Source organism: Zingiber officinale, chromosome 1B, assembly GCF_018446385.1.
Source record: "Zingiber officinale cultivar Zhangliang chromosome 1B, Zo_v1.1, whole genome shotgun sequence".
Taxonomy (NCBI): domain Eukaryota; kingdom Viridiplantae; phylum Streptophyta; class Magnoliopsida; order Zingiberales; family Zingiberaceae; genus Zingiber; species Zingiber officinale.
Window position 1 is genome coordinate 97,523,781 of NC_055986.1, and position 72,089 is coordinate 97,595,869.

A 72,089-nucleotide genomic window follows, 5' to 3' on the forward strand; every position below is an offset into this window, starting at 1 on the left:
GTCATACTAGGTCACTGGGTATTAGATATTCTAGTGATTGACACTAGTGCTAGTGGGAGATTATTAGTATTAGCCCTAGTACCAATTATGAGATGATTGTAAAAGGCTCCTCTTGTATCATATTTCATTATTAATAAATACAAAGTTGGTTATTATATTTACTTCAATTCAGTGCCGAATGAATAAGTATAATAATGTCCTAGAGTAGGAGGTTCTAATTTATAATATATCAATTGGTTGAATTGATAGTGAGATATTGTAGATATACATAGAGCACTACACTTAACTATTCCTAGTCAAACATTAATATGCAATGATAATATTAATGCGTTGAGACTAGCATGTAGGTCAATGGATGACTTAATCTCACAAGTCATGGATATGAGATATCAGGTTGACACATTAATATATATATTAGAGAATATATACTGAATGACCCACTATGAGAATGTTTCATGGATCGTTATATGTGTGTTATAAACATTCTCATGTGACTATTAGTATGAATAGTCCTAAGACCTGAAGTCACTACGGTTCCTTACATAAGGAGTTGTATACTTTGATATCGACAAACGTCACTCGTAACAGGGTGGACCATAAAGTCGATCACTGGGTATGCAATAAGTTATGCGAAGGGATGTGAGTGATGTAGATGGGATCTATCCCTTCCATATAACGGAAGTGATATCTATGGACCCCTTGATTAGTAGGACACAAGAATGCATGGTCATGCTTGAATGAGTCAATATGCGATATTGAGCTTATTTAATTGAGTGTGTCTATTTAGAGATCAAGAAACATAAAGATTGATAAGAGGATGACACAGTTTATGCCTCATTGATCAATATAGATATCGAGGATAGAAGGATCGAGTCATACAAGATAATAGTCACGGAAATATTAAGTCGGATCTCGACATTATCGACACTTGAGTAGCAATGATGTCTTGCTAGATGTCACTCATTGCTTATGTATTCAAATGTTGATTTGGATATATTGTCAATGTTACGAGAACCTATTGGGTTACACACAAAGAACAAGTCAATGGAGATTGATTCATAAGATGAATCATTGGATTAAGTCTAATTCAAATTGAACTCATTGAGTTAGACCCAATTAAATTCAACTATTTGATTGAGTCCAATTTAAATTAGACTCATTGAGTCAATTGGATTGATTTTTAATGAGTTAGACTCATTATATGATTTCATGAACTAATTGATGATTAATGAGTTGGACTCATTATATAATTTCATGAATTTGAATTCATGAAGAAAGAGGAGTGAACAATTTGAATTGCTCATGCATTGCATGCATTGGATGAAGAGTGAACAATTTGAATTGCTCATGCATAGGATGCATTGGATTCATTGGATGAAGACAAATATTAATGCCAATTAAGGGAATTGACATTAAGGCATAAGGCAATTTCATGAATCTATAAAAAGGGATTTTTGGATTCATTTTCATGACGAGTTTTTGGTGTTCTTGCTTTTCTTCCTCCTCCTCTCTTCCACTTGGCCGAAACTTCCAAGAAGGGTTGCTAGCACAACCTTTGGTTGTTTCATTCTCCACTTTGTGAGTTTGTGAGACAAACGAGACTTGTTCGTGTGGATATCATAAAGGCACGACCACTTGATCGCGCTAAGATCCGCATCTAAAGAAACGTTGATGTCGGGATTGTGAAGGTCACACAACAAAGGTATAACTTTCTCATGTAGAAAATTAGTACTTAGTATATGATTTCCTTTCACATGGATCTTCTGAAAAGGAACTAGATATTTTTCATTGTGCTTTTGCGTGTTTAGCACCCTAGTTCCTTACAACTATTATGTATTATTTTATATATAAGATCCCTACAAGCTTTGTGACGATCATATAAATGATCAGACCCACAACCCTTTCCTTTAATTGTTAGAAGACCAAAAAAATCATTAAAGTGACCTAAAATACTAGTTCATTAGAGTTTATGACCAACATCAACTGATAATTAAAAAATATAAATTATTAACATAAATAAATAAATATCCATATGCTCAAATAATGATTCTAAGATTTTGACATTGATATAACATTATGTTTTCTAACATTATATCTTTATCAATATGTTACAGGGGTTCTAGTTTTTATATTACAGTACCACAATAATATTAATTTTTCAAACATTAAATAATATTGGTCTAACTTCTTTATTTTTTTAAACATTGAACCCTTATATTTAGAATAGTCCAAACTTACTTTTCTCGTACAGAGAGCTGGCACGTACATCCAAACCAATGAAAGCTTTTTTTAATAGTTCTTTTTTAAAATGTGGCTTTGATAGAAAACGGAACCGAGTGAAACAACACAGAGGGGTAAAAGTGGAATAAAGAGCGCCTTTTGGTCAATCCCAACATTGTGTGCGCCTTTTGGGAAATCTAAAATAGTGAATACGCCTTTTGGTACAAAGTAGGGCAAGAGGAGATTAAATTTTGGAAATTATGTTTTTCGCAGAAGAAGAAGAATTAAACCAGTTTAAATGGAAATTACCTAGTTAAAAGGATGACGAATTTGAATTTGTAAATTAAACGATTATAAACATTAATCTATTATGATGTGGTTATACGTTGAGGGTATAGGAGGAATTAGGGGAAAAGGGGAGGGTAATTTGGTCAAATGACTATTTAGGGCATTGAGGAGAAAAAGGGACGCTGTAGCATGCAGTAGGGAAGTGGGTTCATGCGTGTGGAGTTGACGCCGTCGCCAGTTTTCTTCTTCCCTCCTTGGCTCCTCGCCGGCGTCGAGACCGGTTGCCGGCAGACACCTTTTTCCCTCTTCCTCTCCCCCTCGTGACGACCTCACTGTCTCGTTTCTCAACCGCTTCTCTCCCTCTTCCCCGCAGCGCCACCTGCGAACCGATAAGCCGTCGCTCACCTTCTTCCTCTCCCTGCTGTGGCCACCCCGGTCGGACCGATGCCCACACCGGCAAGGGTTTCTCCATCCGCAGCCCAGAGGAACCAAGGGAGGAGCTCGCGTTCTCCTTCCTCGCTACCATCACAGCCGCCAAGATGGGTTTCTCCCTCGTCCTCGCACGACTCCTCGCCGGCCGCCGGCCATCACCTCTCTTCCCCTTCCTCTTCTCCTTGACACCAACCATAGCCTTCCTTTCTTCTCCCGCTTGACACCGCGCCGCCAACAGGAACGGAGGAGAAGACTTCCTCCTTTCCACACTCCTCGCGACGCCTTCGCCGGAGCCGACGCCGGCAATAGCCCTCTCCTCTCCCTCTCCACACTGTGTCGCTTCCTCTCTCTCGCCGCCACCCTCACAACGCCGGCGACAACCCTCTCTTCTGCCTCCTCCTCGCAGCGCTCCTTCTTCCTCCTCGCAGTGCCGGCCATAGCGACAATCCGCACCCTATCTCCCTTGTAGCTCATCGGCAGCTCCAGCGGGTAGCCCCAGCGCCGGCAGCCCTTTCTCCCCCTCCGCGTCCACGTCGTAGTGTCGCCTCTCTACAGCGTCGCAGCCCTTACATCAGCTCCCCTCCCTTCCGGTCGCCATCTCCGGTGGCAGCCCTTGATGGGCCCACTATCTCGGCCGATTTGCTGTCCTAGCCGATCCATGGTTTTCGCCGGCCCACGACCTGGGCCAACCGTACAGCGTTATTGTCATTGTCGGTAGTCCACGCGTTCATTGCGTCCCTGTTGCAGTTTTGTGTTGTGGTTGTGTTCTGGCCTTCGAGCCGATATATTATCCCGGCCTGCGTGCCGAAGTCATATCTAATCCTACGTGTCGACATTTTATCCCGATCTGCGTGTCTTCCGGTTCTGTACCGTGTTCGGCTTCGCATCGCCAGATCCAGCTCTCCAGCCTGATCAGAGTCATTTACTCTTCCGGGTCACGACAACTCTAGCCGCGTCCCATCCGAGGGCGCCCCCCTGGGCCAGGGTACATTTTATATTTATATTCTATGCATATTTCATTATTTTATGGCTTTGTCTTGTACTCATATATTCGTTAGATCTGTCTCGAGCATCGGGGCACCGGGTGCCGCGTCAACTCGGTCGCTGGCTGCAGGTAGCGTTGACAAGAGACTTTTGATGACTTGGTAAACACAGGAGCCATCTCAGCACACCCCCCTTCTGGACATTGCGACTCGGTCAACATCTCATCCACCTCACCCGACGGTCCGTCTGACTCAGATTCCGGACGGGATCAATTTGGCGCCATCTGTGGGAACATCCTTCACCTGTTCTGGAACGTGAAGATGGACGACGCCGGGAGGTTCTCTGCTATTATCACAATCCCGGAGGATCTCGATGCACATATTATTTTCTATCCTCACTCCATCGGTATTTGGGAGTCGAGGGATCGAGTAGAGCTGCAGTTGGCTTACAGGTTAGTTTTTCCGTTATGTTTTTTCCCTGACTCCACGGGTATTCGGGAGTTAAGGGACCGAGACAAACCCTTAGTCGGTTGGCACGGCTTCCCGATTAGGTACGTTACAAACTCTGCTCCCTTTTTACGATTATAGGAACTGATATAGCTCCTTGATAAGAGAGTAAAATCCTAGTTCCTTGGTCAAAGACTAGGGCCTTCGATTTTTGATCGGACACTAGAGGCCCAGCTCCCCGCACATACACTTGGGACACAGCTCCCCGCTCTTACACTAGGGACACAGCTCCCCAATCATTGACTCACAGTACGACTTCCCGATCAGGATCTCAGGAATCTTTGATTACAAGCTAGGAGCCTTACTCTCCAATCAGGGACCAAGGGCCCAGTTCCCCGATCAGGTGTACTACAGGCTCTGCACCCTTTACCATGAGAGTCTGCATCTTTTTACTGCCACAGGCTCTACATCCTTCACCATGGGCTCTGCATCCTCTTACTGCTATAGGCACTTTACTCTATGGCTACTATATGTGTAACGACCCACCTTCTACTGGCTAAGCTGTGAGGCCGATCGTTACATTAATCTGTGCTAAACTATTCCCTGACCATTACTAAATCTAGATGCGGAAGCTGCACTAATTAAAATTTTGCTAAACTATTGACATTTCTTGATTCTATACATGCTCAGGGGTGTAATCTAACTATTCATGACACATTATACTTCCCCCATGGTCAAGGAACTGAACTAGAGGCTTCCTAGCACCTTTCGGGCCTCCCAATCGATCCACAGATCGATTGGAACAGTTGAATCAATCCAGTGATCGATTCAGCCGGCTACTGTATACGGGGCTTGGGTTGGATCGATCCAGTGATCGATCCAGCACGCTACTGTGCCCGGGACAATATTCTGGATCGATCGGCTGATCGATCCAGACTGGCCAATCGATCCCAGAGCCTTCTGTTTGTGACAGAATTCACTGGATCGATTGGCTGATCGATCCAGAGGCCTACTGTTTGCGAGGCAAGTTGCCCGATCGATCCTTCGATCGATTGGAGACTCTCGAATCGATCAGCTGATCGATTCAAGTTTCTGATTTCGACCAAAGTTCTGATTTCAGCACTTGTTCGTACCAAAATCACCTATAACAATTCTAAACTAAATGCCAAACATTCTAACATTACAAAAATAGTGTTCTAAACATGATAGGATGCTTAGTAACTAATTCATAACATTTAACATGCTAAAGTGCAAAATAACCAAATGCTAAAAAGTTCTAGTGCTTAAACAAGCTTGCTGAAATTCCTTAAGATCTCCATTCCAAGTTCCATCCACACACATCTTCGTAGCATTGCCCTCCAGCCTCCGTTTACCTTTATCTGCAGTATAAGGAAAAAAAAGTATCTGTAAGCTTTCGCTTAGTAAGAAACCATCTACCTCACTAAAACATGCAATCGATGCAAATCATGCTTTGAAACATGCTATTTAAAACACGTACTGATTGAACTAAAACATGGCATGCTATCATACAATACATAGCAATCAAAAGCTAGTCATGACATACTATCATCTAAAGCAGTTGTAATAAAACTGAACATAGAGCTATCATACATAATCATAAGAGAGAGCTGAACTGAGCCAATTCTAGCAAATGCTAAAATTGTACTGATTTCACCTAGCTATTCTGTGGGAATTTAAAAACTATATACATAATAGATGAAAATACATAATCATGCTGCTGTTTGGGCCCGGCGACTGTACTTGCTGTGCGGGCATCCCTAACTAAACCCGGGGTTACAAATTCTGAATCTAGTAGGGTTTGCTAGGTTAGCTGAACCTAGGGACGACTATGGGAGTCCAACCCAATGGATATCTAATCCAGTATAGTGCCACTGAGAAAGTAAAATACTGAACATAAGCTAATAACTATTGTCTTGCTTCTACCAGGTTGTCTAAACCTATAACTAGGTTATCTGAACCTAGAGGCGACTGTGGGAGCCCACCCATTGGACATCTGGTCCTGTAAAAGCTGGAGCAAGACTAAATAGGCTATGTAAATGCTTCTAGTGCATTTATCCAAGCTAATAAAATGCCTAATTTGCATTTGACTGCGCTAAACATTCTATCAAGCACTTGGTGTACGCTAGTGCACACCTTATGTGCTGAAATTTGCATACAACTAAACTAATGCATAAAAATCACACGAATAGTTATTTATACTGCAGGTGAGGGGTTTCTTACCTCCTGTTCGGATTTTCTTACGATTCTAATTGCTAGATCTCTGGAGGAGACGATCCTTTCAACGATCTTCTCGCGTCCACGTGTTCCTCTCGCGGAGGGGAGCGTCCTCGTGTCGAAGTCGTCGCCGGAAGGTGCCCTTGGGAGGAACCCTAGCCTTCCTTATGGTTGGCGTCGAGAGAGGAAGAAAAGAGAGGTGGGCGGCGGTGAGGTTTTAGGGAGAGGAAAAATCACGATCCAAATAACCCTTCACTTAATTATTTCTTATTTATATTAAGTGATCTAATTCGCCCCAACTCCAACTTAAATAAAATTGATTCCCTTTCCTTTCAGCACGGCTCTGCTGGGTTCACTTGGTTACTAGAGTCACCCTATAAGACATAAAGTTCGCTAGGTCCCGGGTTCAATTCCCGCGTAGGCTATTTTACGATTCTATTTATTTTTGCTACTTCCGCTCTTCTAAAAATTCTGTAAAAATATCCTAAAATTCCAAAAAAATCATAGAATATTTCTAAAATAGTTTTGAGAATTTTTTGGGCATTACAATCCCCCATATCTTATAAAAAGTTCGTCCTCAAACTTAGAATAACTCTGGGTACTTCTATCTCATACTGGCTTCTGTCTCCCAGGTTGCCTCTTCTGCTGTGTGACTTTGCCAAATTACTTTCAGTAATGGTACTTCCTTGTTCCGCAATTTCTTAACTGCTCCGTCTATTATCTGAATAGGCCGACTGTCATAGCTGAGGTCTTCGCGGACTTGTACCGACTGGGGCTCAATCACCTGGGTGGCATCTGGGATATGCTTCTTCAGCATAGAGACATACGTTGTGGACAGGTGACATTTCACAGGGTAGCTCTAACTCATATGCTACTTTGCCCACTCTTCTGCTGATAAGGTATGGTCCCACATATCTGGGACTTAGCTTGCCCTTTTTACCAAAATGCATTACTCCCTTCATGGGAGCTACTCTGAGGAACACAGAATCCCCAACTGAGAACTCTAAAGGTCTGCGCTGTGTATCAGCATAGCTTTTCTGGCGACTCTGAGCTGTCTCTATCCTCTGACGGATCTGCTGTATAGCTGCTGTGGTATCTGCTACTAGATGCGTCTGACTCTAGTTCTTCTGCTCACCACTCTCATACCACAGATTCGAGATCTACACCTCCGCCCATAGAGAGCCTCGTAAGGTGCCATGGCGATGGCCTGATAGTTGTTGTTGTATGTAAATTCGCTAAGCTCGGATATTTGCACCAACTTCCTGAAGTCTAGGGCACATGCTCGAGCATATCTTGATGCACCGATTTACTCGCTCCGAGGATGGAAAGTCATCTTGAACTTTAACCGTGCCCAAAGTTGATCGTACACACCCGAGTGTGATGTGAACCCACTGTCTGATATAATGGTTCGTGGGACTCCATGTAGTCTAACTATCTCCTTGAGATACAACTGTGCTAGCTGTTCCATGGAGTAGGATATTCTGATAGCTAAGAAGTGGGTTGATTTAGTCAACCTGTCGACTATTACCTAGATGGTATCAAAACCATTCGTGGTTCTGGGTAGTCCCACTATGAAATCCATGGAAATGTCTTCCCACTTCCATTCGGGTATCTGAATGGGCTGTAAAACTCCTCCTGGTCTCTGATGTTCTGCCTTAACCCTCTGACAGGTTAGGCAGGTGCTGACATATCGAGCGATGTCTCTCTTCATCCCAGGCCACCAAAAACGTTTCTTCAAGTCCTGGTACATTTTGGTGGAGCCAGGATGCATCGCATAGGGAGTCTTGTGAGCCTCATCTAAAATCTTCCTCTTTAGTTCCTCCTGATCTGGAACACAGAGTCTGTCGCTAAAATACAACACCCCGCTATCAGATACTCTGAATTCTCCACTTTCTGTTTCTTCTAATCCTTGCTTGATTTTCTGAATTTCAGGATCTTGTTCCTGAGCTGTCTGGATGTCACCAAGCAAGGTAGACTCTAATGTCATAGTAGAGAGCTGTCCAACTATGAGTTCGAGACCGAAATCTGTGATCTCTTTCTGTAGGGGCGGTGACATGGCTGCTAGAGATAACAAGGTAGCACTGGACTTTCTGCTAAGTGCATCTGCTACCCTATTTGCTTTTCCAGGGTGGTAGAGGATGTCTATGTTGTAGTCTTTAACCAGTTCTAGCCATCTGCGCTATCGCATATTCAGATCCTTCTGAGTGAAGAAGTACTTCAGACTCTGATGATCTGTATACACTCTGCACTGAGCCCCATACAAGTAATGTCTCCAAATTTTGAGAGCGAACACCACTGTTGCAAACTCAAGGTTATGAGTAGGATAGTTCTTCTCATAATCCTTGAGTTGTCTAGAGGCGTAGGCGATTACCTTGCCGTCTTGCATCAGCACTGCTCCTAGTCCCAACTTAGAGGCATCACTATATATATCAAAGCTATCTGTGTTCTCTGGTAGAGTCAGGATATGTGCACTGGTCAATCTTCTCTTTAGCTCGCTAAAGCTGTTCTCACAGCCCTCTGTCCACTGAAATTTTCTGTTCTTTCTGGTAAGAGCTGTCAGTGGGGAGGCTATCCTGAAGAAGTCCTCTACGAATTTTCTGTAATAACCTGCTAATCCCAGAAAGCTCCTGATCTCACTGGCATTCTTGGGTCTTTTCCAGTTACTCACAGCTTCTATTTTACTGGGGTCTACCATAATACCATCTTTTGAGATGATGTGACCCAGGAAGGACACCTGATCTAACCAAAATTCACATTTTGTGAACTTGGCGTACAACTGGTTCTGCTGGAGGGTCTGCAGTACTATTCTCAGGTGCTCTGCGTGTTCTTCCTGAGTTCCTGAATAGATAAGGATGTCATCGATGAAGACGATAACGAACTTATCTAAGTACTCTCTGAATACTCTGTTCATGAGGTCCATGAAGGTAGCTAGAGCATTTGTCATGCCAAAGGGCATGACTACGAACTCGTAATGTCCGTATCTAGTTCTGAATGTTGTCTTGGGTATATCCCCTTCCTTGACTTTCACCTGATGATAACCTGATCTGAGGTCTATCTTAGAGAACACTGCTACTCCCTTTAGCTGATCGAACAGGTCATCTATTCTGGGAAGAGGATACCTGTTCTTGATCGTGACTTGATTCAGTGCCCGCACTACAAGAAATTTTGGATTTAACCACACCTAATAGACAACAGTTTTTCAAGAAATTGTTGTCTTTTTTCCATTTAACAACAGTTTTATTGAAAACTGTTGTTGTTCACCATAATGTTTTTTAAATAACAACAGTTTTTCAAAAAACTGTTGTCTAATGTATGTCAAAGACAACGGTTTTAAAAAACTATTGTCTTTTAGTGTTGCTTATGTGATAATATACAACAGTTTTATTAAACTGTTGTTTATTGAATGTTATTGAATACTAAAAATATAACAGTTTTTTTAACTTCATGAAAAAAAAACCTAAAACCCACTTCTCCGTGACTCTTCAACGAACAAAAACCTATCTCCGACTCCTCCTTCGCAACTCCTCCGCGAAAGACACTCCTCGTCGCTCTCGCTGCTTTGCCTTTAAAGTGTTAGCGCATCGACTTTTCGGCGCTTCCTTGGGAGGTAGAATTTTCTGAAAATTTTTAGAAATTTTTTAGAATATAAACTGAGTCGGTATGACACGTTTAAGAGGATAAATCGATTAAGCTTAGAGAAAACCTATTTCGAGTGCCAATAAAGTGAGAGTTTATTTATTTAATAACCTACATATATATAATTCTAAACATATATAAAGTGGACATTATCGCATTGTCAAAGAAGAAGAGTTAGGTAATGAATTTCCTTACTCTTATAGTATTGACCTATTCTCTCATATTTGGAGATGTAATCTATGTGTGATTGATTATGTTAATTAGAGTCAGATTGTGAGATATCGAAAAATTTAATAAATAGGGTTATTTGAGAAATAACCTTATAAAATTTTTTCAGAATTTTTAAAAATTTTCTGAGAATTTTTTAGAGCTCGTACGACAGATTTTGAAGGGATCAATTGCGGGTTCGGATAAAGCCTGTTTGGAATATCCGTTTAAGTGAGAAAATGTTTATTTATATAATTCCTTTTCCTTTATTTCTTTTTTCCCCAAATCGCCGAACCGTGCCGATCCCGATCCTTTCTCCCCTTCTTCCTCCTCTGTTCTCTCTGGCGGACGATCGACGCCGACGGGAGCAAGGCTTCAGCTCCGACGATCTTTTCTCTGCCGGCATCGACCCTTTAGCTCATATCCAGTCGAAGTTTTCTCCTCCTCGCTCTAATCTCTCTGTTCTCTCACGGGGACGAATCGACGCCGAGCGTGGACGAATCGACGCCGACGGTCGCCGGTGTAGATCTTTTCTCGGAGCTTGCCGGAGATCAATCAAGGAGGCACGGATCATCTTGATCTCCTCTTCTCAACCCATCCCCGAGTTTTCCTCCCAGTTTTGCCGATCCTTTCTTCCCCGATCCGTGCACCGGCTTGAAGATGCCCTAGGGTTTCGAGGGTAAGCAACCGAAACCCTCGACTTTGTTACTGATGCCTTCTTCTGCTTGGTGCAGGAAATGACAGAGGCTGTGACGAAAGATTTTGGAAGGATTGACATCCTCGTGCATTCTCTTGCCAATGGACCAGAGGTACTACCTTACACCATCATATAATCATGATGTTTTTTTTACTTTAGTTCTAAATTATGGTTTTCATAAATAGGTAACGAAGCCACTCTTGGAGACATCTAGAAGAGGGTATCTTGCTACAATTTCAGCTTCGAGTTACTCTTTTGTCTCCCTGCTTCGGCACTTTCTTCCAATAATGAATCCAGGTTTCTTTCGATTCCATGAAAACAAAACAATTGCATGTTCCATTTGTGTGTATATTTCAACTTGAGATCCTGACAAGAACATCATTATCAATCCATCATTATATCTTCTTCTTTACGGACAGAATAAAGCAATGCTAGTAGTTATAATAAAACCCAAAATAAAGTTATCAAACAATTCCTTTTCTTGTTGGCACATAGATTTTATATCTCATCTTCACTTTGTTTTGGATGTCTCCGTTAAACATGGCAAGCGGTGCTTCAATATCTTTGACATACATAGCTTCCGAAAGGGCAATCCCAGGGTATAACCTTTTCCCTTGTTTATTCCAAAGTTTATAATTTGGAATACTTGTTTAGTTCTTGCATCAACTTGCAGATACGGAGGTGGAATGAGCTCAGCAAAAGCTGCATTGGAGAGCGATACAAAAGTAAGTTCAACCCTTCTGTAATTGTTGTATGTGAAATTGATTGTCAAGTTCGGCTAGTGTTTGGAAATATTTAAACCCAAACTATATGGTAGTTCACTCATCTGAGATTATATTTGGCAAAATATAGATTCAATAATTTTGATGTTTTCAGCATTTGTTTTTGGATGTAGGTGCTGGCTTTTGAACTGCACTTGCTTGCCACAAAGCATCAGGTAATTATATAATTAGTAACTGATCCGGCAGTAAGAATGGGGAACCCACTTCCTGAAGGGGATCAACCTGAGGACCGATGAAAGGCTGTGCGGTGGATGGCCGAGCCGAGCGGATTGGTAGGTCCGAACGGAGCTAGAGATAAGCCCATCCATGGGCTCATGTTTCCGACGCCAGGGCAGGAAGACCGAGCGAGTCCGCTCGGCAGGGGAGGGGGTCCGTTCGCCAAATAGGGGCGAGGTATAAAAGGTGCCGAGCGGCTGCGATATGAGATCGCGGCATGTCGATGATTAGCCGCACAAGATCGCACGATCTTGCCGTCACATCACGGAGAGGCCTGATATGATGGTCTCATGGACGTCTCACAGATGATCCATATTCATACGGCCCTTCCGACACCCATACACGGCATGGTCAGCGGTGGTTGCTTGATTGGCACGCCTTCTTTGAGAGATCTATAAGGCTTCCATTTCTCCACCGGAGGTATAAAAATCTTCATCTTGAAGCCACCTTTTGTTATTCCTCGCTGACTTGGCGTCGGAGGACACCCTCCTCGGTTTTGTTGCGAGTTCACGAACATTCGAGGATCTAGCGAGCGCCACGTGCCCGGCCATCGATAACCGGTTCGGACAGGATCAAATTGGCGCCGTCTGTGGGAACGCTCCTGCATCCGATCAGAAACAATGGACGAGGCTGGACGACAACACACGGTGACGCTTTCTAGGGAAGAACTCGACGCTCTGGTCGAGATAAGGGCCGCCAAAATTGTTGAACAAAAACAGAAAGCAGCGGCCGAACGGCCGGAGCAACAAGCAACATCTGCGTCGGGTGGCCGAGCGGTATTTCGCACCCCCGAAGCCGGACCAGCTCGGAGAGATAGAGACTCTTCTTCAGACGAGATGCCAAGGCGAGATGACAGAAAAGGGAAAGCTCACCGGGCGGATTCATCTCCCGAGCGGACCAATCGCCAATTCTCGGAGGCTATTCTACGAGACCCTCTACCCAAGCACTACGTGCCTCCGACGATAGGCGAGTACAATGGAACAACGGACCCGGATGACCATCTGGGTAAGTTTGACAACACAGCCACGCTCCATCAATACACCGATGGAGTGAAATGCCGCGTCTTTCTTACCACTCTCTCGGGATCTGCTCAACGGTGGTTCCGGAGGCTGCCGGACGGATCCATCACGAGCTTCAAGGAATTCCGAACGGCCTTCCTCCACCACTTCGCCAGTAGTCGGCGGTATCAAAAGACAAGTGTCAGCTTGTTCGCCATCAAGCAAGAGCCGAGAGAATCGCTTCGAGCTTACATTCAGAGATTCAACCAAGTGGCGATGGACATCCCAACGGCCACTTCGGAGACGATGATGAACGCCTTCACGCAAGGCCTTGCGGATGGGGACTTCTTCCGGTCGCTCATCCGAAAGCCGCCCCGAGATTATGATCACATGCTACATCGAGCCAACGAATATATAAATGTGGAAGAAGCGCAAGCCGCTCGGAAAAAGGAAGCTCCACCGAGCGGGCATCTACTCATGCCGAGCGGAAACAGCAGCCGCTCAGCAGCCCCCTAGAGGACCGAGGGCCGATGCAATCCGATCCCCCCATGCCGGATCTCACGTACAAGAGGTGGCTGCCACTCGGCCCAAGCCAAAGAAGAGGTGGACCCCTATGTTCTGCTCCTACCACCAGACGGATACGCATAACACGAGGGATTGCCGAAGCCTTCCCTTTGTGTCCAATCCTGTTCCCAGGAAAGCCGAGCGACGGTCTCCTCCCACCGACAGGAGACTTAGGACTCATGAAGCTGACCGAACCCGCACCGAGAGGCGACATCAGCAGACACCCGATCGGCACCGATCCCCGAGGCAGGAGAATCGCCGAGCGTCCAGAGAACGATCCCGACCATCCGCTCGCGAAGAAGAAAACAGGAACAATACTTCCCGGCGAATCAGCGTTATTGGACCGACCGGAGGAGACTCAATCGAGCCAGAAAGGCGGGTGTCCGGCACTGCAGATCCACGCGGTCGGTTGTAGCCAGGAGCGGGCAAGTGGACCGGAAATCACTTTCGGACCGAGGACTTGGAAGGAGTAGAAGTGCCCCACGACGACGCGCTGCTCATTAAAGCGATAGTAGCAAATTACACCATTCACCGCATATTTGTTGACACAGGAGCTCGGTCAACATCATATTCAAGAAGGCGTTCGATCAGCTGCAAATTGATCGAGCCGAGCTGCTTCCCATGACGCCCCCGGGTTTACTGGCAACGGTTCAGGTCTGGACAGGATCCGGCTAGCCACCCTCGGGAGAGGAGCCGCCAGAGGACCAGGACAATAAACTTCGTGGTGGTCGACTCTCCATCATCCTACAACGTCATTTTGGGACGACCGACGCTCGGCGAATTCCGAGCGGTTGTCTCAACTTTCCCGTGGAGGACAAAGTAGGAGAAGTGAGTGGAGATCAGCTAGCAGCTCGGCGGTGCTATATAGAGATGATCCGGGCAGAAGCTTGCTCCGCTCGGAAGGCGCCCCGAATCGAGGTAAATGCCATAACCGAGAAACCTCCCGCTTTAATTTATGATGAAAGGAGGAAGTTCAGATCCATCCGACCCAACCGGAGGCCCGACTTTTATCGCCTCGGATCCGGAAGAAGAGCGTAGGAGAAGGCGATCCAATGCCTCAAAGAAATCATGATGTCTTTGTCCGGGTCGACACATGAGTTGCGGAATCGCCAAGCCCGACGCAGATGAGTTGCATGTCCGGCCGGACGCTCTAAAGCAAAGGAAAAGGGACTTCAGCGCTGAACAAAATGCCATCATCCGAGCGGAAGTAGAAACTCAAGGCCGGCCACATACGCGAGGTGCAGTTCCCGAGCTGGCTGGCCAACGTAGTATTGGTCTCCAAGCCGGGCGGCAAGTGGAGGGTCTGCATCGACTTTCGAGACCTAAACAAAGCATGCCCCAAGGACTTTATCCTCTGCCTCGGATAGATCATTTGGTGGACTCTACGGCCGGCTGCGAATTAATTTGCATGCTTGACGCCTACCAAGGATATCATCATCCGCCGCCCGGAGGATCAAGAAAAGTAAGCTTCGTGACTGCCAACGGCACATATTGCTACAAAGTGATGCCGTTCGGATTGAAGAATGCCGGGGCCACCTATCAACGCTTGATGAACAAGGTGTTCAAGGAGCAAATCGGGCGGAATCTGGAAGTTTATGTGGACGACATTCTTATCAAATCCGTCCGAGCGGCCGATCTTTTCAAGGATATGGAAGAAACCTTCCGAACACTGCGCAAATATGAAAGCTAAATCCCGAAGTGGCTGCTCGAGCTAAGAAGCGTTTCTGGGGGAAACATCAGCAAATTCACCCCAATTGCAAGAAGCTACTCCCCAAGAAATACAAGAGAAGTGCAAGAAGTTAATCCTTATGGATATCATCCAGAGAACCGCCGACCGGAGCCTGCCGTTCTTCAAGATCCTGCGAAAGGCCACTAAGTTCCAGTGGGATGAAGAGTGTGACCGAGCATTTGAAGAGTTGAGGACATATCTAAATTCCCTGCCTGTACTGGCCAAGCCGATCGGGGGCGAGTCACTGTATATGTATCTGTCGTCAACTGAGCATGCTGTAGGCTCAGCACTTGTGAGGGCGAGTGGCGAAGAGCAGCCGGTGTATTTTCTAAGCCACATTTTAAAAAATGCTGAATCTCGTTACACCGGGCTCGAGAAGTTGGCCTTTGCTTTGGTTCTAGCCGCTCGGCGCCTTCGACCGTATTTCTTGGCTCACACCATCATTGTCCGGACGAACAGTCCACTCGGAAGAGTGCTGTTGAATCCAGAAGCATCCGGACGGCTTATCAAGTGGACGACAGAATTAAGTGAATTTGACATCCAATATCAGCCCCGCTCGGCGATTAAAGCCCAATCCTTGGCTGATTTTGTGACCGAAGTGCAAAGGCCAGAGCCGGAAGCTATGTGGAGAATATATGTGGATGGATCCTCCACTCGGCTCGGAAGTGGGATCGGAATATTACTACTCTCACCTCGGGAGGAAAAGATGCACTTATCCATCCGGCTAGATTACAAAGCGACTAACAATGAAGCCGAGTACGAGGCCCTTATAGCCGGATTGCAGGCCGCTCGGCATGTGGGGGCCGGTCGGGTGACACTTTATTCGGATTCACTGTTAGCCGCTCAGCAACTCTCCGGCACCTTTGAAATCAACTGTGTTCGGCTTAAGCTCTACGCTGAGGCCTTTGAAAAACTCAAAGCTACTTTCCGAGAGGTGCTTATTCAGAAGATTCCCCGAACGGAGAACCAGGCGGCCGATGAGTTAGCCAAACTCGCGAGTTCAATAACGCCGGTCGCCATTCAGCAACCAATTGAAAAAACGCTGCTGGTGGCGCATGTCGACCGGATGCAAGGCCTCACATTTCCAAGAGACTGGAGGACACCTATTATAGAATTTCTCCGTTCGGGCACCACACCATCCGATGAATATGCAGCCCGGCTCCTCGGAAGAAGAGTCGGTCGATGGAGATCAGCTTTACAAGAAAGCTTTCTCGCGTCCTCTGCTGAAATGTGTAAGCTTGGAGGACTCACACATCCTCCAGGAAGTACATCAAGGATCATGCGGAGGTCCGGGAGGACGCTCGTTAGCCAAAAAGATCCTCTTAGCCGGATACTTTTTGCCAACTTTACAAACAGATGCCGCTCGGGTAGTATCTACTTGCCTTTCATGCCAGAAGTATCACAACTTCTCTCACCGACCGGCAGAGGAGATGAAGGCATCAACCATCTCATGTCCGTTCGATCAATGGGGAATGGATATTGTGGGTCCATTTCCGATGGCGACCGGGCAGAGGAAATTCTTACTAGTGGCGGTGGATTACTTCTCCAAGTGGGTGGAGGCCGAGCCGCTCGCAAAGATTACTGAACAAATGGTTAAAAAATTCATCCGGTTCGGCATCCCTCGCCGACTAGTGTCCGACAAGGCGGCAATTCACAGGGAAGATGTTAGAGGATTGGTGCAAGAGCTACGGCATTGAGCAACATTTCACATCCGTGGCCTATCCTCGAGCAGCGGTCAAGTCGCCAAGCAGGAAATCTTCGTTACTTCGGCGGCTCGAAGGTTTGGGAGCATTGGCGAGGATCTGGCGTCCTGGGTCCACGACGCAGAAAGAAGGGACGGAGTCACACCGTTCCATTTGGTATATGGCGGTGAGGCTGTCATTCCGGTCGAAGTTGGAGTTGAGTCAACCCGGATCCGAGCTACGATGATGACAACGCGAACGAAGAAACATGGAGTGGACTTGGTAGAAGAGGAGAGGGCGAAGGCGTCCGTTCGGCTGATGGCATACCGTCAGCGGATGAAGCAAAACTACAACCGGCGCGTCATTCCCCGATCATTCCAGGTCGGCGATCTTGTTTGGAAGAAGATCAAGCCGGTCGGTGACGTCGGCAAGCTTGAAGCTCCATGGGCAGGTCCTTTCAAAATCATCGAAAAGCTCCGCTCGGGCGCGTATTATCTGGAGGATGAGACCGTGGAGTGCGAACCACCTCCAGCCTTACCGGGCGGGGTGAAAGGTGTATCACTGTAAATCACCATGTGTACATTTTTCGACTGATTACTGAAAATGCAGAAATGAAAGGTCAAAAGAGCGAAAATAAGGCATTATCATCGAAAAACGAAGGCCCCGTGCCGCTCGGCCGGAGGTATATGGGTCGAGTACCGTTCGGACGGAGGTAAATTATCTGAGCCAAAATGCTCGACGAAATAGACCATGAGCCGTTCGGTCGGGAGTACGTTCTCCGCGCTGGGTGACAGGTGCGCTAAATATAAATGTATATACTTTTTCGTCGCCTATATGCTTGCGATGCAGGAAGCAAAAAGATAAAAACACATTGAGCATTCTCCGATGAATGGTTCACCGTTCGGCCGTAAGGTTCATATCCGAAGACCCCAGGCCGCTCGGCCGGGCTGCGTATAGAATATAAGCACCGTTCGAACTTGAAGACCCCGAGCTGTTCGGCCGGGCTGCATACTAGGGTGGCAAAAAGAAAAACCAAAACCCTGCGCTGATCAGGGTGATAGCGGGAGGTTATGGCCTGGAACGAAGGCCTGAGCCGTTCGGCCAGGTGTGTAGTCTCACTGGGACGCGTCGACGAGCACCGTCGTTAAAAATCGAGAGCCGCGCCGACCGGCTATAAATATCCGCGCCGACGAGCCCCGTCGTTAAAAATCGAAAGCCGCGCCGACCGGCTATAAATATCCGCGCCGACGAGCACCGTCGTTAAAAATCGAGAGACGGGCCGGCGTCTATAAATAATCCGAGCGGAAAGTCGACGAGCACCATCGTTAAAAATCGAGAGCCGCGCCGACCGGCTATAAATACCCCAGGCGGACGAAAGCCGCGCCAACCGGCTATAAATATCCGCGCCGACGAGCACCGTCGTTAAAAATCGGAGACGAGCTGGCGTCTATAAGAGCCGCGCCGACCGGCTATAAATATCCGCCGAGCCCGTCGTTAAAATCGAGAGCGACTATAAATATCCGCGCGACGAGCCTCGTTAAAATCGAGGCGCCGCCGCTATAAATATCCAAAATCGAGCCGTATATAAATATCCGCGCCGACGAGCCCGTCGTTAAAAATCGCGCCAGCCGGCTATAAATATCCGCGCAGCCATCGTTAAAAATCGAGAGCGCGCCGACCGGCTATAAATATCCAGCAAGCCCGTCGTTAAAAATCGAGAGCGATAAATATCCGCGCCGACGAGCACCGTCGTTAAAATCGAGAACGCCGACTATAAATATCCGCCGGCGAGCCCGTCGTTAAAATCGAGGCTATAAATATCCGAAGCGTATTAAAAATCGAGCAGCGTCGACCGGCTATAAATATCCGCGCCGCGAGCCCCGTCGTTAAAATCGAGAGCCGCGTACCGGCTATAAATATCCGCGCCGACGAGCCGCGTATCGAGAGCCGCGCCGACCGGCTATAAATATCCGCCCGAGCACCGTCGTTAAAAATCGAGGGACGCCGGCGTCTATAAATAATCCGGGCGGAAACCGACGAGCACCGTCGTTAAAAATCGCGACCGGCTATAAATATCCGCGCCGGCGAGCACCGTCGTTAAAAATCGAGAGACGGGCCGGCATATAAATAATCGAGAGCCGCACCGTCCGGCTATAAATATCCGCGCCGAAGCACCGTTAAAAATCGAGAGCCGCGCCGATCGGCTATAAATATACCAAGCGGAAGGACGAATATCGGAGTAAGAAACTGCGGAAACTATAAATATTAAAGCATTCAGGCCCGAAGGGGGGTTGGTCCTTCGACACTCGGCATTTGTTGACTTCACGCAAGCAGGATACGTGCAGAGCGAGTAGGTCTGCTCACTCGCACTTTATGCAATGAGCCAAGCCTATCGGACGCGTGAGGGAGAAAGCTTAAGAGTACGACTGGCGAAAATTTTACAAGCATTAGTGTTAAGCAAACAGAAGAATATTATGGACAATGGGTAGGAAGACAGGAAAAGGGGCATCGTTTCATTAGAAGAAAAATTATGCCGAACGACACGTACAAAAATTTCACATCCGTCGAGCGGAGGAAGTACAAAAAGTGCTTGAAATAACCCACATCACTCCGGGTCCTCAAAATTAAAAAAGGTGTCCGGGATGTCGTCGATCATGGCCGCCAGTTCGGGAGGGGGAATGCTCAGGTCAGCAGGAAGATGCCCCCCCTTTTTGAAGTACGCCGTGGTGACCTTGACCGCCTCGAGGAAGGTTGAGGAGACGTTGCCACCAAACTTTTCACCAAATCGCTCTGAGCGGATGTATTCTTGGCGCGCTACAGCTAGGCGACTCGACTCTCCCTCCTTATATTTTTTGAGCAACGCCCGGGAAGCAGTTAAGGAATCTTGGAGTGCCTTCAAGTTTGCTTCAGCCTTTGTGCGTTCAGCCGAACGGACCTCCCGTTCGGCGTTCAGCTGGGCCTCCAGATCCTTAGATCGCTGATTCAGCGCATGGACATCTACTTTCATTCTGTCCAGGTCAGCGATCGCCTGCCTCTTCCGGCTACCGGCGCGCTTCACATCTTTGTCACGCTTCTTCACCAAGTCCGCTAGCCGAGCTACTTCAGCAGCCAGGTCGGCAGCCTTCTTCTGTTCGGCCTCAAAAGCTTGTTTCTCCCGCTCGGCCGTGGGACCTTCCGACACTTGGAGTTTTTCCAGAAGGCCCTCCAACTCGGCTAGCCGATGGCTAGTGGCAATTTGCTCAGCCCAGCGCTGTAAGGGAAATAATAATGTCAGGAATCAAACAATAGCATGACACGGGAATGAAGACGGGTTTACCTGAGTAGCCTGCTGCATATTGTTATCGCCGAGCTGCTTGGGCGTCATAAGGGCCACCTGAATCTGGGCGTCCTCGAAGAGTTTGGCGAGCGGACCAGTCAGGGTTATTTCGTGAACGGGGCTCGATGGCCGATCGGCAGACAGTAAATATTCCTCCGATGGGAATCGGAGGGTAGTCTTGATGGTAGGGTGGCCAGACGGCGCTTCTTCAGTCGCGGCCGCCTGATGCGAGGACTCCCCTATGGTGGAAGTTTCGCCCAACCGACGTAAGCGGCGGCGAGGTCGAGGAGGAGAGCCAGAAGACTGTGCGGCAGGCGAAGCCATAGGGGTCCCGATCCGGGATGGCGTGCGGTCGGGCGAAGTTACGCCGATCGGCGCCTGTGGTTCCCCCTCTTGGGCTAGCGGAAGGCGGGGGTCTCTTCGACGTTTCCGCCGAACCTCCAAAGGTGGATCTCCAACCTGGGGAACGCCCAGCTCGGCGGGAGCCAAGGAAACAGGATCGATTTCCGCCTCAACCGCCGCTGAAGCAGATGAGGCAGCTTCTGTTTCAGGAGCGGACTGTGCCCCTCCCTCTCCTGCACCTGCCGGGCGGCTAGGGATTAAACCCCGCTCGGCGAGCTCCTTTTTGGTGGCCGCTTCAATTTCTACAGACTTCAATTTCAAGTGAGCGGTAGCCTTGGAGCGCCACATGACATCAGCTGCAGTGAAAGAAATTAAAATCAGTTAGACAAAAAAGACTAAGAGAGTAAAGAGTCCTTACTCATGCGGAAGGGGAGATTCGCCCGAACGGGAGATAACCCGAAAATATATAGCACCCCCTTCAAGAGCAACTGGTCGATCTTGTATGGACAACCAGTTCGCCGCATGAAGATAGGCTGGATTACTTCTGAACTTGCCGAGCTCCGGCTGGGTCGGCACGGCGGTCTGCCATTGGGTGCGGAAGGCTGGCCGATCGGGAAGTCGGATGAAGAAGAAAAACTCCTTCCAGTGTTTGTTGGAGGTCGGCATGTTATCAAAAAATTTAAAGCCTATTCTACTTTGGAAGATAAAGGTGCCAGGCTCGGATTGTTTGGGGTAGAAGAAGAAATGGAATATCTTAGGGTCAAGAGGAATATTGTGCAACTTAAAGAGGACGACCATCCCAGCAACCTAAAGGAATTCGGCACAAGCTGGCCGAGCGGGATGCGGAAGTAATTACAAACCTCCAGAATAAATGGATGGGTAGGAAATCTAAGGCCGCCCTGGAATTGGTCCGAAAAGAAACAAATGGAGCCGATCGGCGGGTCATGTGGACGGTCGGTCGGGCCGGCTATAATTATTTCGTGGTCATCAGGAAGCCCGTATGTCCGAACAAGGCGCTGGGCATGCTCCTCATCGAATCGGCTCTCCATGGTCAGGTACCAGGGGCCCGAAATGTTAACAGCGGGTTCGGAGGAACTCGCCATCTCAGAAAAAAAATCAAAGGAAGGGAAACGAAAGGAGCGAAATGAGCAGGGAAGACCTATTAAGTGAAGGCAGAGGACTCACTGGGAAGGAAACGGGTGGAAAGAATCACCGATGAGGTGATCGCCGCCTAAAACCAGACACTAGATCGCCGGAGGCCGAAGCAGAAGGCAACGCGCGAGCGAATATGCGGCCAAAAAAGGGACGGAGGCTTTATACGGCCGAGGCCGGTGAGCCACCGCCGTCCGATCCAGGTCACGAGAAACAAGGACGCCATCGGGCCGTCCATTTCAAACGGGTGCGTCCCATCGTAAGTGACGCCGCCGCCACACAAGGGTCGACACGTGGCGCCCTGTCACCGAGTGCAATTAATGCGCCCATACCGCGCATGCTCCGACTTAATGGAGAGGATTTGCATAATTTTCGAGGAGATCTAGACAAGCAAATATCAACATTAAGCGACAAGACAACCAAAATAAAGAGCCGAGCGGCTGAATTTGGCAGAAGGGCCGGACGGCCCCAGTGATATTATAAGCTACGGAAAAGCGGCGACCGCCCGCTCGGACACATATAGTCCAGTCAGTCGGACTCACTGCCTCCTTCGACTAGACTTGAAGGGAAGGCAAGTGATCCGATGAAAATGGGAACCCACTTCGAAGGGATCAACACGAGGACCGATGAAAGGTCATGCGGTGGATGGCGGCAAGCGGATTGGTAGGTCGAGCAGACTAGAGATAAGCCCATCCATGGGCTCATGTTTCAGCGCGAGCGGGAAGACCGAAGGGCGGCGGAGTCCGCTCGGCGAGAATAGGGGGTTGTCCGTTCGGCCAAATAGGCGAGGTATAAAGGGTGCGGCGGCCTATGCGCTCGGCTCGGGATATGAGATCAGCAGAAGCATGTCGATGATTAGGCCGTACACAAGATCGCACGATCTTGCCGTCACATCACGGAGAGGCTGATACAGTAACATGGACGTCTCTCTGACGGATCCATATCTGGACATGGCCCTTCTGACAGACCCATACCTGGGCATGGTCAAAGGCAGGTGGTTGCTTTGATTGGCACGCCCAGGCTTCTTTGAGAGATCTATATAAGGCTTCCATTTCTCCACTGGAGGTATAAAAAAATCTTCATCTTGAAGCCACCTTTTTGTTATTCCTCGCCTGACTTGAGCGTCGGAGGGCCGTCGCCGGGACACCCCTCCCGGCTCGGTTTTGTTGCAGGTTCACCGGAGCATTCGAGGATCTAGCAGGAAGCGCCACGTGCCCAGCGTCCACTGATAACCGGTTCGGACAGGATCAGTAACCATTTAGTGATTGTTAGCATACACGATATGATGGCTTTTCTTCAGTTCAATAGACATGTTTTTACCTACTGCTCTGTATTCCTATGTTCCTTTCTCTGTCTATGCCATGTTTTACATTGATTTTCAATTGCATTTGACTCGAGAATTACCCACGCATGAAATTCTGCAGTTTGTTTATATCACTTGATTATAGAAATTTGTTGAAGAGTTGTCCCGTTTTTGTTTATTTGATCTATGAATTTGTTTGCATTTGCATTATTTTCAATTTCTGAGATGTTAAACACTTCTAGTTGCTTCCTTATACATTGAAGAATGTTTTAAAACATTCTTCAACCTAGCTCTTGATTGTTAATTTTAGTCAATTATAGTGGTAATTGTTAGATCCTTTATTTATTTTAATTAATCTCTATTTGTATATTCCATTATCTAATTAATCAATGACTTATTAATCAATGGTGCTTATTTTTGTAGATGTTTCATCTGATTCCAACACCTTAGGGAGCTTTTATGTACTTAATGACATATTCTGTCTCAACGTGCTCATTACAAAGATTCTAGGATACACTTGGAGGAATGATAACTCGGCCTTATCATCTGGTGTGATTTTAATTAATCTTTCAGTGAAATATTATAAATTTTTTAGATTTATTATGTTATTAAAATTTTAAATAAATATGAAATGTATTTGCAGCTGTGCATATGGAATGATACTTTCTGGATTCATTTTTATTTAAGGCATTCTTTCCTTTAATGGTCGCTTTTAGAATTTAATGTATGACTTACTCCTTAGCATCATATGGAGTGTGTGGGAACGTTTGCATTAGATTGTACCTTTTAGAATTAATGCTGCTTGATCTCTGGGAAAAATAATGTTTGCATGGTTTATAATAGAAGCTTTGTATGCAGTGACATAAAATGAAAATTCTGCTTAATAAGAAATTTAAGAGCCACCATATTGTTTCAAGAGGTTATCATTTATGTTACATAGATAACGCTTTTTGCACTTCTGTTAGATGACTAGATCAAATGGTTTTTATGGTTATGTAACATTTATGCAGTGCAATTAGAATCACGCGTACAGTTTAGTTTCTAATTTGTAATATATATCTTTATTCAAATAGGTGTCCTCAAGAGTACTGGGAAGAATGTCGACAAACTAAAAAAATGGAGAGACTTTAACAAATTAAGGAGCACTAGGAGTTGCAGTCCCTCCTCTTCACCGACATCTAAGTAGAAAATCTCGTGTTATATTGTTCTACCTTTGTTTTAATAGTGTTATCATTTTGTTGGTTGCTAATGAAATTTCTTCAGAATGTTATAGATATTATTTTTGAATGTTAGAAAATTGTATATTAAATTTTATTTTGAAATTTAGTATTTTGAATGATTTATAATATTGGAAAATTGTGTATTAATTTTTTTTATTTTTTATCTAAAAAAGACAACGATTTTTTACCGTTGTCGTAGATAGTTTAAAACTGTTGTTGAAGACCCTGTTATTAAATGTAGACACTCAAAGACAACGGTGAAAAATTGTTGTCTTTGAAGGAAAAGACAACAGTTTTTCACCGTTGTAAAAATGTTGTCTTTGCCTTCAAAGACAGCGGTTAAAAACTGTTGTCTTAGGGCACCCCTTTTAACAACACGGCCTTTAACAACAGTTCAAAATGGGCTACGACAACAGTGAAAAACTGTTGTTGTTAGGCTTTTTTCTTGTAGTGCCGGTAATCTATACACAGGCGTATGCTCCCGTCCTTCTTCTTCACGAACAATACAGGCACTCCCCATGGTGAATGACTAGGGCGTATGAAGCCTTTGTCAAGCAGCTCCTGTAGTTGCTCATGAAGTTCCTTCAGTTCTGCTGGAGCCATGCGGTAAGGCGCTTTGGAGATAGGATTTGTACCGGGAATGTGTTCTATCTCAAATTCAATCTCCCCTGTCTGGTGCTAAGCCTGGTAACTCTTCAGGGAAGACTGCTGGGTAGTCACGTACGACTCGGACCTCTGCTAGCTGTCGGTCCTTGTCCTAACCGGTACTGACTACATGTGCTAAAAATCCCGTACATCCTGAATCCATTAATCTCTGTGCTTTCATAGCGGAGAGAAACTTCTTGGGCTTTCGCTTTGGTTCTCCGACGAACTCGAACTGTGCTTCTGCTTCAGGTTGGAATACCACTTTCTGTTTACGACACTCGATGGAAGCACCGTATCTGATCAAGAAGTCCATTCCAAGGATGACATCGTAGTCAGTCATATTTAGCACTATCAGATCACAAAAGAGCTCTCTGTTTGCTATAATGACTGACACTGCTCTGAGCCAGTGCGTGGATGCCATAATTTCTCCTGAAGGTAAGGTCGTCAGAAACTGATTACTGAGTACCTCTGGAGGTATTGCTAACTTCTCAGCAAATGCCCTGGATATATAAGAATGGGTTGCCCCAGTATCGAATAAGACAGTTGTACTTTGCTGTAAAATACTAATCTGACCTGTAACAACTGTCGAGGCATTTGCTACGTCCTCTCTGGTGAGTGAGTAGATCCTCGCATTCGTCGTAACTGGAGGGGCTTCTAATCTGCCCTGGCTGATGTGGGGACCTTCTAGAGCGGCCTGCATCTGATGTAACTGAGCTGGCTAGCCTCCATACTGAATCGGTTGTGGTTGAGGAAGACTAGTCTTGTTCGGACACTGCTTGGCCATATGTCCTTCCTGTCCACACTCAAAGCATCCTCGTGTTCCCTTACGACAAACTCCAGGATGGAATTTCCCACAAGTAGCACACTTTGGATAACTGGGCTGCTTACTGGCTGGTCCTCCTTTTGGGTAACTCCCTGGCTTGCGCTTGTTGCTGGAGTTCCCTTTCCAGTTAGAGCCGTGGCCCTGGTTTCTGGGTGCCTGAGCCTCCTTGACCTTTCGACTCGAGAGAACTTGCTCTGCTGATATTATTCCGGTAGTGCTCGGTGGTCAGAGCACTGCGACTATTTCTTCGGTGGTTTGCGGCCTATGAACGCCGCCACCACGTTCATCGCTATTTCCGGCCTCGGCATCTTGAGCATCAACGGACTCGTTCTTTTTACGTGCTAACTAGTTCGGGCATAGGCAAGCCAATCTATTGAATTTCTTCATGGCTTCCTCAACTGATAGGTTGCCACGAAACTCCAAGAACTCGTCATAGTGGCGGTTTGTGACCGCATGAAAGAACTCCTCGAAGAATTCTTTCTCAAGTCGCCCATGTAATCGGTTTCTTGGGCGCTTGCTCCCCACCACATGCGTGCATCTCCTGCATGCAGAAGGAGGCGCACTTCACCTTCTCATGTTACGCCAGTCCGGAAGCTCCATCGTACTCTCCGGTGTTTTGAACCGGGCTTGAGCATCCCATGGTTCCCTGGTGAGAAGTTCTCGGGCTTGACTCTTTGCCACCTGGATCGGATAGGCTTCTCTCTTTGCCTCTGCTGCTGGGCTACTGGTGTAAGGTGGGTGGTGGAACCTCTAAGACTACTGGCGTTGCTACGTTTGGTTCCGGGGTGACTGTGGGAGTATTCTGCTAATTAGCCTTTAAGGTGGCTATCTCCTGCTGCTGTTCAGCTAACTGCTCCTGTAACTGAGCCACTAATGTTGTCAGGTCTGGGGTAGGCACTGAACTGCCTGCCTCATGCTGGGGCTCAGTAGCTGGTGCCCTCCTACCTGGCCGTCCTCGTGCCATCTCTAGAGACATGGAGGACATACATGACTAACACAATCACAAGGGAGTAACTATTGTTATCATGTCAACTACTATCATGAACAAGCATTCTTTAGTTATATCTAAACATGAAACAAGAAACATAAAGAAAGTGAGAGATGTTCTTACTTGGAAGCTGCAGGTTCAATGCTGATGTGTGTGTAGGAAGTATGGAAACTGCTCTGATACCACTCTGTAACGACCCACCTTCTACTGGCTAAGCTGTGAGGCCGATCGTTACATTAATCTGTGCTAAACTATTCCCTGACCATTACTAAATCTAGATGCGGAAGCTGCACTAATTAAAATTTTACTAAACTATTGACATTTCTTGATTCTATACATGCTCAGGGGTGTAATCTAACTATTCATGACACATTATACTTCCCCCATGGTCAAGGAACTGAACTAGAGGCTTCCTAGCACCTTTCGGGCCTCCCAATCGATCCACAGATCGATTGGAACAGTTGAATCGATCCAGTGATCGATTCAGCCGGCTACTGTATGCGGGGCTTGGGTTGGATCGATCCAGTGATCGATCCAGCACGCTACTGTGCCGGGATAATATTATGGATCGATCGGCTGATCGATCCAGTGATCGATCCCAGAGCCTTCTGTTCGTGACAGAATTCACTGGATCGATTGGCTGATCGATCCAGAGGCCTACTGTTCGCGAGGCAAGTTGCCCGATCGATCCTTCGATCGATTGGAGACTCTCGAATCGATCAGCTGATCGATTCAAGTTTCTGATTTCGACCAAAGTTCTGATTTCAGCACTTGTTCGTGCCAAAATCACCTATAACAATTCTAAACTAAATGCCAAACATTCTAACATTACAAAAATAGTATTCTAAACATGATAGGATGCTTAGTAACTAATTCATAACATTTAACATGCTAAAGTGCAAAATAACCAAATGCTAAAAAGTTCTAGTGCTTAAACAAGCTTGCTGAAATTCCCTAAGATCTCCATTCCAAGTTCCATCCACACACATCTTCGTAGCATTGCCCTCCAGCCTCCGCTAGTCCATCTTTCCTTTACCTTTATCTGCAGTATAAGGAAAAGAAAGTATCTGTAAGCTTTCGCTTAGTAAGAAATCATCTACCTCACTAAAACATGCAATCGATGCAAATCATGCTTTGAAACATGCTATTTAAAACACTTACTGATTGAACTAAAACATGGCATGCTATCATACAATACACAGCAATCAAAAGCTAGTCATGGCATACTATCATCTAAAGCAGTTGTAATAAAACTGAACATAGAGCTATCATACATAATCATAAGAGAGAGTTGAACTGAGCCAATTCTAGCAAATGCTAAAATTGTACTGATTTCACCTAGCTATTCTGTGGGAATTTAAAAACTATATACATAATAGATGAAAATACATAATCATGCTGCTGTTTGGGCCCGGCGACTGTACTTGCTGTGCGCGCATCCCTAACTAAACCCGGGGTTGCAAATTCTGAATCTAGTAGGGTTTGCTAGGTTAGCTGAACCTAGGGACGACTATGGGAGTCCAACCCAATGGATATCTAATCCAGTATAGTGCCATTGAGAAAGTAAAATACTGAACATAAGCTAATAACTATTGTCTTGCTTCTACCAGGTTGTCTAAACCCAGAACTAGGTTATCTGAACCTAGAGGCAACTGTGGGAGCCCACCCATTGGACATCTGGTCCTGTAAAAGCTGGAGCAAGACTAAATAGCCTATGTAAATGCTTCTAGTGCATTTATCCAAGATAATAAAATGCCTAATTTGCATTTGACTGCGCTAAACATTCTATCAAGCACTTGGTGTATGCTAGTGCACACCTTATGTGCTGAAATTTGCATACAACTAAACTAATGCATAAAAATCACACGAATAGCTACTTATACTGCAGGTGAGGGGTTTCTTACCTCCTGTTCGGATTTTCTTACGATTCTAATCGCTAGATCTCCGGAGGAGACGATCCTTTCGACGATCTTCTCGCGTCCACGCATTCCTCTCGCGGAGGGGAGCGTCCTCGTGTCGAAGTCGTCGCCGGAAGGTGCCCTTGGGCAGAACCCTAGCCTTCCTTGTGGTTGGCGTCGAGAGAGGAAGAAAAGAGAGGTGGGCGGCGGTGAGGTTTTAGGGAGAGGAAAAATCACGATCCAAATAACCCTTCACTTAATTATTTCTTATTTATATTAAGTGATCTAATTCGCCCCAACTCCAACTTAAATAAAATTGATTCTCTTTCCTTTCAGCACGGCCCTGCTGGGTTCACTTGGTTACTAGAGTCACCCTATAAGATATAGAGTTCGCTAGGTCCCGGGTTCAATTCCCGCGTAGGCTATTTTACGATTCTATTTATTTTTGCTACTTCCGCTCTTCTAAAAATTCTGTAAAAATATCCTAAAATTCCAGAAAAATCATAGAATATTTCTAAAATAGTTTTGAGAATTTTTCGGACGTTACAATATGTTCTATATCCTCTACTTGTTTTGCGTCCTCTTACATCTACAGGTACTACTCCCTTCACATGCGGTGCTTTGTTTCTTTTTATTGCTGCGGACTTTGCTCACTCATATTGCTACGGGCTTTACTTCTACGGGCTTTAAGGCTTATCTCCCTCGTTCGGGGTCGGGCGGTCTTCACTGGTCTTGGGCCAACTTATCAGATTTCTTACCTCCCCCGTTCGGGGTTGAGATAGTCGCCACCGATCTAGGACCAGAATATATCATCTCTTACCTCCCTCGTTCGGGGTTGAGATAGTCGCCACCGGTCTAGGACCTGAATATATCATCTCTTACCTCCCCCGTTCGGGGTTGAGATAGTCTCCACCGGTCTCAGACCGAAGTATGTCATCTTTTACCTCCCCCGTTCGGGGTCGAGAAAATCGCCACTGGTCTCGGACCAGAGTATCGCCACCGGTCTCGGACCGGAGTATCGCCACCAGTCTCGGACTGGAGTATCGCCACCGGTCTCGGACCAGAATATCGCCACCAGTCTCGGACTGGAGTATCGCCACTGGTCTCGGACTAGAGTATTGCCACCGGTCTCGGACCGGAGTATCGCCACCAGTCTTGGACTGGAGTATCGCCACTAGTCTCGGACCAGAGTATCGCCACCAGTCTCGGACTGGAGTATCGCCACTGGTCTCGGACCAGAGTATCGCCAACGACCTCTCGGTCAGGTTCCAGACTGCCGCCTCAGTGCAACTTATAAGTGAGCAAGGCTCTCACGCCCAACGACCTCCCCGGTCGAGTCCCAGACTCTCGCCCCAGTGCGAGTTATAAGTGAGAAAAGCTCTCACGCCCAACGACCTTCCCGGTCGGGTCCCAGACTCTCGCCCAGTGCGAGTTATAAGTGAGCAAGGCTCTCACGCCCAACCCCCCATGACCTTTCCAGGTCGACTGTCCCAGACTCTCGCCCCAGTGCGAGTTATAAGTGAGAAAGACTCTCACGCCCAACCCCCCATGACCTTTCCAGGTCGACTGCCCCAGACTCTCGCCCCAGTGCAAGTTATAAGTGAGCAAGACTCTCACGCCCAACCCCCCACGACCTTTCCAGGTCGACTGTCCCAGACTCTCGCCCAGTGCGAGTTATAAGTGAGCAAGGTTCTCACGCCCAACGACCTTCCCGGTTGGGTCCCAAACTTTCGCCCCAGTGCGAGTTATAAGTGAGCAAGGCTCTCACGCCCAACGACTTTTCCAGGTCGGCTGTCCCAGACTCTCCCCCCAGTGCGAGTTATAAGTGAGCAAGGCTCTCATGCCCAACGACCTTCCCGGTCGGGTCCCAGACTCTCGCCCCAGTGCGAGTTATAAGTGAGCATGCTCTCACGCCCAACGACCTTCCCGGTCAGACTCTCGCCCCAGTGCGAGTTATAAGTGAGCATGCTCTCACACCCAACGACCTCTCGGTCGGCACTGACTGACTCGCCGCTCTGCCCGACACGCATCACACTTGATTCACTTGCCTCTTCACTTGTCGTTCTGCCTGACACTCTCAGTACATGATTTCACTCACCGCTGTTGCTCGATCGGCACTCATCTCACTCGATGCTCGATTCATGAGCCCTGCACCTACTTGGCTCAAGGGCTTTGTTCCCGTTTACCTTCGATCTCGTTGGCTCCATACTCGCGTCGTTTCACGGGATCCGCTTTCGCGTTGCTCATGAGTTTTGCGACCATTCGTCATCAACCTCTTGGTTCAGCTCGACGATTGTCTTTTTATCTGGTCGACATTTTTTAGTCGCCCGGTCGCGAGTTTATGGTCGCTCGGTCGACATTTTTCTCAGTCGCGCTCACAGCTTCGCTCGTCCTTCCCTCTATCGGTCGATCACGATTTACTGTCGCCCGGTCGACGCTCTCCCTGTCGCGCTTACGGATTTACTCGCCCGGTCGTGACTTACTGTCACTCGGTCGACACTCGCTCGGTCGCGCTCACGACTTTGCGCGTCCATTCTCTTTATTATCCGGTTGTGATTTACTGTCGCTCGGTCGGCACTCGCTCGGTCACGATCATGGCTTCGCTCGTTCATCACTCTCTGTATGGCCCGGTCGCGATTTATTGACGCTCGGTCGATATTTTCTTGGTCGCGCTCACGGCTCTGCTCGTCGATCATTCCCTCTATGGATCGGTCGCGATCTATTGACGCTCGGTCAGTATTTTTCTCTGTCGCGCTCACGGCTCGGTCAGTACTTTTCTCGATCGCGCTCACGGCTCTGCTCGCCCATCTTTCTCTCTAGGGATCGGCCGTGATTTATTGTCGCTCGATCGCACGCTCGACACCACTCGCTCGACATTCTCGATCGCTCGGTCGACACTTTTCGGTCGCTTGATTGTCGCTCGAACATTTTACTCAGCATCTCCCGATCGTTCGACATCTGCTAGATCGCTCTTTTGACACTCGCTCGATATGTCTTTTGTCGCTCGATCGGCGCTTATTCTTTTCGTCGCTCTGTCTTCTGTTGCTCGATCGGCGCTTATTCTTTTCGTCGCTCTGCCAAGTACTCGTCGTCCACTGCTACTCGTTCAACGTTATATGACAGATCCGTGATATGACTCTGCATTCAGTAGTGATTCTATTTTTCATTTGGCTGGGTCTAGTCAGTCGGACTTCCACCTCCTTCGACTAGACTTGAAGGGGAGACTTGTGATGTGGTTATACGTTGAGGGTATAGGAGGAATTAGGGGAAAACGGGAGGGCAATTTGGTCAAATGACTATTTAGGGCATTGAGGAGAAAAAGAGACACTGTAGCATGCAGTAGGGAAATGGGTTCATGCGTGTGGAGTTGACGCTGCTGCCAATTTTCTTCTTCCCTCCCGGGCTCCTCGCCAGCGCCGAGACCGGTTGCCGGCAGACACCTTTTTCCCTCTTCCTCTCCCCCTCGCGACGCCCTCACTATCTCGCCGCTTCTCTCCCTCTTCCCTGCAGCGCCACCTGCGAACCGATAAGCTGTCGCTCACCTTCTTCCTCTCCCTGCTGTGGCCGCCCCCGGTCGGACCGATGCCCACACCGGCAAGGGTTTCTCCATCCGCAGCCCAGAGGAACCAAGGGAGGAGCTCGCGTTCTCCTTCCTCGCTACCATCACAACCGCCAGGATGGGTTTCTTCCTCGTCCTCGCACGACTCCTCGCCGGCCGCCGACCATCACCTCTCTTTCCCTTCCTCTTCTCCTTGACACCAGCCATAGCCTTCCTTTCTTCTCCCGCTTGACACCGCGCCGCCAACAGGAACAGAGGAGAAGACTTCCTCCTTTCCACACTCCTTGCGACGCCTTCGCCGGAGCCGATGCCGGCGATAGCCCTCTCCTCTCCCTCTCCTCGCCGTCGCTCCCCACGCCGCCCAGCAACACCTCTCTCGCCTCCTCCTCGCAACGCTCCTTCTTCCTCCTTGCAGCGCCGGCCATAGCGACGATCCGCCCCCTATCTCCCTCGTAGCTCGTCGGCAGCTCCAGCGGGTAGCCCCAGCGCCGACAGCCCTTTCTCCCCCTCTGCGTCGACGTCGTAGTGTCGCCTCTCTACAGCGTCACAGCCCTTACATCGGCTCCCCTCCCTTCCGGTCGCCATCTCTAGTGGCAGCCCTTGATGGGCCCACTATCTCGGCCGATCTGCTGTCCTAGCCGATCCATGGTTTTCGCCGGCCCACGACCTGGGCCAACCGTACAGCGTTATTGTCATTGTCGGTAGTCCGCGCGTTCATTGCGTCCCTGTTGCAGCTTTGTGTTGTGGTTGTGTTCTGGCCTTCGTGCCGATATATTATCCCGGCCTACGTGCCGAAGTCATATCTCGGCATGCGTGTCGACATTTTATCCCGATCTGCGTGCCTACCTAGTGTTCCGGCCTGCGTGCCGATCTCATGCCCCGGTCTGCGTATCGAGCCCGTGTCTCGGCCTACATGTCGATCTCGTGTCTCGGCCTGCGTGTTGATCTTGTGTCCCGACCTGTGTGTTGCTAGTACCTCCCGGCCTGAGTGCCGGTATTTTATCCCGGTCTGTGTACCGGTATTTTATCCCGGTCTGTGTGCCGGTGTCTCTGTCCGACCTGTAGCTCGTCTTCCGGTTTTGTACCGTGTTCGGCTTCGCGTCGCCAGATCTAGCTCTCCAGCCTGATCAGAGTCATCTACTCTTCCGGGTCGCGACAACTCTAGTCGCGTCCCATCCGAGGGCGCCCCCTGGGTCAGGGTACGTTTTGTATTTATATTCTATGCATATTTCATTATTTTATGGCTTAGTCTTGTACTTATATATTCGTTGGATCTGCATCGAACATCGGGATACCGGGGGCCGGGTCAACCCGATCGCTGGCTGCAAGCAGCGTTGACCAGAGACTTTTGATGACTTAGTCAACACAAAAGTCATCTCAGCACACCCCCCTTCTGGACACCGCGACTCGATCAACATCTCATCCACCTCACCCGACGGTCCATCTGACTCAGAGTTCGGACGGGATCATATTATATCATAAAAAGCAATCCAAGATTAATTAGGAATACAATCGTACGTTGGAATTCAATTCAGATCTTTGATTAGATTGAACTTTTGATTAGATATCTTAAACTTTTATGTAATGAAATCCTCTAATCTAATCTAATCTCGATTAAATTAAATTAGAATATTCATTACTAATTTTGGAAGCCCTTAATTAGTAGTATTATATATATTCAAATCAGTTTACTTAATCTATCGCCTCAAAATTTGCAGTAGTGTTGAAGAGATGAGCGGAGCAATGAAGAAGACGGGCAACGGGAGGCGGAAGATCGAGATCAAGAGGATTGAGAAGGAAGAAGAGCGGCAGGTGTGCTTCTCTAAACGCCGTGCCAGCCTCTTCAACAAGGCCAACGAGCTCTCCCACCTCTGCGGCGCCCAACTCGCCGTCGTCGTCTTCTCCCCTGGCGGCAAGCCCTTCTCCTACGGCCACCCCTCCGTCGACTCCATCCTCGACCGCTTCTCTTGCCGGCCTTCTCCTCCTCCTAGCTGCCTTCTGCCACCGCACCCGTTCGGCAACCCCGTGATTTGTTGGCTCAGAATCAATGATTCGCACACACGCACAAAGCAAAGAAGAAAGAAAAGAGAAACACAGAGCAGTGCCTTCACAAAAATAAACTTGCAGTGAATTGATTTCTACGTACATCTGTGATGTATTTATACACAAAAGTTGATAAGAATTAATACTACGAGATGCAACAAAATAGGAAACGAAATAGGAAAGATCCATACAAATAGGGAAGACTGAGTAAAAGAATTATCAAAAAACGACGTGGGGATAAGGCTTATTATATCAGGATTATTTTCTCACATTACTCCCCCTAATCCTGACATGGTTGTAAATCACGGACGCCGAGTAATTGTCGCATCGCAGCTAACTTCACTCCTGACAATGCTTTAGTTAATACATCGGCTCGCTGTTCTCCGGTATTAACGAACTCAACCTCAATCTGTCCCTTTTCAACACATTCTCTGATAAAATGAAATTTTGTATCTATATGTTTGCTTCGACCATGGAATACCGGATTCTTCATGAGAGCTATGGTAGATTTATTATCAACAAATAATGTTACCGGCTTCGGCTCTACACCGGTTAATTCGCTTGCAAGGCTCTTTAACCATAAAGCATGACAGGCTGCAGTTGTGGCTGCCATGAACTCTGCCTCACAAGATGAAAGTGCCACTGTCTTCTGCTTCTGTGAATTCCAAGACACCAAGCTTTCATTAAGATAGAAAGCCATTCCACTTGTACTTTTCCTTCCATCAAGATCACCAGCTAAATCACTATCCGAGTAGCCGAATATACAAAATTCCTGAGGTCCTTTTATGTAAACAAGCCCAAAATGGATTGTACCTTTCAAATACCTGAGAATTTGTTTGACCACCTTGTGGTGCATAATTGTGGGTCTCTCCATGTATCTGCTCGCCATTCCGACAGAATATGACAGGTCCGGCCGTGTATGTAACAAATATCTCAGGCAACCAATGAGGCGCCTATACTCCGTGGCGTCAATTGGAGTCCCTTCCAAGTCTTTATGCAGCTGTGTCTTGGGTTCCATTGGATGCTTTGTGGCGTTGCAATCTGCCATCTTGAAATGAGATAGAATTTTCTTGGCATAAGCTGATTGTCTAAGTAAAATCCGATTCTTCTGTTGTTCCACTTCAATCCCTAAGTAGTAGGAGAGAAGACCCAAATCACTCATATCAAATTCTGCCATCATTTGTTGTTTGAACTTGTTGATGTTTTCTGTGCTACTTCCTGTCACGATGAGATCATCGACATATACTCCAACAAGTATACTTACTTCTCCTTTACGCCTTGTATATACTGCATGTTCTTGCGTACATTTTTTGAAGCCAAGCTCTTCTAGACTCCTGTTCAGTCGTATGTTCCAGGCTCGTGGAGCTTGCCGCAGTCCATAGAGAGCTTTGGACAATCTGTACACCTTATCTTTCTGATTTGGTACTTCAAATCCTTCCGGTTGATTGACATATATTTCTTCTTCTAACTCTCCATTGAGAAATGCTGACTTCACATCTAGATGGTGTACCTCCCAGCTTTGATTTGCTGCAAGCGCAAGAATTACTCGAACAGTATCAAGTCTAGCGACAGGTGCAAATACCTCTTCAAAGTCGATGCCGTGTCTTTGTACATAGCCTTTCGCCACTAACCTTGCTTTATGCTTAATGACTTTCCCATCTGCATCTTTCTTCAGTTTGAACACCCACTTTAGGCCGATAGGTTTGTGGCCTAATGGGAGTTCAGTTAGGGTCCAAGTCTTGTTCATCTTGATAGACTTCAGTTCCTCCTCCATTGCTTTGTACCAGCAAGCCTCGGTTGCAGCCTCTTGGTAACATGTCGGCTCTTCAGACATCACCATCATCACCTCTTCATTAATACCAACAATTTCCTCAGTGTTGGCGTAGATATCGGCAAGGGATCTATAACGGACTGGTCCTTCATAAGACTCGGGTGTATTTGATTCCGAAGATGAGGTAGCTGCATAGGCGTTCGATGATGGTGTAGATGGACTTGATACACTTGTCATGGGCACCACGGCTTCTGATGGTGGTGTGACATCTTCCACTCCTGCCTCAGTATCTGCTGCAACAATCGGCTCATCGGAATAGGATGCATCCAACATAATAAACTCCGGCAAGTTTTCTTCATTGTTAGCACCTGCATTCCATGTCCATTCACAATTTTCTTGAAATATGGCATCTCTACTTACTTGTAGCTTGCCACGCTTTGGATCAAATAGCCGATGAGCTTTGCAGCCTTCCTCGACACCCAAGTATACCATGGGTGAACTTCTGTCGTCGAGCTTCTTAAGGTGAGGGGTTGTGTTTTTCACATATGCAACACAACCGAACACCCTCAAGTGGGAGAGATGTGGCTTTCTCCCCATCCAAGCTTCAAATGGAGTACGCTCTCCTAGCGCCTTAGTTGGGAGACGGTTTAGTAGATAGACAGCATGCCTAACCGCCTCTCCCCAGAACCTTGCCGGCATATGCGTACCCTTGAGAAGAGATCTTGCCATGGCCATAACGGTGCGATTACGGCGCTCCACAACACCATTCTGTTGGGGTGTGTAGGGAGCCGTGAGGTGTCGCTCGATTCCTTCATTTCCACAAAAACGAGTGAACTCCGTGGATAGAAACTCGCCGCCTCGGTCTGTTCGAAGTGTTCTGATCTTGTACCCAGTCTTGTTCTCCGTCAAGACTTTGAACTTCTTGAATGCTTGGAATGCATCATTCTTTGCTGCCAATAGAAACACCCACATCCACCTTGTGAAATCATCAACAATCAAAAATAAATACTTGTTACCGGCGAGTGTACATGGTGAGATTGGCCCGCAAATATCAGCATGGAGGAGTTCTAACGGCTTCTCTGCTCTAAAGTTTGCTTGGTACGGGAATGATGACCTTGCATGCTTGGCCATCACACACACTTCGCAAAGCTTGTTTGGCTGGGGCAATAGTGGCACACCAACTGCCAAATTCTTCTCCCCCAAACGCTTCAAGTCCTGGAAATTGACATGTCCGAGTCTTGCATGCCATAACCAGGTTGGGTCTTCTAAGCTTGCTATGAGACAGACTTGCTTGAATGTCTTCAAGGTTATCTTGTACAAGCGATTTTGTGTTCGCTTTACCTGTATCAAGAGCTTCCCGCTCCTATCAATCACCTTCATGGTATCTCCTTCCATGTGCACCTCGTTCCCAATTTCTGTCAATTGACCAAGACTTATGATATTACTACAAAGTTTCGGAATGTAGTATACCTCGTGGATAGCCTTCTGATCACCGTTCTTGCATTCGAACACAACCGTCCCCTTGCCCATGATCTCAATGGTTGATCCATCGCCAAACCTCACCCTCCCGGTGATGGTTTCATCTAGTTCTTGAAACTTCTCACGATGGCCAGTCATGTGGTTGCTGGCACCGTTGTCAAGATACCAGACGTCTTGATCTTCTTCTTTCTTAGCGTTGCGATACATCTCTGGTAGAAGTCGTTCTTCGTTGAGCAGAATGATATCTTGCCGCTCATGCCTAGTGTGAGACTCCTCGTGGTACACTGTCATCATCAGTGTTGGTTCTTCATCGGCGACGCAAGTGAGGTGAGCCTCATCTCTATGAGGCTTGTTGTAGCATTCAGATGCATAGTGCCCCATTTTCTCACAATTGAAACATTTTATATGTTTCTTGTCCCGAGTGCCACTGTTGTTGCTGCTAGTGCCTCCTGCACTGTCTTGGCGCTGCATACCACGGCCACGTCCGCGCCCTCGCCCACGTCCACGCCAATTGCCACGATTGGGATTGCTGGATCCACGCCCCTTGCCTCTTGATGAAGTGTCCACATTGCTCCCTTTCTGTCGCATTTGCCATTCGGCATGAGTAAGTAGGAGCTCACCTTCAGTGTTGTTGGTGTTGCCATGTAATCGTAGTGTTCGTTCCTCGTACGCCTTCAGTCGCCCTATAGCCTCCTCAAAAGGCATAGTCTCAAGGTCGTGGAACTGCTCAATACCGGCAACAATAGGGAAGAATTTATCAGGGACAGAATCGAGCAACTTCTTTACCAGAGAGGAATCTTCAAGTGTGGCACCAAGGGTGGAGAACTTGCTGCTCAAGGCGCTGAGTTTGCCAGCAAACTCATCAATCGTCTCGGTCTCCTTCATCCGGAGGGCGTCAAACTCGCTCTTCAATGTTTGTACGCGTGCCTTCTTCACCCGATCACTACCAAGATACCTCGTCTTGAGGCTATCCCAGACTTCCTTCGCCGTCTTCTTATTTGCGATCTGGAGAAGGATGTCTTCGGGGACACACTGCAAGATATATGCACGTGCCTTTTTGTCCTTCTTTGCATCTACCTGGGCTCCTTCTGCTGGCTCCACCGTCTCCCAGACTCCCTGGGCATCTAGAATCGCCTCTGTCTTTATCGCCCACACAGTGTAATTGTGAGGGTTTAGCATCGGATAAGGAAATGGCACTCCGCCGTTCTCCTTCGCAGCAGCTTGTGGGATACCCGACATTTTTTGTAGAATCATGGATTCAAGGCTCTGATACCAATTGTTGGCTCAGAATCAATGATTCGCACACACGCACAAAGCAAAGAAGAAAGAAAAGAGAAACACAGAGCAGTGCCTTCACAAAAATAAACTTGCAGTGAATTGATTTCTACGTACATCTGTGATGTATTTATACACAAAAGTTGATAAGAATTAATACTACGAGATGCAACAAAATAGGAAACGAAATAGGAAAGATCCATACAAATAGGGAAGACTGAGTAAAAGAATTATCAAAAAACGACGTGGGGATAAGGCTTATTATATCAGGATTATTTTCTCACATGATTCACGCGCTCTGCCGCCAGGAGTCGGAGCTCAGGGAGCAACTCGAGGCGGAGAGGAGGAGGAAGGAGGCACTCGAAGAGGTGCTGCGGCGGCCTTGGGGCCCTGTGGCGGACCTGTTGAACGAGGACCTGGAGGAGCTGGGCCTTCCGGAGCTTGATAATTGCAGACAGCGCTGGTGCAAATACGAGCGGAGGCGGTGAGCAGAGCGGAGCAACTGGCCATGGAGACTTTACAGGCGACGAGTACGTCTGTATTTCCCAGAATCAGCTCAAACGCCGGTGCATTGGTTGCCGCCGCCCCGGCGGCAGGGAGCGCGGGGGCTCCAACGGATTTTGCCTACATGCCGCCCTACGTCAATCGCTTGGTCTAGCGCCAGTAGTTTAGGTGGATTTTTGCATGCTTTCCAATATTTTGTTAGTCTTTACCGAACAAATAAATAAATAAGAAGACCAAGCAGTATTAATTGTTTGAAAAATGTGTGTGTTTGTGCGCACGGCTAATGTGGCACCGATTTTTTTTTCTTTTATTTTTGGAAATCCAAAATTTTCTCGCCGCATTTCCTTTTATTTTCTAAAACCTAATTTTTTTCTCGCTAGCCGATCTCCGCCATCTTTCATCATTGCTGCTGTCATCTTGTCGAGCGTCGCTGACCCGTCACCCTGACGTTGTCTTTTGTCGTTGTCGACGTCGTCTGTTGAGAGCCATCGATGTCGACCCATCGCCACGACGTCGTCCCTACCACCATCTTTCGTAGCTGCCACCCCCATTTGTTGAGAGCCGCCGCCGCCGTCCCGTCGCCGCAACACCGTCCCCACCATCATCCCTCTCTGTGAGACCCCTCCCTAGTTTTGCTATTTGCATATTAAGTTTCCCTTCTTGAATCATCCCTTAGCCATTCTCCTGAAACAATCCAAACGAAGAGCAAAGTGAAGGCTGGAGATTTTCATCACCTCTATCACTTCTCCCTCTGTCAAAGACCGTATTCTCATCTCGTCTAGCATTTGTTATCCAAGATCCAACTCTAATTTGTCTCTCTAACTTTCTCAAATTTAAACGGCTGAAATTTAGAAATCGATGATTGGCGTACAATAGTGCACCATGTCGCTGAACGTTTACAAAATCCACCCTAATAACGCATGAGGCCTAAGCCATTCTTTCGACTTGGAAGAGTTAGTGATTCCTGAAGTAGACTCGAACTCAAGCGCCTGAAGGATGCAAAGATATAATGCATCTATTCTACTTCCTATTCTCCATGTTTATCATTATGTGTTGGTGCAGCGGAGGCCGGCAAGAGGGGGGTGAATTGCCTGAAAAAATAAAATATACCCTCCTTGTGCTTTCAACTCAAAAATACAATAGTAAAATAATAACAGATAAATTAACAAAAATGAAAAAATGGACTCAGCTATTTACTTGGTTACAACCAAGAAAGTTGTTAATCCAAGGCAGTAAGAAAAAGCGCACTGAAGAATCTCCTTCTCTGAAGGCGGAGAAGTCTTTTACACTTTGGAAGTTTAGAACTATTGCTAGGAAAGACTACACAGTTGATTGCTTGAGTTGTGTTTTATTTCCTAACTCTAGGGGTCTTTATATAACTCTTGGAAAGTCTATCTCGAGGGTCCAAGGCGCCTCCAATAAGGTTCAAGGCGCCTCCAGCTCGGTGAGTGGATAGAATTCTATCCTGTGCTCGAACGGTCACTTTGACCAGCTTGGAGGCGCCTCCAACAGTGTTGAAGGCGCCTCCATTATTGAAGGCGCCTTCAACACTTGTTGAAGGCGCCTCCAATGTGGAGGACTGCGCAGGTGCCTCCAGCACTTCCTTTAAGGCGCCTACAGCTTGCTCTTTAGCTCCTTTTGACTTTGTTTCAGCTTCCGATGCTCCGATAACTTGGGTGATTGCGGCCAATCGGAATATGGCTCACCCGAACCCAATTCCCGACCTTTTCCTCTAGCAGTCTTCCTCCCCGGCTTAATGTCCCTCGAACGTCGCGCACGTTCTTCTCGCCCACCGGTGTACTCTTCCGCAGCTCTCTCGTCCTTCGGACGCACCGAGCCCGTCGGCTCCTTTCCCGTGTCATCCTTCTCGCTAGCTGCGTCTTCCGCTCGACTTCTTGCGCTCCTAAGCTTCTGCACACTCAGACACAGGGATCAAACATAAAGCAGGACCTAACCAACTTGGTTAATCACATCAAAACAACCACATGGTCCAACAATCTCCCCCATTTTGATGTGCATCAACCCAAGTTCAAGTTAGGGTAAAAAAATAGACAAACAGTAATTTTAAATAAAATTACTAAACTAACATTTTAAGCATAAATTTGTAATAAGTAAAATTACAACTAAATAAGCAGTTTAAGCAGAATATTAACAAGGTTTGAAAAAATTATCTGAAAAAATTATCTCCCCCTAGAGTTGTACTAATATCTCCCCCTTTGATCACAACAAAATTGGGGTAAGAGTATGATATTTAAAAATATTGAAGTTAGAAAAATATCTGAGTAAGATGAATTTTCTAAAAATTTCTTAAAAATTGAATTTTTAGAGTCTTCCAAAAAGAATTTCTAAGTAAACTGAATTTTTAGAATTTTTCAAAATAATTTCTAAGTAAAAAAATGAATTTTGTTAAGAATTTCTAAGTAAACTGAATTTTTAGAATTTTCAAAATAATTTCTAAGTAAAAATGAATTTTTAGAGTTTTAAGTTAGAAAATTTTCAAACTTAAAATCAATTCTTTGAATTTTTCAAGCTAATTTCTAAGTCAAAATTGATTTTTAGAATTTTAAAAGAATGTTTGAAAGCTTTCAAAGCATTATTTAATTCTTTTTAATGTTTTTTCAGAAAGTTAATTAAACATTTTATTTCAATATTTCAGCTTCCAGGTCGTGGCGAGGCACTAGGTGTTCTTGGTTATTGGAGCAACAACCACTTCCTTAGACAAAGCTTCATAAAGGAATTTTAATATTTAATTTTGCTTCTGAAAGCCTTAATTAAATAAATTAATTTAGCACAGATTTCGGAACCCAATAGAGGTTCCTTCCTACAGGATTATTCAAAAATTTAGGGGGTACATAATTTCTGGGAACTTTCCTAAGTTGTCTCTGATGTTTTCTTATAATACCAATTTAATCTTCCATAAATTTTTAATTTTGATTTTGGAAATTCATTTAAGCATGCATCATTATTTTTCAATTTCTCAATTTCAACTTTTAATTTTTCATTTTCTAATTTTAGAGTATCATACATTTCTAGTGGACATGCTTTTGCTAGGTTCAATTTTAATTCAACATTTTATTTTTCTAATTTGAACAAATCTTTAGAAAGAGATTTAATGAATTGAAATGATTGAGTAGGGGTTAGATTACGTACCTGACTTACCTGACTCGGTGATTCTCCCCCTTCATCGCTACTTTCTTCTGATGATGTTCCTCCCCCTTCATCTATGATCATTTCTGAACTTGACTCTTCTTCCAGTTGATGGCTTGCCATTAGTGCTAACCCTGAGAATTCTTCAAGGTCTGACTTGGAGGATGATTCTGACCATGTGGCTTTCAGGTTCTTGTATCTGGAGGATTCTGGCTTCTTGTACTTTACCTTTTCCTTCTCTTTCTGTTTGCTCTTCAATTTCGAGCAGTCATCCTTGATGTGCCCTTCTTCGTTGCAATAGTAGCAACGGACTGTCCTTGTCTTTTGATGACGTTTACTCGACTGCGATCTAAATTTGTTAGATTTGAAAAACTTATTAAAACGTTTTACCATTAATGCAGCTTCGTTTTCGTCAATCGATGCATCAGAGTCAGAATCGTTTGTTTTTACCTTTAAGGCAATGTTCTGACTAGTCTTCTCTACTCCACTGGGCTCTGCAACTCGAGATTCATGAAGTTCAAAAGTATAAAACAAATTTTCTAAAGTACTTACCTCGAAGTCCTTAGAGATATAATATGCATCTACTAAAGACGCTCATTCTAGAGTTCTGGGGAAGGCGTTGAGCACGTACCGAATCGAGTCCCGGTTTGTTACTTCTTCTCTAAGGTTGCTTAGTTGAATTATTAACTCCTTAATCCTTGCTTAGAGTTGCGCTACCTTCTCGTCGCTGTTCATCCGAAGGTTCGTTAACTAGGTCCGGAGGATGTCGCGCCTCGCTAGCTTTGCTTCTGATGTACCTTCATGAAGCTCCAGGAATTTTTCCCAGAGGTCTTTCGCGGAGTCATAGCTTTCAATCCGACTTACCTCTTGTAGTGGCAGCACGCTAAGCAGGTGGAACTCTGCCTTTACGTTGGCGACAAAATCGGCTTGCTCCTTCTTGCTCCACGTGTTTTCTTCTTTATCTTTTGGAACTGCATAACCATATTTCACGATTAAGCAAATATCAAATTCTGTCTTGAAAAATACCTCCATCCGGCGTTTCCACGTCGCGAAGTCTTCGTCGAACTTTGGGGGATGAATATTCGCTCCGGCCATCATCTTGATCGTTGTGCTTCAGTCGACGGTTAGTCCTTCTGAGGCGGTCTGGCTCTGATACCAATTGTTGGTGCAGCGGAGGCCAGCAAGAGGGGGGTGAATTGCCTGAAAAAATAAAGTATACCGTCCTTGTGCTTTCAACTCAAAAATGCAATAGTAAAATAATAACAGATAAATTAACAGAAACAAAAAAGGGACTCAGCTATTTACTTGGTTACAACCAAGAAGGTTGTTAATCCAAGGCAGTAAGAAAAAGCGCACTGAAGAATCTCCTTCTCTGAAGGCGGAGAAGCCTTTTACATTTTGGAAGTTTAGAACTATTGCTAGGAAAGACTACACAGTTGATTGCTTGAGTTGTGTTTTATTTCCTAGCTCCAGGGGCCTTTATATAGCTCTTGGAAAGTCTATCCCGAGGGTCCAAGGTGCCTCCAATAAGGTTCAAGGCGCCTCCAGCTCGGTGAGTGGATAGAATTCTATCCTGTGCTCGAACGGTCACTTTGACCAGCTTGGAGGCACCTCCAATAGTGTTGAAGGCACCTCCATTGTTGAAGGCGCCTTCAACACTTGTTGAAGGTGCCTCCAATGTGGAGGACTGCGCAGGCGCCTCCAGCACTTCCTTTAAGGCGCCTACAGCTTGCTCTTTAGCTCCTTTTGACTTTGTTTCAGCTTCCGATGCTCTGATAACTTGGGTGATTGCGGCCAATCGGAATAGGGCTCACCCGAACCCAATTCCTGGTCTTTTCATCTAGCAGTCTTCCTCCCCTTCTTAACGTCCCTCGAACGCCGTGCACGTTCTTCTCGTCCACCGGTGTACTCTTCCGCAGCTCTCTCATCCTTCGGACGCACCGAGCCCGTCGACTCCCTTCCCGTGTCGTCCTTCTCGCTAGCTGCGTCTTCCGCTCAACTTCCTGCGCTCCTAAGCTCCTGCACACTCAGACACAGGGATCAAACACAAAGCAAGACCTAACCAACTTGGTTGATCACATCAAAACAACCAGGGGGTCCAACATTATGTTGTTCAAAGTTTTACGATTGTTAGCCTATTTGATTTGTTTCTGTAATGCTACATATACTAGAATCTTCATGATTTATAATTTCTCTCTCTTCTATTTGTTTCTGTGATGTTGAATGTAAACATTTCTCTTTGGCGATGACAACTACATGAGAATACAGTGAAGTTAGATTACTAACCAATTTTTAACTATTCTACGAAATGATACACTTGTTATATGGTACTTATCAAACCTCCACAATCCAGCAACATTCTCTTTTTTTTTTTGCCTATTTAATTTAGAATATTTTTGCGGCTATATGGTGATATGAAGAGCTTCACTTCATCTATCTCTGAAATTCCCCAGCAATGGAAGAAAATGATCAACTATACATTCCCCAAGTTGCAGATGATCGAAGTCAAAATATGGGATGAATTCTCATCAATAGAGAAGACATTTTCATTCTATAATCAATATGTACAAGAATTTGGATTTAGTTCAAGGATAGATAATAGCAAGAAAAATAAGATGACAAATGAAGTTGTGTAGAAAATATTTGTATGCTTTAAAGAAGGGCATACAAATGATCAACGAAATAAACAGGTAAAAGGTGATCAATGGACAAGGGAAAGAGCACGTGGCGAAGTTAGAACTGGTTATAAGTCAAAGATTTCACTTGTCAAGAAACAAACTAGACTTAATTGGGTTGTCACTAACTTCATGGAAGGTCATAATCATCCACTTTTGATTCCTTCAAAGGTGTACTTGCTACGCTCACAGCGTAATGTTTCAATAGCAAAGAAAACATTGACTCAACCATTTTCAGAGGTCAATGTACCAACTTGCCAACAAATGTAAACAATACCAATGACTTAGAAGCGGATCTTGGGCGTAGTCGTCCTCAAAGCATTGACTCAACCGTTTTCAGAGGTCATGTTGATTAAGTTTGCTTCTTCTACTCAGCCCATGGAACGTGGTATCATAACCGTAGATGCTTGGATGGTGTTTTCTGTTTGTTTAACCATGCCAAATTTTTCTTATGGTAAAATTGGCATAAGTTTTAATGCTGAGTTGTATAAGGAAATGAAAAATGAATTGTTCCACATGTTTTAGGCCAATATATTTTTCAGTGAAAGTTTCTCCAGCCAAACTGTATTTAGTTGGGTCTTGGTAAGGATCCCATAGCCAAGCGCTTCCTTGAAGAGAAGCTCACCAATGTTTTAATTGTTCGGATAAGGGTTTAGGAGAAAGTCATTCTTTATCAGGATGAGAGGGATATTCTTCAAATGGTAGTAATTGAACATTAAGTCCTTGCACATCAAGTTTAATGACATGTCTGGCTGGTTCTGTTTGAGCATAGAGCCACTCAGGCGGAGAGCTGTCAAACGTAGCTAAGATAAAAGTTTCCTTCTCTTCAAGTAAGTGTTAAATAAGTCGTCCAAGTGTTTGTGGTAATAAGGGAATGAAGTCTAATTCCTGTATCCATAATTGATGTAAAAGTCATAAGTCATAAGTGAATTAGGAGTAATAAGTCTTCCTCTATAATTTTTTCTCTGGAATTTTTCTAGCTATAAATTTGCTTGTCTAATTGAATATAATAATTGACATCTGCAACCTAAGTCTGTAGGTTGAGAGCATTGTGAAAACTGATTTGTACAGGGGAGTTTGTCTGAGTATTCTTCAGTATAAGTAATCATCATCCCTGGAGTAGGGTTTTGATGAAACCAATTCAAAGTGTCTGCAAGTTCTAAAAAAGTTTTATATGATGAAGTGTCTCCCAACATTCTTAAATACACTATAATATCTTTTGGAAGGGCTTTGAGTGAGAAGAGATTGTTTTTCTTTTTCTGGCCCTAAAGTACTTCTAAGGATTGATAATGTGGAAGTCTAAGTGGTATAGAAAGAAGATCTGTCTCTTGCCTTGTTGGGCTTGTAGAAGAAGTAGCTGTCATTAAATAAGTTTTATCTTCTTGTATTTTGCTTTCTAAACGAAGTGTTGAGCTTATCGTAAAGTTAGGGCCCAATTATTCTCTGAGTAAGCCATAAGCCTCATTAAGTGAATAAAACCCCTTATAAAGAGGTTTATCTTCTTCTGGAAGTAATACTTTTACTTCATCCCAAGTTGCATATAGGCCTGAATACGACCTAGATAAAATAGCATAGCATGAGAATTTCTTCCCAAGGGGTTTTTGAATAGTTGTAATGAAGTAATTTGAGATAGCATTGATGATAGTTATTTTTTGACTTGCTATGCCTGGTGAAGTAGGAATATTCCAAATATTATCAATTAAGCATTGCTGTATGTGATCAAGTTGAACTCTGAGAGGGAAGTCACAAGTATCTCCTTTACGAGAGAATTGAGGAAGTTCTTGATTGCCAAATTTCATGGTCTTTTGATATCCATAAGTACAAACTCTTTTCTGTATATCCATTGCTGCAGTAAATGTTAAGTTAGTAATCTTGATAAAGTATCAGCAAGAGAATTAGCACTACCTTTAATATGTTCCTATTGAATTCCAAGTCCATTGTTAAGAATGACATCTGTAAATTTGAGCCAACGTTTTGAGCCTAACCCTTTTCTTACTTCTTTAGAATATTGGCTATATTTTACTATAGGCTCACAATCAGTTCCTATCATAATTTCAAATTTATTACAAATAAATAATAAGAAAGCTTCTAAACAATAAATTACGGCTAATAATTCAAAATCTAATGATATAAGTCTCCCCTTTTCTTTATATTGTCCTGAAGCATATCTGCATAATTGTTATGAAGTTTTAGGATCATATTTGGATCTTTTACTAAGTAATATTCCTCCCCAACCCATTGCACATCCATCGGTTTCAATGATTAAATAATCAAAATCTAGGGGTAAAGTTAAATGGGGTAATTGTTGAACCATTACTTTGATTTATTTAACTAAGTCAATGTCTTGTTGATTAAAATATCTCTGCCTGGTTTGTAAAGTTTTATTATACAAGGGATCATTAATTTTTCCAATATCTTTTAAATAGGGTGTAGCATAGTTAAGTAATCCTAAAAAGGATCTAAGTGTTTAATATCTTCCATTTTATCTGAAAATGTTAAAATTTTGCTGGTGATATGAGCTTAAAGTGTTATCTTTCCTTGACCAATTAGGCTGCCTAAGAATTTAATATAAGGAACAGCGAGTTTCATTTTTCTTCTTGAAACAATTAACCCATGTTTTTCAAACAAATTGAAAACTATATGTAAGTGTGTGTAATGCTCTTCTTTTGTTTTTGAAAACACCAAAATATCATCAATGTAGACACAAGTGAAGTTTGTAACGAGCTGAAATATGTCATCCATTTTTTTGCTAAAAGACCTGAGGGGCTACTTTTAAGCCAAAAGACATGACTAGCCATTCAAAATGACCTTCAAGGCAGGAAAAAGCAGTTCAGGGAATTGAATCTAGATGCATTTTTACTTGCTAAAATCTTGACTTCATATCGAATTTAGAGTACCATTTGGAATGTTGGATTTTGTTGATTAATTGTTCTTTGTCTAGTATTTTGTATCCATCTTCATGACAATTATCATTAAGTCTTTTATAGTTAAATATCATTCTAGACTGTCCTCTTTTCTATTCAGCTCCTTTATTGACTATAAACACAGGACTTCTATGTCTAGAATCTGATCTCTGGATGGCTTGTAATGCCAGGAGTTGGGTAATATACATCTTGCATTATTCTATGTCCCAATTGGAATATTTTAAGTCTTGTGCTTTAATAGTTAAGTCCGTATTTATTAAGTTTAAATGAGGTACAGATTCTTCTTCTATTTCTATTTCAGGTATCATTGAAGTGGGTTGATGTAACGCCCCGCCCCTCCTGCTAAGGCCACGGGGGTTACTTTACCCTACTTAACAACTTATTAACTTATTACAGCGGAAGTCTTACTTGTAAATTTTTGAAACATAGAATCCATATGTCATACTTTACATTATTTCAAGACATATAGGAATTAACATGATAAAATGTCATGGAGTTACAATCATAAAAAAAAATATCAACTAAGCACAATTCATATTTAATGAAAGCAGGTCTTTTCTTCTTTAGCCAGTCACTACCACACACATCCTGCTAGCCCCTCCTGCTGCTCCCCTAGTTCATCCAACCTTTGCCTTTATCTGTGGTACAAGAAAGTAAGCTGTGAGCACTCGTGGCTCAGTAAGTTTCCTTTCCTACTCACAAAATCCGTATAGCATGTCAACAATCACAAAGCATATATCAAAGCATAAAGTATCGTAGCATATCATACATGATCATCATACGTATCATGAGCACAATCATAGATATCATGGCATAAACACAAGGTAGCATGGCATATCATAACATGATCATCATACTCATCATGGCATATTCAAAAAGTATATGCAAGGTGAACTTTTAAAACATGCATCATGTCTTGTTAAAACGTATAGTATAGATACTTAAACATAATCTCAACATAAGAGGGGATCCCGGCTTGTACCACGTACATAAATGCGCGCGTCCTAGTAGGTCCAAGGTAGCAAGTCTTGAACCCTACAAGGCATATACTAGGCCCGTTTCTTAGTCCATCGACCTAGGGGCACTTAGGAGCCCATCCCTAACGAGGCCCGTTTCTTAGTCCATCGACCCCGGGGCGCTTATGGAGCCCACCCTTGGTACAAGCCTTAAAAGTAAAATGGCATGTCATATTTACATAGTCCATATCACTCATGTCATATTCATGTCATGAAGAGTGCTCTTGATCCCACTTATAGGGAAGCAACTCTTTTAGGCATAGCTTAAAGCATGTATATTTGAGCACACAGCATATCATGATTTTGAGCACACAGCATATCATGAACACATGCATAATTAAGCATACAACCTATCATGAGTTTAAACACACAGCATATCATGGATTTGAGCACATAGCATATCATGAGTTTAGGCACATAGCATATCATGAATTTGAGCACATAGCATTGTTAGGATCCTTCGTACTCGGCTAGAGAGGGGGGGTGTGAATAGCCGCCCCAAATCGATCGCGTTTCTTCCTACGATTAGGTTAGCGCAGCGGAAAATACAACAAAGAAACGAAAGAGAAGAAAATCAAACCTTAACACAGCGATGTACGAGGTTCGGAGATGATACTCCTACTCCTCGGCGTGTCCGTAAGGTGGACGAGCCCTATCAATCCGTCGGTGGATGAGTCCCCGGAGAACCGGCTAATATCAACTCCTTGTGGGTGGAGAAACCTCGCCACAATCACTTGCAACAGCAAGCTAAGAGTACAAGAGAATAGCAAGAACAAAATGAATGTAAAACAAACAAGCTTGCCTCCTCGTCGACTGAGGTCCCGGATGAAGTAGCAACTCCACGGACAGATGCAACAGCAAGCCAGTCGAGAAAACGTCGGGAAGCTCACGCAAAGCTTCAGCAGCGGTTGAGCTCAGCAAAGCTCGGAGCACCGAAGAAGCAGAAGCGCAGAAGAACTTCGAAGGAAGAAGAAGTATCCTCAGAGAAGCTCTCACCTATACCGCGAAGAAGAAACAGCGAAGAAACTGGCCGTTGCGTCATAGCAGCTAGAACCTGATCGATGCGGACCAATCGGGGAAGAAGCCTATGTCATTCCGTCCTGATCGGTCCATGGACCGATCAGAAACTCTCTGATCGGTCCACGGACCAATCAGAACCTCTGATCGGTCCACGCACCGATCAGAAACCTCTGATCGGTCTACGGACCGATCGGGCTTCTTTCTCGCGCCGCGATCTCTCCGATCGGTCTCGGACCGATCGAGATAACCATCGATAGCATCGATCGATCACCGATCGGTCACGCACCGATCAGATGAGCCATGTATCATTGGATCGATGCGGCCCGATCCAAACTTTTCAACCCTAAACCTAAGGCTTCCACACCAACATCCGGTCAACCTTGACTGTTGGTACATCATGCCTAGCATCCGGTCACTCCCTTGACCTGCTAGCACTCCCCGCTAAGTGTCCGGTCAATCCCTTTGACCCACTTAGACTTTTCAACACCAGATCATCCCCGATCCATCTGGATTTTCCTTGCCTGGTTTCACTCACCGGGACTTTCCAACTGCCTAACATCCAGCTAGGACTTTCCCATCGCCTAACATCCCGAGTTAGGACTTTCCCCTTTTGGTTTCACTCACGGGACTTTCCACCTTGCCTAACATCGCTTAGGACTTTCTCCTTTGCCGCTTCACTCACGGGACTTTCCAACGCCTAACATCCAGTTAGGACTTTCCCCCTAACATCCCGTTAGGACTTTCCCATCTGGTTTCACTCACCGGGACTTTCACCTGCCTAACATCCAGTTAGGACTTTCTCCACTGGCTTCACTCACGGGACTTTCCAAGCCTAACATCCAGTTAGGACTTTCCCTCGTGCCAAGCTCCCTGCTTGGACTTTTCCAGTACCAAGTCTCCATACTTGGACTTTTCGCGTGCCAAGCTCCCTGCTTGGACTTTTCCAGTGCCAAGTCTCCATACTTGGACTTTTCCAGTGCCAAGCTCCCTGCTTGGACTTTTTCCCGAATCAGGTCAACCAGGTCAACCTTGACCTACGGTTGCACCAACAATCTCCCAAACATCTATTCTTGTCCCACAACAAGAATAGAACTCTCTCACGAGTGTCAAACATCAACATGCAACACAACTAGGTCAACCTTGACCTAAGGTTGCACCGACACTCTTCCCAAGTCAAACATCAAAATACAACTCAAGTCACGTCAACTCGAGTCGGGTCAACCTTGACCTAAGGTTGCACCAACAAGCATATCATGAGATTAAGCACACAACATATCATGAAAATAAGCACATAGCATATCATGAAATCAAGTACACAGCATATCATAAAATAAGCACATAGCATATTATGAAATTTAGCACACAGCATATCATGAAAATGAGCACATAACATATCATGAAATCAAGCACACAGCATGTCATGAATAGGACCTAACATATATAAATGAACATCACAGCATGTCATACTCTCCACATATCATAAAGCATTGCATGTGAAGTTCATGGAAGAACACAATTAGGTCTCTAACCCTAGTAACAAGTGGTGGCCGAAACATGTAGAGATGGTTTAGGTTATCAAGCAACAAAAGAACATGTGAACCCTAAACATCTATCATTTCTTATGACATAAGAGGCATCTTAAGCATGTTAGGTATAGGTTCCAAGCTTTCTAGGTCCCTTTTCATAACCTGGCCGAAACTCATTAAGCCTCCTTTTGGGTTATTAACAACATACAAGCATGAACAACCCTAACAATTTTCATATCATATTCCATAAGAAACCACTTGAGCATATTTGATTTAGGTTCTAAGTTCTCTAAGCCTTTAACCCTAACATGGCCGAAACCCTAGCAACATGTTTCTAGGTTACAAGCAACATGAAAAGGTTGATCTTCATACTAACATATCAATACATATCATGAGAATCACCATAAGTACTTTTAGTCTAAGTTTCAAGCTTCTCAAGCCTTTTAACCTAATGTGGCCGAATCTTGTAAGCATGGGAATTAAGTTTCTAGTGGCATATTAGCATGAAGACCATAAGAACTTTCCTAGCATTCATTTCAAAGAATAACATGGACCACTTAGTTTAGAAATTTAAGCATCCTAGGTCTTAAAAATAATTGTGGCCGAATGCTAAAGAACAAGGATTCAAGTTTCAAGCAACATGTGAACATTAATTTATTTCATATCTCTTCATCAAGTAGATCATAAGTATCTTAGACTTGCTTTAAACTTTCCTAGGGTTCAAGTCTTAAAATGGCCGAATCATCATATACATAAGAAATATTGTTCAACTTAACCTAAGATCATGGCATGTCATATTAGCTTCATATCTTGTCTTATGAGAATCATAGCATGCTTAAATTTTTAGGTTAAAGCCCTTCTAGGCCCTCAACTCTATCATGGCCGAATGTACATGAATATGGAATCAAGTTTAAGTTGACATACAAGGGGGAAAAACATTAACAACACCATTTATCATGAGGTACACATCATAAGAACAAGGGAACATGCTTGGTTTAGGTTTAGAGCTCTTCTAGTTCTTTTGTTCCTTCTATGCCGAAAATCTAAGTTCATAAATTTATGTTCTAACCAAAAATTCTAGCATGAAAATATTAGTTTAACCCTCCTACCATAAGGTACATAACATAAGCAACATCATGAACATATCTTAGTTGGTTTTCAAGGTTCTTTAAACTCTTTCTTTTTGTTTGGCCGAAACCCTCATGAAACAACCCTAGGTTTTTAAGCAATATTTTACATAACAATCACATAGCTATTGTACCACAGGTGAGGGGAACTTACATCCTTTCGCTTGTGGTTTTTCTTAAGGAGGAAAGTGTTCTAGTTGTTAAGGAAGGAAGAAGGTTCTTCTTCTTGTGCCTCCTTTGATTTCCTTTGCTTGGGAGGGCTAGAACTTGAAGATTTCTTCTTGGAAATTAGCTTCCTTGGAGAAGAACTTGACTTAGTGCTCGGATCAAAGAGTGGGAGGATCTCCTAGTCTCGGTGAAGAAAAGAAAAAGAGGAAGGAGGAGGAAGAATGAGGAAAATGAGAGATTTACTTCTCATTTTTCTATTTATTCATCATGAGAGGAATTTATGCCTTCATTAATCTTTCCCTTAATTCATCCATTACTCCTCTCTTGATTCCCACGAAAATGAGGAGAGGGAAGGGTGAGGAAGACAACTTGCCTTCTTCTTGTTCCTTCTCTTAACCAAGAGGGAGAAGAGGTGAGCAATATGGTTTTCTCTTGCTCTTTGCTTTATTTTTTTCTTCTCTCCTTTAACTAACATTTTTATTCCTTCCTATGCATATGTTACTCTCTATCCTAGTGGTGATCATGCCATTAATCTTTCTCCATTATTGGTGGGAGGTTCAAGGTTCAATCCTTGGCCTCCACCTCTTACCTCTTATTTTTATTTTGTTTCTTACTCTTATTTTTCTCTTATTCTTTTTATTTATTTCCATGCTCTTAATGAGAATAATACTCATGTATTTATAAAAATTCGTGGGTGTTACAGTTGATAACTGTTGGGTGCTACTTGGAATTCCATTCTGTTTCTCCTGTACAAAAATTTGTACAAGTACAGAACTTTTCCTGACAGCCCACGTGCTCTACTGAAGTTAAACTTGGATTACAAACGAAACTTAATATTTTTAATCGAAGTTGTTCTTCAGAAGTTAAACTTGGATTGGAAATGAAACTTAACATTTTTACTCCAAGTTCAACCCATGTGTTCTTCAGAAGTTAAACCATATTACAGAAGTTGATTAAATATCTATTTCAAGATTGACTTCCAGGTTAAACATGGCGAGGCACTCGGCCTTCTTGGATATGGGATCATCCACCACTTCCTAGACAAAGTCTTTCAAAGAAATTGAATATTTAAACTTCTTAAAGTAACCCTAGGTTTAACTACAGAAACCTCAATAGAAGCACAAAATTGCTAGCCTCTTGTGTTGATTTCAGGATCCATATAAAGAACACAAACTAATTATACAGCGGAAACAAATAACTAGTTATACCTTTCTTTGTAGTTTAAAGTGTAACGCCCGAAAATTCTCAAACTTGCATTAGAATTATTCTATGATTTTTCTGGAATTTTTAGATATTTTTCCGGAATTTTCTGAGTATCGGAAGTAGCAAAAATAATTAGAAAAGTAAAACGGCATAAGCGGGAATCGAACCCGAGACCTATGGTTTACGGATAATTCTAGTAACCGGTGAACCCAGCAGGGCCGTGCTGGAAGAGAAGGGAAACATTTATATTTATATTTAAGTTGGGCCAAAATACCCACTTAATATAAATAGGGAAACATAAGTTGGTTTGGTTTAGGTTTTATTTGTTTCGGCACAATCTTTTCCACCGAGACCCAACACCACCGCCGCCTCTCCCTTCTTCTCCTCTTCCTCACGCACGGCACACCAAGCCCCAAGGGCCAAGGGAACTTCTTCCGGCGAGATCTTCGATACGAGGACGTTCCCCTTCGCGAGAAGAACACGTGGACGCGAGCGGATCGTCGAGAAGAGCATCTCCACCGGAAACCTAGCGATCAGATTTGTAAGAAACTACGCGCAGGATGTAAGAAACCCCTCACCTGCAGTATAAGTAGCTCTCGTTTGATTGCATGCTTATAATTTAGTTATATGTAGATTTTTATCGATATCTAGAGTGTATTTAATTCTCTTCGCAGATTTAGGGGTTAGTTGAGTATCTCTGGATGGGCCGGATGCGTTTTTCCTCTTCAGATAGAGGTTCTAGACGTCGTCGGGTGCCTAGAGGTAGTTTCCCTATTAGAGAGGAGAGTTGGAGCACACTAGGTGTTCGATAAAATGTTTAGCGCAACATTAGACAATTTTAACAGCATAGTTAAATGCATAGAAGCATTTAAACCAGCATATCAGTTTTATTTCAGCTTTATGGGACTAGATGTCCAATGGGTGGGCTCCCACAGTCGCCTCTAGGTTCAGACAACCTAGTTCTAGGTTCAGATAACCTAGATTCAGCTAATTAGCATTTCAGTATTTTACTTTCAGTGGCACTGCATGGATTAGATATCCATTGGGCTGGACTCCCATAGTCGTCCCTAGGTTCAGCTAACCTACTAGATTCGGAACTTGTAATCCTGGGTCTAGTTAGGGATGCGCGCACAGCAAGTACAGTTGCTAGGGCCCTACAGCAGCATGTTTAGTATTTTTATCTATTATATATAATAGTTTTCCAAATCAGTTTTAAAACATAATGGAACTCAGTATTAGCTCAGCTTCAGCTTAGCTCACTTTTGTATCAACTCAGCTTATTTCAGTTGTTAAATATGATAGCTTCATATACAGTTCTAGACATGTTATGATCAGTTTTATTTTATGTTCAGCTTATGTTATGCCATGCTTTGTATGATACCATGCCATGCCATGCTTGCATATTCAGTATGTTTTTCAAACAGCATGATTTAAAAGCATAATTGCATCGTATGCATGATTTAGTGAGGTAGATGGTTTTTTACTAAGCTTTTTAGCTTACAGATACTATTTTCCTTATACTGCAGATACAGGTAAAAGGAAAATGGACTAGCAGTGGAGGCTGGAGGTCAGTGCAGATGAGGATGTGTGTGGCAGGAACTGGAATAAAGATCCTAGGGATCTAGTTTTATTTTATTACGCATTAGAACTTGTAGCAAGTCTAGTTATTAAAGTCTTGTTCTCTTTTCCCTTATGCTTCGCATTCTAGTATGGTTAATGGTATGAACTAGTGAACATGCATTATATTATGTCTTGAATGTTGCCCAATGCATGATAGAATAGTTATTAGTATATGTTTAGAGTGGTTGCAGGTGGTTTGGCACGACAAAGTGTCGAAATCAGCATCTCTGATTTCGTATCAGGAAATCAGACGCTGGATCGGTCTGCCGACCGATCCAGTAGTGTACCAGGCTTCTGGATCGGTCAGCCGACCGATCCAGACAGATACAGTGATCGGTCAGCCGACTGATCCAGCACGATACAGTAGCGTTCCAGGGGTTTCGGGTGCCTGGATCGCTCGGCCGACCGATCCAGACATACCTGGATCGGTCTGCCGACCGATCCAGCCACACCTGGATCGGTCTGCCGACCGATCCAGTTGGGAACAGAATGCCCATAGCTTCGATCGATCGGTAGGTCTGTAGTTAGTTGGGAAGTTTAGTTTCTAGTCCCTAGCTCAGTTGGGATGTTCAGTTTCCCCTCCTTAGCATATGTACACCAGCAAAGAAGGTCTTTAGACCTTTCTTATCAGTTGTATCCGTCATTAGTAGAGTAAAATTTTAATTCGCCCAGCTTTCCGCACAGTATAGTTTAGCATAATTATAGCGACCGGCCTTACAGACAGTACCCAGAAGGTGGGTCGTTACAGAGTGGTATCAGAGCAGTGTTCCATACTTCCTACACACACATCAGCATTGAACCTGCAGCTTCCAAGTAAGAATACCTCTACTTTATTTATGCTCCTTGTTTTGTTATTACAGTTCATGTTTATATGCCTACGGCTTGTTAGTATGTGATAGTTTTAAACATGATATCAGTAGTTATATAACTGTGATTACCTTAGTTATGTTATATTCTCTATGTCTTTAGAAATGGCACGAGGGCCCTAGAAGGGCACTAGCTCTGAGCCCGGCAAGAGGCGATTCGGTGCCTCCTCCGGTTCTGACATTAGTGGCTCGATTCTGAAGACAGCGGTGAGCGACAGAAATAGCCACCTTAAAGGCTAATCGGCAGAATACCCCCACTGTCACCCCGGAATTTGACGACGGTAGTCTTAGAGGTTCCCCAGTCCAGCCTCAGCAGTTCCACAGCTGAGCCAAGAAAGGAAGCCTATCGATCCGGTGGGGGTCAAGCCAGAGAACTTCTTAGGCACTAGTGAACCATGGGATGCCTAAGCCTAAACACTGGAGAGCACGATGGAGCTTCTGGCCGGAACACGAGAAGGTGAAGTGTGCCTCCTTACGCCTGACAGGAGACGACGCATGTGGTGGGAAAGAATCGAACGCGTCCAGTGAACCGGATGTCATGGGCTGACTTCGAGAAAGAATTCTTCGAGTTCTTTCACATACTGGTTACAAACCGCCACTACGAGTTCACCGAGTTTCGTCAGGGCAACCTTTCGGTTGAGGAAGCCGTGAAGAAATTCAACAGGTTGGCTCGTCTATGCCCGAGCTAGTCGGCACAGAGAAGGAACGAATCCGGTTGATGCTCAAGATGCTGAGGCCGGAGATAGCGATGAACGTGGCTGGTGGCATACATAGGCCACAAACCACGGAGGAGTTAGTGAGCGGTGCCTTGACCACGAGCATTACGAGCGCAGCGACGGGTCTCCTCGAGTCCAAAGGCCAAGAAACCCTCACACTCAGCAGCAGGCCACTCTAGCGGAAGGGAACTCCAGCAAGCGCAAATCGTGGAGTGACCCAAAGGAGGACCATCTAGGCGACCGGTTATCCAAAGTGTGCTGTGGGAAATTCCACCGGGGTTTGTCGCAAGGGCACACGAGGATGCTTTGAATGTGGACAAGAAGGGCACATGGCCAAGCAATGCCCGAACAAGACTGGTCTTCCTCAGCCACAGCAGATTCAGTATGCAGGCCAACCAGCTCAGTTATATCAGATGCAGGCCGCTCTAGAAGGTCCACTTATCAGCCAGGGCAGATTAGAAGCCCCTCCAGCTATGGCGAATGCGAGGATCTACTCACTCACCAGAGAGGACGTAGCCAATGCCTCGACAGTTGTCACAGGTCAGATTAGCATTTTTCAGTATAGTGCTACTGTTCTATTTGATACTGGGGCAACCCATTCATATATAGCCAGGGTGTTCTCCGAAAAATTAGAAATACCCTCAGAGGTACTCAGTGGTCAGTTTTTGACGGCACTACCTTCAGGAGAGATCATGACATCCACGCACTGGCTCAGAGCAGTGCCGGTCATTATAGCAGACAGGGAACTCTTTTGTGATCTGATCCTGCTGGAAATGACTGACTATGACGTCATCCTTGGAATGGACTTCCTGATCAAATACGGTGCTTCCATAGAGTGCCGTAAATAGAAAGTCGTATTCCAACCCGAAGCAGAAACACAGTTCGAGTACATCGGAGAACCAAAGAGAAAAGCCAGAAAATTTCTCTCAGCTATGAAGGCACAGAAGTTGATGGATTCGGGTTGTACGGGGTACCTAGCACATGTAGTCAATACCAGCCAGGACAAGGACCAACAGCTAGCAGGGGTCCGAGTTGTATGTGACTACCCAGCAGTCTTCCCTGAGGAGTTACCAGGCCTAGCACCAGTCAGGGAGATTGAATTTGAGATAGAGCTCTTCCCCGGCACCAATCCTATTTCCAAAGCGCCATATCGCATGGCTCCAGCAGAACTGAAGGAACTTCAGGAGCAACTACAGGAGCTGCTTGACAAGGGCTTCATACGCCCTAGTCACTCACCATGGGGAGCGCCTGTACTGTTCGTGAAGAAGAAGGATGGAAGCATGCGGCTATGCATAGACTCTGAGCATTGAATCGGTCACGATCAAGAACGGTATCCTCTTCCCGAATAGATGACTGTTCGACCGATTAAAGGGAGCAGCGGTGTTCTCTAAGATTGACCTCGGATCGTGATATCACCAAGTCGAGTTAAGGAGGGTGATATATCGAAGACAAGATTTAGGACCGATACGGACATTACGAGTTCGTAGTCATGCCCTTTGGCGTGACCAATGCTCCACTACATTCATGGATCTCATGAGCAGAGTATTCAGGAGTATTTAGATAAGTTTGTTATTGTGTTTATCAATGACATTCTTATCTACTAGGAACTCGGGAAGAACATGCGAGCACACGAAGACAAGATCTACGGACACTTGAAGAATCACTATATGCCAAGTTCATGAAATGTGAATTCTGGTGGATCGTGTCTTCCTAGGTCACATCATCTCAAAGGATGGTGTCATGGTAGACCCCAGCAAAATAGAAGCAGTAAGTAACTGGAAAAGAACGAAGAACGCCAGTGAAATCAGAAGCTTTCTGGGATTAGCAGGTTATTACAGAAAGTTTGTAGAGGACTTCTCCAGGATAGCCTCCCCACTGACAGCTCTTACCAGAAAGAACAGAAGATTTCAGTGGAAGGAGTACTGTGAGAACAGCTTTAGTGAGCTAAAAAGGAGATTGACCAGTGCTCCCATTTTGGCTCTACCAGACAACACCAGCAGCTTTGACATCTATAGTGATGCCTCTAAGTTGGGACTAGGAGCAGTACTGATGCAAAATGGCAAGGTGATCGCCTATGCCTCCAGACAACTCAAGGATTATGAGAAGAATTACCCTACTCATGACCTTGAGCTTGCAGCAGTAGTGTTCGCTCTCAAAATTTGGAGACATTACTTATATGGAGCTCAGTGCAGAGTGTATACAGATCATCAGAGTCTGAAGTACTTCTTCACTCAGAAGGATCTGAACATGCGATAGCGCAGATGGCTTGAGCTGGTCAAAGACTACGATATAGACATCCTCTACCATCCAGGGAAAGCCAATAAGGTAGCCGACGCACTTAGCAGAAAATCCAGTGCTACCTTATTATCTCTTACAGCCATGTCACCGCCCCTCCAGAAGGAGATCGTAGATTTCGGTCTAGAACTCATCGTTGGACAGCTCTCTACTATGACCTTAGAGTCTACCTTGCTTGGTGATATTCAGTCAGCTCAGGAGCAGGACCCTGAAATTCAGAAAATCAAGCAAGGGCTAGCAGAATCAGAAAGTAGAGAATTCAGAGTGTCCGATAGCGGGGTGTTGTACTTTAGTGAGGAGACTCGATAGATTCAGCTGTGGCCAAGAAGATATGAGACGACCATAAGAAGAGAAATAGCGAATCGGATCGGAGAAAGAGCTCGTCCCTAGCTGTCTACCATTGAATGAATAAGACATCCAGGATGGATGGGACGGGTCAAAGAAAAACACTCGGAGGGTCAAGGCGAGATCTCCCATGGAGGATGCAGCCTATACAGATTCCAGAATGGAAGTGGGAGGATATCTCTATGGATTTCATAGTGGGACTGCCCAGAACCATGAATGGTTTTGACGCCATCTGGGTCATAGTCGACAGGTTAACTAAATTAGCCCACTTCTTAGCTATCAAGGTATCCTACTCCATGGAGAAGCTAGCTCAGTTGTATCTCCAGGAGATCGTCAGACTACATGGAGTCCCACGAACCATCATTTCAGACAGAGACAGAAGATTCACATCACACTTCTGGGAGTGTGTACAGTCAATGTTGGGCACTAAGTTAAAGTTCAGCACAGCATTCCATCCTCAGACAGATGGTCAGACGGAGCGAGTAAATCAGGTACTCGAAGATATACTCCGAGCGTGTGCCCTAGACTTCAAAGGAAGTTGGTGCAAATATCTGAGTCTAGCAGAATTTGCATACAACAACAGCTATCAGGTCACTATCGGCATGGCACCTTACGAGGCTCTCTATGGGCGGAGGTGTAGATCTCCAATCTGCTGGTATGAGAGTGGTGAACAGAAAGAACTAGAGCTTCAGACAGATTTAGTAGCAGATACCACGGCCATACGCGATCCGAGAGGATAGAGGCACTCGAGCCGCCGAGAGCTATCTTGTCTGTGAAAACCCTTAGAGTTTTCAGTTGGGGATTCGGTGTTCCTCGAATAGCTCCCATGGAGTAATGCGTTTTGGGAAAAGGGCAAGCTAAGTCCCGATATGTGGGACCATACCTTATCGAGAAGAGTGGGCAAGGTAGCATATGAGCTAGAGCTACCCGAGGAAATGTCCACAACGTATTTCATGTCTCTATCTGAAGAAGCATACCCGGATGCCACCTAGGTGATTGAGCCCCAGTCAGTACGTCCGCGAAGACCTCGGCTATGATAGTCGGCCTATTCGGATAATAGACCGCGGTTAAGAAATGCGGAACAAGGAATGCAGTTAGTCAAAGTCATTTGCAGTCACCGTGAGAAGAGGCAACTTGGGAGACAGAAGCCAGCATGAGACAGAAGTACCCAGAATTGTTCTAAGTTCGAGGACGAACTTTTTATAAGGTATGGGGGATTGTAACGCCCGAAAATTCTCAAACTTGCATTAAAATTATTCTATGATTTTTCTGGAATTTTTAGATATTTTTCCTGAATTTTCCGAGTATCGGAAGTAGCAAAAATAATTAGAAAAGTAAAACGGCCTAAGCGGGAATCGAACCCGAGACCTATGGTTTACGGATAATTCTAGTAACCGGTGAACCCAGCAGGGCCGTGCTGGAAGAGAAGGGGAACATTTATATTTATATTTAAGTTGGGCCAAAATACCCACTTAATATAAATAGGGAAACATAAGTTGGTTTGGTTTAGGTTTTATTTGTTTCGGCACAATCTTTTCCACCGAGACCCAACACCACCGCCGCCTCTCCCTTCTTCTCCTCTTCCTCACGCACGGCACACCAAGCCCCAAGGGCCAAGGGAACTTCTTCCGGCGAGATCTTCGATACGAGGACGTTCCCCTTCGCGAGAAGAACACGTGGACGCGAGCGGATCGTCGAGAAGAGCATCTCCACCAGAAACCTAGCGATCAGATTTGTAAGAAACTACGCGCAGGATGTAAGAAACCCCTCACCTGCAGTATAAGTAGCTCTCGTTTGATTGCATGCTTATAATTTAGTTATATGTAGATTTTTATCGATATCTAGAGTGTATTTAATTCTCTTCGCAGATTTAGGGGTTAGTTGAGTATCTCTGGATGGGCCGGACGCGTTTTTCCTCTTCAGATAGAGGTTCTAAATGTCGTCGGGTGCCTAGAGGTAGTTTCCCTATTAGAGAGGAGAGTTGGAGCACACTAGGTGTTCGATAAAATGTTTAGCGCAACATTAGACAGTTTTAACAGCATAGTTAAATGCATAGAAGCATTTAAACCAGCATATCAGTTTTATTTCAGCTTTATGGGACTAGATGTCCAATGGGTGGGCTCCCACAGTCGCCTCTAGTTCAGACAACCTAGTTCTAGGTTCAGATAACCTAGATTCAGCTAATTAGCATTTCAGTATTTTACTTTCAGCAGCGGCACTGTACTGGATTAGATATCCACTAGATTCAGAACTTGCATTCCCGGGTCTAGTTAGGGATGCGCACACAGCAAGTACAGTTGTCAGGGCCCTACAGCAGCATGTTTAGTATTTTTATCTATTATATATAATAGTTTTCCAAATCAGTTTTAAAACATAATGGAACTCAGTATTAGCTCAGCTTAGCTCACTTTTGTATCAACTCAACTTATTTCAGTTGTTAAATATGATAGCTTCATATACAGTTCTAGACATGTTATGATCAGTTTTATTTTATGTTCAGCTTATGTTATGCCATGCTTTGTATGATACCATGCCATGCCATGCTTGCATATTCAGTATGTTTTTCAAACAGCATGATTTAAAAGCATAATTGCATCGTATGCATGATTTAGTGAGGTAGATGGTTTTTTACTAAGCTTTTTAGCTTACAGATACTATTTTCCTTATACTGCAGATACAGGTAAAAGGAAAATGGACTAGCAGTGGAGGCTGGAGGTCAGTGCAGATGAGGATGTGTGTGGCAGGAACTGGAATAAAGATCCTAGGGATCTAGTTTTATTTTACTACGCATTAGAACTTGTAGCAAGTCTAGTTATTAAAGTCTTGTTCTCTTTTCCCTTATGCTTCGCATTCTAGTATGGTTAATGGTATGAACTAGTGAACATGCATTATATTATGTCTTGAATGTTACCCAATACATGATAGAATAGTTATTAGTATATGTTTAGAGTGGTTGCAGGTGGTTTGGCACGACAAAGTGTCGAAATCAGCATCTCTGATTTCGTATCAGGAAATCAGACGCTGGATCGGTCTGCCGACCGATCCAGTAGTGTACCAGGCTTCTGGATCGGTCAGCCGACCGATCCAGCACGATACAGTAGCGTTCCAGGGGTTTCGGATGCCTGGATCGGTCGGCCGACTGATTCAGACATACCTGGATCGGTCTGCCGACCGATCCAGCCACACCTGGATTGGTCTGCCGACCGATCCAGTTGGGAACAGAATGCCCATAGCTTCGATCGATCTGCGGATCGATCGGCAGGTCTGTAGTTAGTTGGGAAGTTTAGTTTCTAGTCCCTAGCTCAGTTGGGATGTTCAGTTTCCCCTCCTTAGCATATGTACACCAGTAAAGAAGGTCTTTAGACCTTTCTTATCAGTTGTATCCGTCATTAGTAGAGTAAAATTTTAATTCGCCCAGCTTTCCGCACAGTATAGTTTAGCATAATTGTAGCGACCGGCCTTACAGCCAGTACCCAGAAGGTGGGTCGTTACATAAAGACCTCTTGATCTTCTGCTGTATTCCTCTCCTCCTCTTGGACGTCGTGTGGGCGATGATCTACCAAGACAACTCCACCCGAACCTCCTTCTTTGCCTACAAGTTTCGGCCACCAAGGGATGCCAAAATAGAAAACTTCCTTCTCTTCTTCTTCCCCTCTAAGCAACCGGCCACAAGGTACTTCTTCTTTTCTTTCAAGTTTCGGCCACCAAGAAGTGATGGGCGCCGGCCTTAGAAAGAAGAGGATGTGTGCCGCCGGCTTTAGAAAGAAGAAAGGGAGAGATGTCGACCAAGGAAAAATAAGAGAGGAATTATAGAGATGTGTGTTGCACCATAAGGCACCCTCTACCTCTCTTTTATAATCCTTGGTAATAGCTTAAAAGGAAATTTTAATAATAATTAAAATCTCTCTCTTTTAATTTCCTATTGTGGATGGCTACAAAAGTAAAGTTTTAAAAAATTAAAATATCTCTGTTTTAAACATTGTAGATGGCTACAAAAAAGGAAAGATTTTAAAATTAAAACTTCTCTTTTAAATCATGCTTACAAAAAAGGAAAGTTTTAATAAAAATTAAAATATCTCTTTTAAGGAAAGATTTTAAAATTTAAAACTCTCTTTTAAAACCATGTGAATGGTTTCAAAAAAGGAAAGATGTTAAAATTAAAATCTCTCTTTTAAATCCCTTTGTAGATGACTATAAAAGGAAAGTTTTTAACAAAATTTTATTTTAAATAAAATCTTTCCTTTTCTTCTCTACTATGGTCGGCCCCATGCTTGGTCAGCAAGCATGGCTTGGCCGGCCCACAACTTGGGCACCAAGCAAGGCTTGGCCAGCCCCTTGCTTGGGCACAAAGTAAGGATGTGGCCGGCTCCTAGCTTGAGTAAGAAGCTGGGCTTGGGTGGATGTGAGACTTATATCTAGAGGCTACAACAGAGACCTATAGGAGGAATTGGTTTTGGTCTCCCGATGAGCTTGAGCTTCCTATGTTCGACCCGAACACCCAACTCAAGTTCATTAATAATAACTCATACCACTAAAGAGTTATTATTAAACTACCGCACCAATCCCATATTATATTATGAGCTCCTTCTTATCATGAGTGCATTAATCTCCCTGTGTTTAATATATCGAATGTCCATTAATTAAATGAGTTACTGACAACTCACTTAATTAATATCTAGCTCCAAGAGTAGTACCACTCAACTTTATTGTCATGTCAGACTAAGTCCACCTGCAGGGTTTACATGATAATCCTTATTAGCTCCTCAAGGGGACATCATAAATAGATCTATGTAGGAAACAATGCAAGAGTTGAAGTCAAAGGAGTCAACACTTGCAAATGTAACCTCCGTGGTGGTAGTGTTTTGTTTCTACATGATATCCTGTATGCTCTTGAAATTCGACAAAATCTGGTTTTCATCACTTATCTTCTTGATTTAGGTTATTATGTAAATTTTTATAGCCGTTGTGTGGAACTTCAAATTAACTCTATGTTAATTGGGCATGGTTATGTGACAAATGATTTTATGGTTCTTGATGTAAAACCAAATAATAATGATGGTTATTTTTCAAACATTGCTCTTACTAGTAATGCCGATGTTAATGATGAAATTTGGCATACTAGACTAGGACATATAGGACAAGAACGAATTAATACATTAGCTAAGGAGTGCCTTTTTAGGCACTCATACTAAGATAAACTTGTCTATATGTGAGCATTGTTTTGCTGGAAAGGTAACTAGGAAACCATTTGATAAGGCTATTAGGGCTGAATCATCATTGCAATTAATTCATTCGGATATTTGTGGTCCAATGAATGTGAAGGCTACAAATGAGAGTTCTTATTTGATTACATTTTTTGATGACCTCACTCGTTTTGGTCATGTGTATTTGATTTCTCATAAAAATGAAGCATTAGATTGCTTCATTCGTTACTTGAACGAAGATGAGAATCAATTGGAACGTAAGGTTAAAACCTTGCACACTGACCGTGGAGGGAAATATTTGTCTAATATGTTTAAGACAATATGTAATGATAGAGGGATTATTAGATAGCTGACAATCCCTGGAACTCCACGACAAAATGGGGTTGCTAAAAGAAGAAATAGGACTCTTCTTGAAATGGTTAGGTCTATGATGGCGCAGGTTAATTTGCTAATCTCCTATTGCTGAGATACATTATTAGTTACAACCTATATTCTTAACAAAGTACCTTCAAAGTCAATTCCATCTACCCCATATGAACGTTGGACAGACAGAAAATCGGATTTAAGTAATTCGAGACCCTGGGGGTCAGCTGCTTATGTTCATGATAGTTCTTATAAGTATAGAAACTGGGACCTAGGGGTAAGAAATGTATCTTTATTAGATATCATGAGACCTCCAAATGTTATGTTTTCATATGTGAGCAACTAGATGGAACCATCTTCGAAATAGATTCGAGAGATGTAATTTTTCTCGAAACTGAGTTCCCAATACGAGGTGAAGTTGATGTTGGAGTGTATACTAAAAGTCTAGCTTTTGTAAACATTTATTTTTGAAATAAAAGAATCACATTGATCAATATCTACATTTATTTGTTAAATGTAATTGTTCAATTAATTTATATAGTAGACAACATAGTGTGTGGTGTCACACACAGAAGATCATGTTGACGGTTCTTTATAAATTATAAACAATTGCTCACGACTAAGATAGAAAGGAACAAACCATCGAAATAGTCGTAGTGTAATTAAGTATTAGTTTATCTTGATTAATAAATTACACTGGTACACTCTAAGTGTATTGAGTAGGACCATTTAGGTAAGTTCTTTTTGTATTGACTTAGTAAAAGAACTAGACCTTAGTAATTATGGAAGTGTGTGCTCTTAATCCTAATATAATAACAAACACATATATTTAATATTTATTTCTTTGACTTATCAAAGGGTGAGGTTTAGCTCGATAAATCAATATGCCCGATAAGTTGGGAAATGATATTACTTATAGTATATGTTGTTGATTACAGAAAGAATCTGTGTCCTAGTCATCTAGGTTGAGAATGTCCCCAAGAGGAGCTCATAAGGATTTCCATGTTAAACCCTACAGGTGGACTTAGTCCGACATGACAATGAAGTTGAGTGGTACTACTCTTGGAGCTATATATTAATTAAGTGAGTTGTCAGTAACTTACTTAATTAGTGGGCATTTGTTATCTTAAACACAGGGAGACTAACACACTCATGATAAGAAGGAGCCCATAATGTAATTTGGGATTGGTGCGGTAGTGTGATAATAACTCTCTAGTGGAATGAGTTATTATCGATGAACTTGAGTTGTGTGTTCGGGGCGAGCACGGGATACTCAAGCTCATCGGAAGGCCAAAACTAATTTCTCCTCTAGGTCCTTGTCGTAGCCTCATTATAGCCTCAAGTCCATCCAAATGTAAGACTCTTCTTGGTGTTCAAGAAGTGGGCCGGTCCAATGCTTGGTGACCAAGCAAGGGCCGACCACATCCTCTTCTATAGGGGTCGGCCCTTTGCTTGGTGACCAAGCATGAAGGGGTCGGCCACAATAATTCAAAAAGGAAGGGTTATTTTAAATTTTTAAAATATTCTCTTTGCAGAAAACTATAAGTTTTAAAAGAGAGATTTTAATTTTCAAAACTTTCCTTATTTGAATTAGACCACATGTTTTAATAGAGAGTTTTAAAAGTTTTAAAACTTTCCTTTTTTAACCATCCTCATGATTTAAGAAAAAAAAGGAAGATAAGTTTTAAAATTAAAATTTTCTATCATCATGTTAAAAAAGAAAATTTTATAAGAGAAGTTTTAAATTTTAAAACATGGTTTTAATTTTTAGAACTTTCCTTTTTTAACTCCTATTTTAGGAAAGAGAGCTTGTAAATTTTATAAGAGGATTTCTTCTTGTAAAATTTTTTAAAAATATATATTTCCTTATTCTTGATGTGGTGGTCGGCCACCTTACTTGGAGCCCAAGCAAGGGGCCGGCCAATTATAAAAATAAATCATCATCTAATTAATTTGGTGATTGATTCAATCAAGAGAAAAGAAAAGGAAAATTAAAAGGGAAAAGGAAAAACTAGAGGAAGATTTTAATTTTTGTAAAAATTCTTCCTTTATTTGCCTTGGGCAACTAATATAAAAGAAGGGGGTGAGGAGGCTTCATGAGATATAATTCTTATTCTCTTGCTTAGAGAACCTCAAGTGGTCGGCCCTCTCTCTCTCCCTTCTCTTTTCCCTTTTGCTCTCTTCTCCTTGGTGGTGGTGGTGGCCGGATTTTAGAAGAAGAGGAAGAAGCTTTTGGGTGGTGTTCATCTTGGAGGATCGTAGCCCACATGACGTCCAAGGCGAGGCGAGGAATACGGCAGAAGATCTTGAGGTCATTAGCTTACAAAGAGAAGGTATAACTAGTGGTTTTCTTCCACATCATACTAGTTATTTTCTTTGTAAGAATTCTAAATACAAGAGGCAATTAGATCTAGTTTATCGAATTTATTTTTCGATTTTGTGTTTTCTTCTTTTTCGAATTTATGATTCGATTGTTCTTTTTGGTTAACCTAGAGTTATTTAAGGAAATTAAATATTAGCTTTCGTTAAAAGGCTTTGACTAGGCGGTGGTGGTTGCTCCCATATCCAAGAAGGCCATGTGCCTCGCCATGCAGTCCTGGAAGCCAATTTTAGAAATTAATATTTAATGGAATTAATAACATAGGTGGATTTGAATAAATAGTGTTAAGTTCCGCTTGCGATTCAAATCTAAACCATTAAGAACAGATAAGTTAAATTTGGAATAAATGATGTTAAGTTCCGTCTGTGATTCCTAATTTAATTTCTAAAGAACACAACACAGTTGATAAGACAATTCTTCTATATGAGATAGAGGAGGAGGATTATGTTCCTTTATCAATAAATCAGGAGATGCCTGAATGTAGTCAACCTAGTGAGAGAAATTTGCCACTGAATGAGTCAGTTTCTCAATAGTCTAACCTACGAAGAAGTAGTCGTCAGATTATTCCTCGAAGAAGGTTTGATATTGAGAATGAGGCATTGATGATTCTCCCAATTGACGATGAGGAGTCTCAAACAGTTGAGGAAGCTTTGAGAAGCTCAATAAGAGAAAAATGGAAAATTGCAATGGATGAGGAGATAGAGTCAATGAGAAAGAATTAAGTTTGGGATTTAGTCGATCTTCCTCTGAGCCAAAGGGCTATTGGGAATAAGTGAATTCTCAAAATAAAGAGGAAAGCAGATGGATTAATTAATCAAAACAAAGCTCGATTAGTTGCAAAAAAATATACCCAAATGAAGGGTATTGATTTTGAAGAGACATTCTCCCCAGTTGTGAAGTTTATGTCAATACGTGTCATCCTAGCTATATATAGTAGCACAATTTGACATGAAATTATATCAGATTGATGTAAAAATGACTTTCCTTAATGGTAATCTTGACGAAGAAATCTATATGGTACAACCAGAAGGTTATGTTGCTGAAGGCCAAGAAAATAGAGTATGTAGACTTGAGAAGTCTATATATATATGGGCTAAAGCAATCGTCAAGCCAATGAAACATAAAATTTAATGAAGTCATTTTGTCTAATGATTTCGGAATGATCAATAAGGATCATTGTGCTTACCTAAGAAAAGAAAAAGGAAAGTTTGTTATTTTATCATTATATGTTGATGATATGCTAATAGCTAGAAGTGACATAAAGTGTGTGATAGAAGTCAAATCCTTGCTTTCATCACAATTTGACATAATAGACATGGGAGAAGAAGAGTACATCTTAGGAGTGAAGATCATTAGAGATCGATCAAAAAGGATTTTGGGTTTGTCTCAAGAAGCTTATATCACTAAGATGCTACAACACTTCAATATGTCAGATTGTAACATTGAACAGACACCTATAGCGAGAGGTACTATCTTGAGCAAAAGTATGTATCCCAAGACTCCTGAGGAAATAGCCGAAATGAAGAAAATACCATATGTTAGTTCTATTGGTAGTTTGATGTACACTATGCTGTGTACTTATCTTGATATAAGCTATGGTGTTGACTTAGTTAGTCATTTCCAGTTAAACCCAGGATCGAGACACTGGAAAGTGGTTAAGAGGATAATTAAATACCTCAAAAGGATAACAGATTATGTATCTATTTTTCAAGGATCTAAGATAAGCCTGAGTGGCTACACAAATGCAGATTGGGAAGGAGACCTTGATGACAGAAAATCCATATCAGTCTATACCTTCTTGCTAAATGATGGCGCCATCTCATGGAATAACAAGAAGTAGGCTTGTGTAGCCTTGTCGACAATGGAAGTTGCGTGGCTTGCGCATCAGTTGTGCAACAATCTATCTGGTTGGAAAAGGTTCCTAATGTATTTGAAGATTGCTGAGGACAGTGGGAGTCATGTTACAGTGTACTGTAACATTAACCTAAGGATCCCAAATATCACAGCAAAGGCAAGCATATAGAATTAAGTATAATTTTATAAGGGATATTGTGGACAAGAAAATGATAATTCTTGAGTATATCCCTACACGAACTATGCTTGCAGATCCTTATACTCAGTCATTGACTAAAGAGTCATTTCAAAGAATGGGAAGTCTTTGTGACTTCGTAAAATGTAACACGTTGTAAAATGTCATGATCTATTCAGTGTATAAGTTGTTACATTTTTGGATTAAAGTCTCGATGAGCATGTTGACAGGTTAAGATTAGTGCACTCACATGGACAATCATCTCTATTTGTTAAGTATAAATAGAGATAAGATCGTTACTTATGGGACAACTTATGCAGCTGTAAATAGAGACATACCTATAAGTTAAGGTCGCCTTGATAATTGTGTCAAGATGAGATCATTTATGTAATGATTGAAGTAAATGAACCCACCATTTACTAAACATGTTGAAAGCCAGATTGAAATTCATATATTGAATTCAGGATTAGACATTAGGTATGCCTATATCGAAATCTGTACGATGTTAAAATTTGAGAAAAACATGCGCTCTTTTTATTAAAGAGAATAACATCGTAGCATGTGATTCATACCACATGTGCTATTGCGACAATAAAGGTAGTAGGAGAATAGATCCCTGTTTCTCTACTATGTGAGACCTTTAAGATTATAAGTTAATCTCAATTTTTGCCCTTAGTGACTATTTAGCTATTTACTTAAAGTTTTAATCAGTGTCTACTATTTTAGCATGTATCCTATGACTATGGATGATTCGGTCTATGGAACAGAACTAGGAAAGCGACTGATTGAAATGAATAGATTCTAGCTAAAAAGGAAGATTAAATAGATTTACATCTTTTGATGTTATTCACTGGTCGACCCATTTCTGTTATGTATAGAAATGAATGTGAATATTGAATATGGAACATGCTCTTGACATATTGGTCATTGTAAGGGATTATAGATGTTCATATTGATGTAAATGAAGATTATTTAATCTGGGTAAAAAGCAAGGCATGGAAATCTCCAAGATAATGGCTATGTGCCACTGGGAGATTGGATGTTTTCTGTATAACAGATATGTTCCGCCAGAAGAGAGGCTATATGTCATTACGAAAGTGTCTCTAATTCATTTGGAAGAGCGGCTAAGTAAAGTGTAACAATTTTGTTAGTAGTGATCGCTCAGAGAGCAGCTATGTAAGGTGTAACAATCTTCTTAGCAATAAATGCTCAACATGCTTGTTGTCGCATGAACCATTTTTCCTAAAGTATGAATTGAATGTTTTTATTTGGTTTTTGTAACTAACTAGTATTTATTTGGTCTTTGTGACTAATTAATGTTTTCCTCTAGTCTTTGTGACTTGATTACAATATAGTCTAAGTGACTTACTTACATGGTCTTTGTGACAAGATAAATTGTATGGATTGACTTGGACGAGTGGGAGATGTTGGAAGATGAAAGGGCACCCCTTCCCCTTCATCTTCTAGCCCATTCATTTCCTCCATTAATGGAGGAAGAGGAAGAGTCATCTTTCTCAATATATATATTCGTCCAAGCAAAAGAAAAAAGAGAGAGGGGACTTGCTGTGTGCAAGGTTGAGAAAGGGTTCGTCCCATATCGGAAAGGTCATTGTGCAAGGTTCGTCCATTTGCACAAGATTGTAAGAGGATAGAAGAACATTCAAGATTGGTTTGTCCAATCTCACAAGAGGGATTTGGTTTGTGAACCATGAAGAGTTTTCCGATTCTGTGATCGTTCTTCCATCTGCAAGTCTTACCGGCGCCGATTGTAGATCTGCGAAAGATCGCTGTAAGTGTTTATAGTTTTCATGTTTACTATTTTCATGCTTAGAACTGTCTATAGTATGACCCTCTAACATTTGGCGGAAGGTCTTATACTTGTCATCAAGAGTATCCAAAGATAAACGAAAATCAGAGAAATTGAATCTGGAGCCCCCCATATTGCCGTAGGCGAATGAATGCCTTGCAGGCTCAGGAATATGGTGAGGTTTGGACCTCGGTAAGTCTCAGTTCTATGGGAGGAGGACTCAG

General features: G+C 44.0%; 2 protein-coding genes across 2 annotated transcripts; both read left to right on the forward strand.

Annotated features, from left to right (window-relative positions):
• Positions 1-11,185: 11,185 nt before the first annotated feature.
• On the forward strand, positions 11,186-23,676 carry LOC122040270 (enoyl-[acyl-carrier-protein] reductase [NADH] 1, chloroplastic-like). Its single transcript, XM_042599601.1, has 6 exons — positions 11,186-11,257; positions 11,331-11,442; positions 11,689-11,744; positions 11,819-11,870; positions 12,041-12,082; positions 23,653-23,676. The coding sequence occupies exons 1-5, from the start codon at positions 11,186-11,188 to the stop codon at positions 12,052-12,054; spliced, it is 306 nt and encodes a 101-aa protein (XP_042455535.1). The 3' UTR covers positions 12,055-12,082; positions 23,653-23,676.
• A 10,417-nt stretch (positions 23,677-34,093) lies between these two features.
• Positions 34,094-34,492, forward strand: LOC122040280 (agamous-like MADS-box protein AGL61). Its single transcript, XM_042599610.1, has one exon. The coding sequence runs from the start codon at positions 34,094-34,096 to the stop codon at positions 34,490-34,492; it is 399 nt and encodes a 132-aa protein (XP_042455544.1).
• The last annotated feature ends 37,597 nt before the right edge of the window (positions 34,493-72,089 follow it).

Bases quoted from the DNA above. Each gene is read 5' to 3' on its own strand.
- LOC122040270 (XM_042599601.1), top strand. From the start codon at position 11,186: ATGACAGAGGCTGTGACGAAAGATTTTGGAAGGATTGACATCCTCGTG. The intron at 11,443-11,688 runs GTTTCTTTCGAT...CCGTTAAACATG, and splicing joins TCTTCCAATAATGAATCCAG to GCAAGCGGTGCTTCAATATC. The intron at 11,745-11,818 runs GTATAACCTTTT...ATCAACTTGCAG, and splicing joins TCCGAAAGGGCAATCCCAGG to ATACGGAGGTGGAATGAGCT.
- LOC122040280 (XM_042599610.1), top strand. From the start codon at position 34,094: ATGAGCGGAGCAATGAAGAAGACGGGCAACGGGAGGCGGAAGATCGAG.